The following is a 69,883-nucleotide window of genomic DNA, read 5'->3' as shown; positions in this document are numbered from 1 at the left end:
TGAAATGGTATGGTTCATAGAGTGGAGTAAACAGAGCTATATATGTATTAACAGATGAATCACATGGTAATGCGCTAATCCTTGAAGTTCCCCTCCACTTACCAAAGCATGGATTATCCGAAGAAAGCTGGTTTTTCAATGAACCTTGATCCTTATGAAGGCAGTTAAGCCATAGTTTAATGGGGTTCGTTTGAAAACTTTTGTCTCTCTGACCAAACTCAATTTACTTGCATTATAATTAATCCTGGAAAATAATAAGGGGCTGCAGCAATTGCTTGTCAATTGGCCCAATCTTCTTCAAGAAATATAATTAATAAAAACTTAAGGGTACCTAACTTGTCTTTTTTCCACTCATGGCTCATTCTTCTTGCATTATGTAGATGGATTCTCAAGGAATATTCAATTAGTTTTTTCAAATTATAACATTCAGTCTTCAAAATAGTTTGCCAGTGGCTTATCTGATGAACTTCTTTGCCAAGCATCATTATTCATGACCTTCCCGCCTTTGGAATCTCCGGTAAGCTATACTGACAAGATTTTTTCTGGCATTAAATTTTAATATATCTGATAAGGGAATATAACACCTTTCTTATCCTTTTTAATTTATATGATCAATTTCTTGCACAAATTCCTAAACAAAATTCTTGTTTACTCCAATTCTAGCATGACTTTGGAATGGCATAATAGTTATTGGGTAGGTATTAAAACAACTGCTTTTCAAAAAAGTATGAAACTCTACCAGTAATTGATTTTTTTTAAGGGAATTAGACAACTCTTGTCTTTCTTGTTTGTTGAAAATAAAGCTTCATTGCCAACAGGAACAATAAATCCTGGAGAAAGAAACAAAGGATTCCTGAAAAAAAAAACAGGGGCAAGAAACAAGAAAACACAAAGTCCAGGAAGAACAGAACAAACAATAAAACAACCGAGTTCTAATAACAAACCACAGTCAATAGCCTTTTGATGGAGGATGGATGGAAAAAATATATATATAGTCATTCCCCATATATATGGTCAAACCACAAACTGAAAAAATATTGATGAAAATATGGGAAAGAAGAGAAGAATCAAGAAGAGTAATCAATTGAAACAGGGGCATGATCCAGATGGTAATATCCCAAGAAACACAGCAAGGTAAGAACTGTTATTATTTTCTTCTCAACTTTCACTGTTGATTCGGTTCCAGCGACTGGAAGGTGGAAGCCTTTTTAGATCAATCTTGTATTTGAACAGGGATTCGGACGTGGCTGATTTAATCAGTAGTTTACATGATGAAATCCTTCACCAAATTATACCCTTATTCCTTCATAAATGGAGGCATCAAGAAAAGGAGCATGCTCCTGATAACTTAACAAGAAAAATTGCCAAGTGAGAACTTTTCTATTTATTTTCTTTGGAATTTTATTAGTTTCGGTTATGATCAGACAAATATTTTGAACACATTATGACAGACATGATCGATGTTGTTTTTTGAACAGTAATTTGGATCCTAATGATTTCATCAGTCGTCTACCTGACAACATCCTTTACCACATCATTTCCTTCCTCCCTTTTCAATCTGCTGTCAGAACCACGTTTCTTTCTACTCAGTGGAAAGACCTTTGGAAAGAAGCTTTGTGGCTTCTGTCCATGATGTAACAATGGAAGATGCTGTTACTGCTATATCCAGCTTTGTTGACGATTGTGAACAAGATCGACCAAGAAATAAGTGGGGGTTCAAATTCGAGTTGGGCCATGGTAGAGTCTTCTTAGCTGCTATTGCGCCCAATAATTCACTGTAACTTGATTTCTCTGCTGGTAAACAAGAATTCCCAAGGCCATTTGATTGGTTGTTGAAGCTGAATCTTGCACCTCGTTACCATTGGCCATCTCGTTGGTATGGACTTGGTTGGATGCTGGAGGAACCATCTTGCAATACAAAGAAATTAAAATCTTTGTATCTAATATCAGTAAGCTATCCTTCTAAGGAGGCGGTTTCATCTATGGTGTCGAGTTTCCCATTTCTCGAAAGCCTGACTATCGCAAAATGCAATGGATTACGATCTTTGCAAATAAAAGATGCTAGAGAGCTTCTTAAATTAGTTGTCTTGGACTGTCCCCAATTAGAATCTGTCAGGTTTGAGGGTTCCAACTTAACGTCTTTCCAATATAGGGGCAGATTGGTGTTATTTGAGTCTGAACTTTCCTCTAATGATGATCGTCCTATATTTCCCAATTGGTCTCTGTCTCCCTTCAAGTTCCAACTGAATGATGCCATGCTTGATTTCAGACAAGGCCCTCCTATATATAATGGCATCAATTGTGATTGCTTCAGATTAATCCTCGAAAGCATTAAAAATGTTAACTCTCTAACACTATGTAGATGGGTTTTCGAGGTATGTTCCAGCAATTTATCCACTCTCAAAATGATTTTTTCAGGCTTCTGTACTCCTAAATACTCATGACTCAAACTTTGATCAATTTTATTTGCAGGCATTGATCTCCTTGGTGTTATCATCTCTAAGTAGAGACAGTGAGTTTCGTTTAGACGGGCTGACAGAGCTGTGGTGGATTGATTATTCAACGGACAGAGACAATTTTAATTCCCTACTCACCTTTCTTAAACTCTGTCCTTGTTTGGAAAGACTTTATCTGACTGTAAGTCATTCCATTTTCATGATACAAGTAGATTTTTACTTGGTGAACAATTGAATGATTGTGATGGTAGGAACTCACAGCAATGCTACCATTAATTACTCTTCATCACACTTGCAGATTGATCCTGAAAGCTATAACATGGGAAGCACAAAGCAGCGCTCAGCTAAAGTCAATGGACTCAGAAAACTCAATCATCTCAAGCTGCTGAAACTTGAAGGATTTGCAAATGGAAACAAGGAGATTTTGTTTGCAAAGCGGTTGAGACCTTTTTTCAGAATGAAACCGGTGATCCTAGCTAAGTCGAAGGGGACTTGTAGGGACTTGTTTGCGCCGTCTGGTTAAAGTACTTGAGCTGGAAAAAGAAGGGATGGATCCTTTCAAGTTTAAAGAGGTTAAAAATTTCCGTGAAACATGTCATGATCATGCTCATATGAAGTTCTAACTGTCTCATATAATTAATTTCCCTGTCAAGAAGTGGAAAACATAAGTTTAGGTTTGTAGCATTGGATTTACACCAAGAAATTTGTCTACAAAAGCCCTTCTGATTTTTGGACAGAGTATACTCTGACTCCTATTCCAATATCCCTTGTATAGCCTTTATTATTGCAACAGAGATTAAGAAAAATTGTTTTATTTATTTTTTTGCTGCTATGCAATTGTGGTTGGGAGGCTACTATTTTTGATGAAAACTTATAAAGATAAGAAGCTTTGCCAATTAAAGGTGAGTGTTATTGAATCATTGTTTCAGGAAAGAAGGCTTTGGCTTAATCAATTAGAAATTACATCTGGTTGGGAAGGTAATGGAAGAATGGAGGTCAAACATCATATAAAATCTAGTCAGTTCTCGTACTCCAAAAACCTGAGGAAAAAGGAAAGAATAAAGAGGTTACATTCAGGTGTAAAAAATTGGGTTAGTAGGTGAGAATAGAAAATTTGATTTGGAAACAAACCCATGACTTAAATTACATTGATTTAATCAAAATTATATGAATCACCAATGATAGGTGAAGTAGAGGCAGAGTACCAGAGACATTCCTTTCAGGATTCAATTCTCTTCCATGCTTACAAAATAATGAAATTTAAGCTACTGACAAAAGTTTTCTTGTAATAAACTGTATTGCGTAAAAATGGGAATGTAACAGTTTTCTTATCTTTATAGAGATATATGTCTGGCTTAGCTACCTAAACAAAGGTGAAAAGAGATAATTAACTTATTATATGGGAAAATGACTTTGTGACAACAAAGTCAATTCACATTGCTTTCATTCTAAGTCTAATAGAAGAGGCAACCCTATATATACTTTATTTGTTGAGTTCTTTCCTGGAAACCCCATATATATCTTTGAATAGGCAACTAACATCTCAGTATTTTCTTTTGAAAATACTATTAATTTTGCAAACCTCTGAAAGCTGAAGAAAAGATGGGAAAGAAGAGTATGATGAAGAAGAAGAGTCCAGAGACAGAACATGATCCAGATGACAACCAAAGGAAAACTGCAAAGGAACAACTGTCAGTATTTTCTTTTGGATGTTATTTTTGTATGTTGACATTATCAGGCCAATTTTACTCCATTCTCTTATGATAGCACAAGAAAACACTGGTATATCTTTTTTTGACTTTTACTATTTGATAGGATCAGAATATTTTCCTTGAATTCCTTGTGAGATAAATCTTGTTTTTTTACAGGAATATGGATCCTAAAGATTTCATCAGTTGTTTCCCCGATGAGATCCTCTGTCACATCATTACCTTCCTCCCTTTTGAATCTGCTGTCCAAACCACTTTTCTTTCTACTCGATGGAAAGATCTTTGGAAAAAGGCCCGTGTACTACATGGTACCATTGAAGATGCTGTAGTTACCATATTGAGCCTTCTTAATGATTTAGCTGACCTTCATCCACCAAGAAATAAGTGGGGGTTCCAGTTTAACTTTGGCCATGGCAGAGCCCTCTTTGCTGCCATTGCACCAAATAATACACTTCATCTTGATTTCTCCGCTAGGGAACATAAACTGTCAAAGTCATTTGATTGGTTGTTACCGTTGAATCTTCCAAAGCGTGATAAATGGCCATTTCCTTACAAATATGAGAAGATATTGGAGCTAAATACCCCATTACCTACTGATCAGCAGTTCAAAATAAAAGCTCTATACTTAATATCAGTATGCCGCCTTTCCAGCAAGGCGCTTACTTCTATGGTGTCATATTTACCATTTCTTGAGAGTTTGACTATTGCAAAGTGTAATGGAGTACAATCTTTAGATATAGAAAATGCTGCTAGGCTTCAAAAATTAACTGTCATGGATTGCCCACAATTAGAATATCTCTGTTTTGGAGGCTCTTGTTTAAAGTCTTTCCAATATCGAGGCAGATTAGTGTGTTTTCGGTTTAATGTGTTCTGTAATTGTAATTCTTATCGCTCGTGGCTTTCATGTGTGCATCACCGTGGACTATACTTGGAAGATGCCATGCTTGATTTCAGACAAGGCCCTCTAACACATTGGACATGGGACTTTAAAAAGCCTTCCTCCTATACTCATTATTATGGATTATACAAGGGAAGCTGCAATTGTGGCTGCACCACCTTGTTTCAATGCTTCAAATCCATTTTGGAAAGCACAGATGGTGTTGAATCTCTAACACTATGTAGATGGCTTTTCGAGGCATGTTTCAGTAATTTATCTAAACTCAGTAATCAAATTTTCAGTTTCATGCTTCTGTTCTCGATCTTTGATCAGTTTTATTGTGCTAAACTTATTTTCTTCAGTTTTTTTTTTTTTAATTTAGAAATCATTTTGCAAGAAGTTACCTTCTTCAAGCATAGACTTTGAGTTTTGTTTCAACGAGCTCAAAGAGCTTTGGTGGATTGATTGTTCAATGGAGAGAGGAAATATCAATGCACTACTTTGCTTTCTGAAGCACTGTCCTAACTTGGAAAAACTCTATGTGACTGTAAGTCTTGCCATTTTCTTGATATGTTTTGCATTTTTATGATACAAGCACAGTGCTGCTGAGAAAAATTGGTGCTATAGTGGAATATTAGAATGGATTTCACTTTAGTTTGATGAGAAATTAAATCACTTGAACGATAAAACTCGTAACAATGTAACGATTAATGCACAAATTTGATGTTCTTCAAACATCTTAACTTGCAGATTGATCCTAAATGCTATGACTTGCCTAGTACTGAAAAATTCTCCGCCATATTCGCTGGTTCTGATAAACTCAATAATCTCAAGTTTGTCAAACTAAAAGGATGTGCAGATGAGACCAAAGAGATGTTCTTGGCAAGGCGGTTAATACCTTTGTTCCTAAGAACTCCACTAATTATATCAAAACAAGATGGGAGGTGTTTGAGGTATTTGCTAAAAGTGCCTAAGCTGGAAAAGAAAGGGAAGTATCCTTACAAGTTTAAAATGGTTGAAAAGCCTCCTGAAATTTATCCTGATCATGTTCATACGAACCTTTAAATTAAGCTCAAAAAGTTTTCACTTATGCTTAATTTAATTGCCAAGAAGAAAAAAGCAAAATTCAGGTTTGTAACTTTGAACTCATAAGGACATGGTTTCTATTTCTGTTAGATTATTGAGTTTGTCCAGGAAAACATTTTGATGTTGGACATGGTTATAGTTTATGACTTGTTTCATGTTAAGCTCATATTTCTAGCTTTCTTTTATAATTGCTTATTAAAAAAACAAATGCAGAACAAAATCAGCCCGACCAAATTGAAAACCATGCAGAATAATCGCCATGAAAGGGTGCCAAAAGAAACAAGTCATGCAAGCTAAGATTAAAGTTTCAACCTTGTGTAACCATTATGTATGCTGAAAAAGTTTTATATTTATCAAACAATTACATTAATTCAATCAAAATTATATGAATCACCCATGCCAGGTCCAGTAGAGGCAGAGTACTAGACACATTCCTTTTAGGATTCGGTTCTCTTCCATGTTACAAAAGAATGAAATTTAAGCTACTGACAAGAATAACAGAAATCATTTGCATGTAAAATTTATCAACAGAAGTGTAAAATCTTTACAAATAAAAAGAGCTAGAGGGCTTGATAAATTAGCTGTCCTGGAAAGCAGTTGAATCCTTTATTCAGAATGAGGTCACAGATCTTCACTAAGTCTAAGGGGGCTTGTTTGCGGCTACTGGTTAAAGTATCTAAGCTGGCAAATGAAGGGATCAGGGATGCATACCAGTTTGAAGAGGTTAAAAATGTCCATGAAATTTGTCCTGACCATGATCATATGAAGTTCTAACGGTCTCATACATTTTATTTCTTTGTCAAGTAGAGGCAGAGTACTAGAGACATTCCTTTCAGGATTCAACAATTCTCTTACATCTTACAAAAGAATGAAATTTAAGCTACTGACCAGTGTTTTCTGGCAAGAAATTGTATTACTGAAACAATGGGAATATAAAAGTTTTCATATCTTTATAGAGATATATATGTCTCGCTTAGCTACCTAAACAAATATGAAAAGAGATAAATAAATTAGTACTTCTGGAAAAGCAACCCTATATAAGTTCAGAGTCAAAACCATCTCTATATATAAGGCAACTAACATCTCCAGTATTTGACTAGATATTTGTATTAAAGTATTTGTATTAAAGTATTTGACTAGAAAATAAAAAGAAGTAAACTTTTATGATTGATGATTTGACTAGTTAAAAGTATTTGTATTAAAGAGTTTTCGATACTTTTGTAATATTTTATTATTTGTCATTTTTTTCATTACTTTTATCATCTTTAGTTATGATTTGAACAACTAATCTCTTAAAATTTTAATAACAATTAATTGTCTTTCCAAAGAAAAAAAGAAAAGGCAATAACGGTTTCTAACGAACTCAATATTTCTACAAAATTCGTACTGTTATCTTTCATAAAAAATTAAAAGGTATCATATTACACTAATTATTTTCTTTTTGGATAAGGAAGGTTGGTGATTTCTTATTCATGATTCACTGATTGCTGCAATCTGATACATGTTAGTTCAACTTGTATAACATGAAAGTTATGTGATAAAATGATTTTGATAAACATATTGCTTGCGCTTATATGCCAGAATAAAACTGAAGAGGTTTACTATCATTGACTTACATTTCCTGTTGATTTGGCTGCCTTTTTCTTCTTCTTCTTCTTCTTTTTTTGCTGAATCAGGAACAATTTTATTGAATATGAATGATTGATACAAAATCTGATCAACTGAAAGAGATCATATTAAAGCGTACAAGAGCACACCATGAGGAGAGAACTGAAACAACACCCAATACAGCAAAGAAACAACACCCTACAACAAAAACCATAAGAAACAACAAAATTGAAACAACACCCGAGACCCAAATATGATAAGTTGTCTATAGCAATAGAACTCATGATTTGTGATAACAATCATAATATTTGAATCATAAGGAATTTATTTAGGTACATTAGATTCAAGGGCTGATTGTGAACAAGAAAGGAAAATGTAAATAACTTAAACTAGAACATAAAAACATGCAATGAGAACATCCCTACACATAGCACACTTAGACAGACAGTACTGAAACTGTTATACGCATAGCTGTTTTTCTAAGGGAAAAAAGCAGTGGGGTTGTTATCCCCAAATGGGAGCACCAAACCCTGTCCCACGTCCTCTGATGGATGCATCAGCTCCTCGATCATCTGTTGCCAATCCTCTGTTTCCGTGCTCCCCTCACATTCTGGACTCTCCGCTTGCACCTTCTCTCCACTCTTCAGCATCGCTTCTGGTGTTGCCATTGTTGCTGATGCTGTTGCTACAGACCCTTGGGAATGAGACGCCTTGGTAAGCGTATCAATCCCCTTGTCAATACCCTCCAGGTTTTGCTCGAGCAGCCACCCAAGGTCATTCAAATCCATCATGTTCAAGCTCTCCAACCCTTGTCCAGCCAGGCATTGGAACATGACTTGTGTGATCTCTTTCTCACGATTGTCCTTAGACTGTCTCTGGAGCTGTTGGTTGGCGTTTGCAATCCTTTGCCTAAGGAAACTCTCTTGGTTCATCATCCTTGTGCTTTGATCCATTGTAGGCATCTTCTTAAACTCCGAGAGCACACTTTGGGCTCCCTCAGGGGATGGCCAAACCACAGGTTGAGTGTCATAAGGACTGTAGATAATCACACAAGCTTCTATCCCACAAAGGGTACTCAATTCGCTCGCCTTCTTCAACAGACCCTCCTTTCTTATCCTGAAGGTAGCTTTCCTCGCAGAATCATCGGTGATGTAGGAAAACTTCTCCTTCCTAGGAGTCATGGCTGCCTAGAAAGCAAAGAATTGGAATTGAAAGCTTTCTATGCACTTTTTACCCAAACAGCCTATGCTATATATAGAGATGAAGGGATCCCATTGTTCTTATCTCAAGATTATAGGGAGTGAAAATTTGCTCAAAACAATGCAATTATAGCTGTAATGGATATGAAGAGATCTTGGTCTCAGGATATCAAAGCTGTCACGTTACAAACAAAATCCAATTTGACAAGTTGGTTGGAATTGGGCTGGCTTCTCTTACATAAGACATGATGAGTCTTGTTTCCATGATAGGATCTAGCATGAATCATAAAATGTTTTTTGGTTTTATTCATCCATTCATATACATTTGGTATTTTGTTTATTTTATTGCTAATTTTGATAATTACAGATCACACATTTAAGTGTGGTAATTAAGAAAGTACAAGAAGATCTATGATGTCAATCCCATAATGCAAAAAAAATGCTCTTGTTCAGACAGAAATTACACATGCAGAAAAATGTTTAATTGTTCCTTGTCAATAGGATGGTTTAAGGAGCAATCATTCGTGTTTTAATTTGATATGTGCGTATGCGGCGCTTAGGAAATTTTGATCCCATAATCCATTATGGAATGTAACTAGTATCAAAGAGTTATGTTAGAGTTCTGTCATTAGATTAAACAAGATTAGTCCATTCCATCAAATTTAGATACCTCATCTATAGCACGAATAACGGAAAGTTAGATTATTAATATATAACATTAGATAAGAATTAATTAATAGATAATACTTTTTTAGTGAGTTTTCTTTTTTTCCCCATTTAAATAAATTTTTCTTTTTAATTTCAGAAAGTAAAAAGTATGTTTGAAATGTAGAAAAAGTTTTTTTTTTTTAGAAAAAAGGGTTAAAAAATGATATAATTTTGAAACAATCAAAGATACATAAATAGTATGTAGCATATTCCAATTACAATTTTTGCAACTTAATTATTCTAATATATTAATAAGGAATGTAAGGTGGTGTATTATTTTATTAAAATGGTAAGAGGATGGGTGTTTAGATTTTTGTATAATCAAAACATATTTTGCTCTTTCTTAATTTACACCAACATTTTATGTTTGTGTAGGCATTGTGTAGGTAGACAGGGTTTTTGCTATAGTAGACTTTTAAATTGAGCTATTTTGTTTAATTTTATTTTGATTTGTTTTTCATCGCTGAACCAAAATCTTTGAGCTAATAATTTTTCTAATTTTCAAAATTTCCCAAACTTCAAAAAAGCAAATCCAAATTAATATGTTGTTTATCCAATATTATTTTAAAAAATCTCATAAAAATTTTAAAAAACAAAAAGGCCGAGATTCGATTAGCAAAGGGGAAATCTAACTAGGCTAGACTATTAGTAATAGAAACGAAAGAATTGTAATGGTCAACTTATGACTGATGGGTTGACAAGAATAAAAGTATCTCATAGTAAAGATTTTTCTACATTTTGTAATACTTATTATCTGTTAGGTTTTTTCATTATTTTTTTTCGTTTTTAGCTATAATTTGAAAAACTGATCTTTTAAAAATTTAACAAAATTTCATTAGCTTTCCAAAAAATAAAATGAAAAGAAACAAGATAACGGTTATTAACTAATTCTGTGTTTCTATAAATATGTATTGTTATCTTCTATTAAAAATTAAAAAGATTCATATTTCATTAAATTTTTTTTTATAATTGAGAAAAAGGAGATTTGAACCTTACTTTTTAGACAGAAGAATAATGCACCAACCAATAAACCAAATACTCAAATACTCATATTTCATTAATTATTTTCATTTTGAAAAAAAAAAGGTTGACGATTTCTTATCCGTGACTCACTCACTGCTTCAATTCAATACATGTTAGTACTACTTTTTCTTGGTTTCTTCACAACATATATTGCCCACTCTTCAACCTTTAGACATGACATTAATGTTTAATTTACCCCTACTCTTCAACCTTGAGCTGAATAATCAAAGGTGGTTCTTAATTTTCATTCTCTTCTGCATTCAAATTTATTGCTAATTTTATTCATATCCAAAGAACCGAACCAAACCAATCCTTAATCATGAAATTTTTCGCTTAGCTAATGTATATATATAATTTCCAATATTTTTATGATTTCTATTGCAATGCACTGCTCTGAGCCCAAGGTATTGGCCTTGTCGAGAGGAAGATGAGAGTCAAGCTGTGGTCTATCCTTCTCTTCTTGTCGTACTTACATTGCCGCCCTCTTCTGTCTTTGACTTACTCTTGCCTACCTACCATGATGAATGTTTTGTCTTTTTCATATATCGAATTTTAATCTATATATATATATATATATATTATATATATTATATATATATATAAGGACTAACATATCTTTCATGAACTAACATATATATTTTAATCTATTTATATGTATAAAAAACATATGTTTTGGCTCTTTTTAGGCCTTGTTTGATCAGCGCAGGGATCAATTTCTTGTGTCCTCGTTTGCGGTAGTAGAAGAAAAAAAATGAAGAAAAACGTAGTCATTGAATTTTGAACTAATGTGGATTTCTTTTCTTGGGTTCTGTCTTTATGTGCTATGCTTCTTGTTATGAGAAATAGCTTCTTTGAGGGTTGGGTTCATGTGGGGCTTGGTTGTATTGAGTCTTTGAGCTTCTGGGTTGTTGTGACCTTGATGGGGGGGTGGATGCGGTCAAGTCTTAGGGCATGAGAGTTTTTTACTAGGGAGCGAGTCGTGGGTTTCTGTCTCTAGCTTGCTTGGATTTCATGTTGCAACTTCTTTTGAGTATAGGTGTGTAAATGGGTGGATTGAGTGGTTTTACCTGTCATATTTAAGAATCAAATGAATCAAATAGTTTTAAAAAATCAATCAAAAGCTAAACCAACCAAATATAGAATTGGTTTAGTCGGTTTAGTTTTGGACCAATGAACTAAAATTTTGTCATTTTTTTTATAAATTATAAAATTAAAATTTATAATCTTCATCCATAATTATAAAATATATAAATTATGTATAAATTAAATATATGTATATATAAAAAATATATTATTTTATTATATATATGAAATTAATGACACAACTTATATGTTATAATGTTTTATATCAAAATTTGTATAAATAATAACTAATTATAAACAATATGTTATAAAAACTAAGGTGATAATTAATAAGGTTATTAAGTGTAATCATATAAACAAAGTTTATTATAAATTATAGTAATACTTATATATAAATTATATATATAATATTTATACAATTATATATATATATATATATATATTCATAACATTTTATATTACGAACCATTACTAAGGTGTAATAATTACAACATATTAATATGTAGGATATTTATTATTATATATTATAATATTAATATATAAGTTATATCATTTAAAATAAATAACTTGTAATTTCATATTAATACAGATTTATAAATAAATATATAATTAAAATTAAATTATTATGGTTATGATTTGTATACGTATATAAAATATATTAATATATTTTAAAGTTATTATTAATTAAGTTTACCATCAATTCTTCTTAATATATATAAAAAATATTTTATATATTAATATATATATATAATATATATAAAAAAATTAGTTTGGTTTTTTGAGTGAATTGGTCTAAAAATTTTAAAACTGAGAATCGACCAAAAAACCAATTGGACAAAACATTTTGGACCAATTGATCTAATAGACCAATTAGACCAAACTGTTTTATCCCAATCACATTTGATTTGGATGGATAATTAGTTTGGTTTGATTTTGCTCACCTCTATCTTTGAGAGTCTTTGTGATCCAAGGGTGGGGTTGTGGGGTGTAAGTCTTGGATTTTCTCCAGGTAGTGTTAGGAGTTTTGAACTAGGGGACATGAGAGTGGATGTAAAAAGGAATAAGGATAAAAGCTTGACTGGTAGAGTCGGACTTGGAAAATACAAAACCTTTTTTAGTTATGAAAGTAAGAGTGTTGGTTCTAGTTGCAATGTTGTGATTAAATACAAGTTGAAGGAAATGAAAAAATTTGTTGCTGATGTATGATGTCTCATGAGTCATTTGTTGGTGTATTTTCAAAATAAAAGAATTATCTCTTAATATGAAAAGCTATCTTAGCTCAAAAAACAACACAAATCAAAAGTTTGGATATGAAAAGTTATTTTTTAATATTGTAGTTCAAAAAGTATGTCTTATAGAATGGGTGGTTGTCTTTTTATAACGTGATATGAAAAGTTATCTTTTCATATTATAACTCAAAAGTTATATCTTATAGAATGAATGGTTGTTTTTTTATAAGGTAACTATTGAAACAATACTTTTATTTAAGTAGTATGTCTTGCAAAATGCAAAGGTATGTTTAAAACAAAAAGGTGCTTTGATTAAAGAGTTATGTCTTTGAAGAAGAGACATTTGCAGGCCTATATAAAAGATTTATTGCCAACCATTTTGACACATCAAAACAAACAAGACAAGAACAAGAAAATCAAGAGTAAAAAAAGTTTTATATTCTGATAGCCAACTAACTCTATGTTATTATATACTTGGAGTGTAGTCAAACATGCTTTTTATGTATTGTTTTTGTTTGTTTATGTCCTCCCCCATCTACTTGTTCTGAAGCTATTTACATCAATGGCATTCAACAAACGGTAAGTTATTTACTTTTGCGACACTGCAACGGTCTTTTTCTCTTTTTCTTCTTTTCCTTTGTTTCGGACTTTTTTTATAATGCAGTGTGTGCTGAAGTGTTGAATTTATTTGAGTTTATTGTTGTGATTGAGATTTTATCTGAGTTCAAATTTAGACATTGAGATTCTGCTAGTACGTGTTGAATTTATTCTTGTTTATTTTTCATGCCTTTTGTTTGATAATGATATTGGATTTTGGAAATGCCTTTTCACACATTGATTTATATGTAACATTCAAACATGTCCCCCATGAAGGCAACCATTGTGCTTATCAACTTGCAAAACGAGCAATGAGACACAACCCTTTATTCATTGCTTGGCTTTGATTTTGGTTATGAAAATAGAAAAAACTTGCTGTTATGATTGTTGTCTGTTGGCTCTTTGTTTTGATTTTGGCCATGATTCTATTATGACGGGGTGTTATTTGGATTGTTTGTTTCAATGTAATTAAATTGATTACATGAGCCTTTCCTGCTAGCTTGTTATCTAGTACTTTGTATTTTACATTCTATTAATGAAAATGCATGAATGACCTAACAAAAAATTTTCTTTGATGATCAATATTTGCTATAAATTTTGTAAAATTTGCATTGTATACTTTATAAGTTGCTATAAAATTTGTAAAATTGGTAAAATATATAAAATTTGGACTTTTTTTTGCAACATATTAGAATGTAGAATGTGTTGTTATTATACAATTTAAGTGCATATTTTAAATGTTGTCATACATTTTAGGATTGCAATCATATATTATATGATTGGATATTAATTTTGCTGCAAAATCTCATCAAAAAGTGTAACTAAACTTTTCCATACATTGGTTAAGGTTACTCTTTTTCTAAGTGCAATCTTAATTGAAGGCAGCAGATTTTTAACCTATGGCTTCATATTTTTTTGCAGCCACAGGTCAAAATGTTGTAGAGTAAAGACGGCATCTATTAAAAGACTAGTTTTGAAGTTAATTTTGTCGATTCTTTGAATTCTATCTGAACCCTATTTGCACCAACATCCTTTCCAGTTGCAGGGCTGTGAATCGACCCAAGAAAAAATTCTCAAGGGAGATGAGAGCAAATGTACTTAACTAGCTGAAGGGAAAGGTTAGGGGAAGCAAGGAAGTACCAAGGCACGGTAACAAAAAGTTGGAGAGGTTTGCTAGTGAGTGGGCAAGATTTATCACAACTTCAACATTGAGTTGAGAAAGGTGAAGGCGACGGCCAGTGAACTTGTGCTGGGCTGCTTGTCTAGTTTTTGTTATAGTATGCGAGGAAGTCAGTTAGCATAATGGAACAATTGAACTTTGAATCTTAATTGAACATGTTGCAGATAATTTGGCATTGATTAGGATCCGGCCTTGTTTTTGATGTTGCAAGCCAATGGAGACGCCCACTTTTTTTATGTAGGACATTTAGCTTCTCTGATTGTTTTGGTCGCCACCAAAGGCTTATTTAGTGGCTTGTTTTGTAAATGTACAGGTGATTTACCCAAACAGGGTCATTATGTCATGGGAGTCTTTGAATATTTAGGCGAAAGACGGATAATGGCACCCTGATTTGAAGAGTAGTGAAACCAATTTTCAAAAAAAAAAAAAAAACTCTCAAGTACAAGTATGTCCAATCCCTCTGATTTCCATTGGTCATTTTGGTTTTTTTGGGTAAAGTGTTGAAAGAGTGCTCTTGTATATCCTTGGCACTGCATGAAGTCCATGCCTCTTTCTTATCATATTTCTTACTTGGATATCAGAAGTACTGTATCATGATTAAGATGCTATGATCAACATCTTCAGTGATATGTTTTCAAACGTTCCTATTAAGGGTACCAACAAATCTACATCTTTGTAACATGTTTCAAACATTCATATTGAAGGTACCAACAGAAAATATATCTAGATAATGACCATGAATCTTGATTTGTTACAATTTGGGCTAGAACTAGATGGTCGGAAATTTTAATTTATTGATTTGCATAGATTAAGTTTCTATATTATTAGTAGATATGAAGAGGAAAAATAAATTAGTACTCCTAGAAAAGCAACCCTATAATACTTTATTTGTTGAGTTGTTTCCGGGAAAGTTCAAAGTCAAACCCCATACGTATCTTTTAATAGGCAACTAACATCTCCAGTATTTTCTCTTGAAAATGCTCTTAATTTTGCAAACCTTTGAAAGCTGAAGAACGATGGGAAAGAAGAGCATGATCAAGAAGAAGAATCCAGAGACAGAACATAATCCAGATGACAACTAAAGAAACTCTGCAAAGGAACAACTGTTAGGGTCAGTTTGTTTTGAGCTAAAATATTTTGAGAAAATGTTTTCAGGATTTATGTTTATTTGGAAGACAGTAAATTTATTCCAAATGTGATACATTTTATGGGTCAATGGGAAAAACAGCCATTGACTATGAAAAATGTTTGATGTCTTTGAAGGATGTAAGACATTTTTCAGAGAATAAAAAAAAACTTTTGTACTAAGTTTAAGAATATAGATTTAATGAATATTAATATTTAATTTAAAAATTAAAAATATATTAATATTTAACTTAAAATATTAATATTTAAATTATTTAATACTATTAAAATTAAAACATATTTTTTAATAAAATCATTCAATGCAATTAAATTTTTTATTTATAAATTGAATAAATCTTACTAATAATTAAAATAAAAAATATTTTAATGAATCTTACTAATTAAAAATAAATTGAATAAATCTGGTTTTGCAATGAATCTTGATCCTTATGAAGGCAGTTAAGCCATAGTTTAATGGGGAGCATTTCGTTTGAAAACTTTTGTCTCTCTTACCAAACCCAATTTACTTGCATTATAATTAATCCTGGAAAATAATAAGGCGCTGCAGCAATGGCTTGTCAATTGGCCCAGTCTTCTTCAAGAAATATAATTAATAAAACTTAAGGGTACCTAACTTGTCTTTTTTCTACTCATGGCTCATTCTTCTTGTCTTATGTAGAAGGTTTCTCAAGTTATATTCAATTAATTTTTTCAAATTATAACACCTTTCTTATCCTTTTTAATATATATGATCAATTTCATGTGGAAATTTCTAAACAAAATTCTTGTTTACTCGGCTCTCTTCGAATTTATTTTGTGCTAAACCATTTAGATGAACAATCAATAATGTGTTATATATCCTTTATGTAGGAATCATCCTTTTACTATGAGTATGTTTGGTTTGCAGAATAGAATAGAGTGAGAATGATATAATCATTCCGTAAGAATAGAATAAAAGATGAATAGTTGTTATGTAGTTTTGTTAATGGGAATGGAATGGAATAAAAATAATTATTATGAATTATTACATTGACAAGAATAATTTCAAGAATAACTAAAAAATAAATAATAAATGACAAAAATACCCTTCATTATAATATTTAATTTTTAAATTAAAACAATTATTATTTTAATAATTTGTTAAAAATATTAACAAATTGTTATTGGAATTTTAATATGATTATTTATTTTAATTTATTAAATATTAATAATCTATATTTCATTTAAAATATTAATAATTTATAATTGAATTATTGGCATTATTGTTTTATTTTATTTTTTATCTTTAAACTATTAATATATTACAAATTTATAATTAAAATGTAATTAATTTTTAAATTTAAAATAACAACTTTTATAATTTAAAATTAAACTTAAACCTTTTTATTTAAATTCATTTTAATTTTTTCCTTTATTTTATTTTCTTTCTTCTTGCCAATTGACACATAAGGGAAGGCTGATATGCATTCCTTATGGCTAAATCAGGTCAGGGAGCACCGCGACTGAATCTGGCTGTGAGTGCCAAATCTGACTACAAAATCTATATCCCGATTGGTTTGGTTGAGGAGTACCAGATCGGCGTTCCTCGTGGTCGAATTTGTTTGGAGAGAGCTTGATCAACTCTTACTATGGCTGGCACTGGTGTCACCACCATCACTGCCATCGTTGCCTACCTTTGGTGGTGAAGGGAATTTATAGAGAAAAAAAGAGAGGAAGAAGAAAGGTAAAGAGAGGAAAAAAAACTGGAGAAATGAAAATATAATTTTATATTATAGAGGAGTAATTTTTTAAATTTATCTTTCTCTTTTCTTTTATCTATTCCACTTCAAGTCTTATGGGATTAATCTAACTTCTTTATCTATTCTACTTCAAGTCTTGTGGGATTAATCTAACTTTATAACAGGAATTGGGAAATACGTAGTTGAAGAAACCAAAGAAGATTCCATTACTTGTTTACCTAATGACATCCTTCGTCTCATAATTTACTTGCTTCCCTTCATAACTGCTGTCAAAATCAACTTGCTTTGTGACTCAATGCAAGATGCTGTAATTACTATTTTGAGGTTGTAGAGGGTTCTTTTGGTTAATGAGAGATGGCATGTTGCAATGAGTGAATCGAGATGCGCTAAAGGCAATAGAGAGGAAGATTAGAGTAGTTCTTGAAGCGTAAGTACTTTAGATAGTAGGTGGTGAGGGATGAGAAAAGATGGAAGAAACGACAGATAAGGGCGAAGGCTGAATAGAAAGAATGCTGAGAGGAGTTTAGAGAGAGCTTTAAAGATAATCTCTTCTAGGTTTCTAATGATTTCTAATTACTTTTCAATCTTCAAGGCTTTTATATTTTTACTGAACAGGAACACTTTTTTAAGAGTTGTTAAGAGAGCACGTTCAATCATGGGAGAACGTGCTTGTTATGGAAGAACAGTTAAAAAACGGTTTACGGGATATTAAAAAAATGACCATGTAGTTGGGTAGTGAGTGTAAGCTTTAAGTAATGGGGTAATGGCATTTAATAGTGTACCAAATATTTTTAAGGAGTAACGAAAGAAAAAGTGGTAAAGCACATGTACTTCAAAGAAAAGTTAAGAGGAAGTTCTCTTAACTATCTCTATATCTAAACCACTACGCCAAACTCTCTAAAACATCCCAAATGTGAAAGTAACTTATGAACTTTACCACTTGTTCTAAATTACTTTCACACTTCCCCATACAAGTAGTCATTCCATGCTTGTTCTTGGTGTTTCTGTGCTTATAACTCCCCTTGGGCATTTCTACGCTTGGAATACCCTTGGGTCCTTCCGTTCTGAGAACACTTCTATGCTTAGAACACCTTTGGGCACTTCCATACTTAGAACACAGCTGGACGCTTTCATACTTGGAACACCCAAGGGCGCTTTTGCGCTCGGAACACCCCTAGGCTCTTCTACGCTTGGAACACCTTGATGTAATTTTCCTATAAACAGTACTTCAAAAATAATAGTAAACAAAAATTGGACATCTACAAAGGTTCAATAGCATTACTCTCTATTATCAAAATCAAAATCCAAAGAAGAGTATTCAAGTCAAGATTTTATAATTTCTTAATAATTAGAATCTAAATATTTAGTTTAATGATAAATACATATATTTCCCACTTAAAGATTCGAGATCAATTTTTTTTTTCAATTTAAAAAAAATAACTCAATTATGCTATGAATTGGACAATGTATCTAAAATTTGGTCCAAAACTTACAGAACATGTATCCAAAATCTGACCCAAAAACTATTAAATCTTCTCAAATCTTCTTGCAGTGAAAAGGAAATGGACTTATGGCATTATTATTTAATTTTCTTTTATTAATTGAAAATAATTATAGTAAAAGATAAAAGTCTTGTTGCCTCTCAAAAAAAAAGAAAGATAAAAGTCTTGTTTTATTTATTTTTTTTTATAGAATGTCTTATTTGATTTTTTCTTAGATAACAATAATACTCTTAGAGCCTTGTCTTATAAATTAGTGATTCCAAAGTACACTGAAATTATATTGTACTTTGAAGAGAGAACAGATTAATGAAAGATCTTGAGCAGCACACCAAGAAACTCTAACAAAATAAAAAGCTGTCAATTTCATAATTAAACATTAATATTTTGGTTCATGAGTAAAGTTTCCTTTCATGTTGAGGGGCAGAGTGATCAAATTAATTAAATAATTAATCAATTAAATGTTGATGGTGAGAAGAGAATGATTCTGACATTTAATGACAGTCCATGCAAATCCAGCACCCTATTGGATATAGTTTATGAATTTGTTATATATCTATAGCAGCGGGCCAAGTACTTATATTTTTTTTCTTTTCTTTCTGATTGTGGCATCGGCCTTTTTGCATTTAGGATGCAGGAATGTCTTCTAACGTTTTGCTGCTGATTCTTTCTTGCAGGACTCATAAATATTCTTTTTCTTTTAAAGAATAAAGTGTTCTTCTACCAGATTTCTGCTTCTGATTTATAATATATATTTTTTTAACCCTTGGCATCATATCCACTCTCTTTATCCACCCTAGTTTGCAATCTTAAACCTGAAGAAGGTGAAGTAGAACATGGTTTACTCACCGATTCTGACCCAATTGCGGAAATTTTCAATCTTTAATGGACTTGGCATTCGAATTGCACTCTTGATCATTGAACGTTCCAAGCTAAGTTAAAAGGGAACCTATTCAATGAGCAGAATACATCTTTCCTGTTGGACATTCAATAAGCAGTTTGTGCCAGCAGAGGAAGCTGTTTTGGTACCCCAGTACAAGGACAAGGCAAGTAATAAAGTCGAAAAACATTATAAAATTTCCAAGCAAAAAACAAACCCCAAGGTTGATCCACATAGAAGGAAATAAGCAACAGCAACGTCTAGAAAAGCTCTTATAAGACCAATTAAGGTTCGTGGAGGAATTGTACGGGAAACCATTAGAATATGAAGAGCTCAAGATCCCACAGAAATGCAACTCTAGTCAATGCAATACCAGTAAAAACAACCCAGCATGAGAAATACAATAACAACACGGAATGCTAATTAAACTCTTAACAGTACATGAAGAAAGGGAAAGAAAGAAGCAGAGTCCAAGACTTATGAACTTATAATTAAAAAGTGGGAATTTTCAGGATCAGAAGGGTAGTGTACTTTCCAGGATAAGTGAGTAAAAACCTGGATTTTTACAGGGAATCTGTGTTGGCTGTTCCTCTCTTGCTTCTTTGATGAGTGATCAAATTTGACAGAATCAACGATGGGCTTTGAAGGTAAGGATTGGCTGTCTTGGACATTATTTTGGAGTTGGTTTTGGTTGAGCTACGAGCACAACTGTTGAGGATCTTTGTGCTGGAGGTTTTTGTGGGCTCGCTAATGGAGGGGAGCTGGATTTTCTGAGTTTGATTGTGTCTTTGAATGCCGGTTTCTTCTTTGATGTGCTCTTTCCATTGGTTTGAGGTGCTGCTGCCTTCTGAGAGTTGGATGGCTGAACCTTTTAAAGATTAATAAATTGTTTCAACCATCATATTAAAACATAAACATCGGCAAAAAATTATGGAATTCAAAATTTTTACTTATCCAAATAAATAAATTAATCGATGGAATTAGTTGTTTGCAGAAACATCTAGTCTTTATATGAAAAGTAAAACAAAAGAATTCTCAAACTTTATAAGATTTAGGACTAGAAACATGGAGTTGACATTCTTCTGCATTCGAAGGATTGACAAAGCTTTGACTTTGGAGTGCTTAAAAAGAGAGACTTTGTTTTATCTTATCCCTCCCTTTTCATAGTTTCACTCTCCTTCTTAACAATTTAAGCTAACCTTTTTTTTACATTGTTGTCTTCACGCGTTAGGACGAACGTGAAGAACAAACGCTCCACCCATTGGGCCTTTGTGCAGCACGCTATCTGCAGAAGTCGTTCTCTTGTTGTTAGGTTTGTGTTGTTTCTTATCTCCCTGGCTTGGATCTTCTTTCCAGCTCCTTGTTGGCCAATAGTGAGCATACAGCTCATATTAAACGAATTAAGACAAAAAAAATTAATAATTAAATGAGAAACCTAAAAAAAAAAAAAGAAATGGTTTTTTTTTTCATCCTAAAAAATAACAACATTTAGTTGAAATTTGGTGAATTATTACTATAAAAAATTTATGCATAAAACTTGATGTATGTCAATTAATGTCCATATCACTATATATCGTACATGTCAACATAATACATAATTATCGTGTGATATAAAAAAGACGAGAAATCCTATTTTCTTGGTGTTGAACATAAAGACAGAATTCACACATGGTTGTGAACAAAGACTTTTCTAATTTATTCTTTTCGGCTGAAACAAAGAAGATTTAGTACATGATTGGAGAAGTTGGCCCCTTTATATGCAGTTTGCATCTAACTGCTCTTCTCTTTTGCTGCTGTACTTTTGATCCTTTTTGTTCATGTAACATACAAGAAGAAGAAAACAAAGAAAACAAAGAAAGAAAGAATGGGAAAATTTGTTCACATGCCAATCACAAGCTTATTTATGAAATGGTGCTTTGATTTCAACCAAAATTCAGTCTATATTCTTCAGCTGGCACTAGTTAGCTTGTAGATATGGACAAAAAAAAAAAAAAAGAGAAGAGTTACTGTTGATTGACAGAAATATAGGTATTCTACATGGTTTGATATACTTGGAGCAGTTATAGCAGATCTTGTGACTTTTTCACACAGCGCTTGACTTTCTGCTTAAACTCCTCCATATTCTCCCTCCAATCGATCTGCAGAACAGGCAACTTCCAAAATATTAAGTTCAATTATGCTTCTTAAACAATGCATTGCATGAAAACCAGAAAGACAAGTTCCATTCCAATAATATTGGTAGCTTTGTACTAGCATTTGCTTTAACTTTGTCAGCACTTTCCAAACACTAATGTGGGATTCATTTCTGTCATCACAAATTATTGAAAATTATGGACTAAAAGAGAAGACGTACCGCAGCATCGACGTTGGCAGGGGATTCATCATTAGGGCTAGAGAGCATTGATATGATGCTCAAAACTATACTCTGAACCTGCAAATCAGCATTCAGCAGCAGAAATATTTGTATTCAGCAAAAACAGGTTCCGTAACAAACAGTAGAAGGCAAAGCTGAAGATATTGACACTGCTTGAGTAAATCAGAAAAAGTGGTTTCAAAACAGGAGATGGAACTTTAGCTGAAATGTATTTAGCAATTCCATAATTACAAGGCAAAACTCTTCTTTCTCAAGTTGTACTATCGTGTTCAAACAGTGAGATGTTAACATCTGATGTATTTCTTCGACCATTTCTCATTCTAATTAGTGCTTATTTGTGCAGCCAATCTTCTTTATCATTCCTTCTCATTACTGCTTCCTCTTCCACCTCTGTTATGTATCTAACCAGAATCTTATACCCACTCACTGCCCTGAATTAATCCAACAAGCAGTTTAACTGCCTTTCTTGCGTCGATAATTTTCAAGTAACTAACTTCAGAGTCATAGGCTCTGTTAAGTTTTCTGAGCTACGTTCCTAAATTAGTATGTATATATGGTGCTGCTGGGCTTCTCTGAAAAGTATACTAAGAAGACTTTGGGGTTTGTGCACTTGGTTTTACATTAATAAGGGCTTCGATGTGCTTTAGGTTTTTTCCTTTAATTTCTCAAAACCATAGCTTTTAACAAGTAATCTAGTTTTTATGTCAGTCTAGCCAACGGTACTCTTGGAGCCACTGTCAAACTCTTTTATCTAATCATATTCTATGGCTGCAGCCTGCAGTCAGAGTTCAATTTTGCTCCACAATTTACAAAGCTTGAAGGAAAATATCAATGGAAAACTGAACTTAGACCTCAGGTGATAAGACTATATATGTTTGCAATGAAGTGCATTTTACTTCATAAATTCAAAGTTCCAAAGGCAATTGCCAGTAGAATTTATAATCCCTTAACTTTGAACCACAGATAATCTGAATGGAAGTATTTCCTGTAATGTATATACCTTCAGCCCTAAGCCAATAGTTTGCTATGTTGTGGGATAATCTCCCCATTTACCTGCCCAAGGCCAATACCCTAGAAGTTGCTACTTGCTACTTCAGCACCAGATTTCTTTTCTTCTATCCCCATTCCTTGCTCCCTTAAAAGTTCAAATATAAATGAATGCAAGCGGTAATAAAAAAGGCTACCAGCTGCCAGCATGTATCAGGTTTTTATTACACTAAAATCTGATCATAGTGTAAATTTCCAGTTCCAGATGACCAATAAAACTACGCTACACTAATGCCAAAATCCAACCTTGACCAACTAAAGCAATCTCTTCAAATCTAGAGTTGAGCTAGGATTTAGGAACAACACCTCAAATGTAGTGATACTCAAGTTTCAGTCCTCAGAGATGCCCACCATCAAGATTACTGCCAATTATAACTGCCATCAGATGGCCAAACAACAGTATGCACTGATAATATAGATGACAGCAAAGAGTTACCATGTCCATATCTCTTCAGCATTCATCCTCCATCCCTGGACCATGCATGATCCAGGAGTGAAAGTGGCAAAATCCTAGTTCCACCACTTGCAGCCTCGAAAGGTTTAGATATCATACGGTTAACAGAGTGAAAGAGACAAAAGTAACAAGACAAAAATCCATATGCAATAACTATCAAGACAGCTAAACATACTTGATTCACAGGACTTGATATACAAATAAATTCATAACAAAGTATGCAGATAAATACAGACTAACAAAAGGATCAGCAAGAAATTAAATCAAATCTAAATCATGTACCGTGTGGAGTGGATTCCAGCGTTCTGATGCAAGCTCATAGCCATCTGGATCATCACCAGGGGGATGAAGAATTGATATGCAAACGTTTCCACTACGGAAAACTGTAGTTCACACATCAGCTTTCAAGCATTATGCCCACTCAAGACTGAGAAAATTTGAAAAAAAAAAAAACAAGAAACATAAATTTATGGTTTCAAAATCAGAATATAACTTCTCACCATTAGGATGCCACATCTCCGAGATAAACCTTACTGTTGGAGGGTTTACTGGGTAATCTTCTGGAAATTTCATGATGGCATTGAAGCACCCCCCTTCACTATAATCCACAAAATTATGAAACAAGAAACACGATCAATGGCAATCTCAATAAAATAACAACCAAAGCTTAGACTAGCACTCATTATCCCTCCTTATGAGACTTAAGGTTTAAGGTCAGAATCACCTCTCCTCCATCATATTGAACAAATTCTTATTCCCTAATGTTGTCACTAATGTCAAAACCAAATCAATAATCTCAATCCTAGTATGATTTATCATCCCTAAATAAAAAATTCAATACCATAATCAACTGCAATCATGTCAACATAAACCCAAATAGCAGCGTTTTCATCAAAAAAAATTTTATTCCAATTAATCAAAACCCACTTATTTTAAGCCAAAATTGCATCAATTAATCTAAACCCTTAGTCAAAGAGTTATGTCATCCCAAAAAGAATTCTAAGACACGCAATAAAATACTGCTGACCACTAAAGAACAAGCCTACCAAATTGAAACAAAGCTTCTTAATTAATTTCTTTTGGAACAATCAAAGCTTCTTAACAACAATTCTGACCTTTCAAGTGTCGTAAGCCCATAATTAATTACCATAAAGCAAATAATTCAATCAAACAGTAACACTTAGATTTTAGTTAAAAGAAAAAAGGAAACTTTCCTAGCAAATAAATGAGTAACTAAATAAAATCCAAATTAAACCATGAAAAATTTTCTATAACAGTTAATCAAACATCAACCTATAACATAATTTAACCACACAAAAGAAAACCCAAAACCCATTATCAGGTTCACATACACACATTGGGCGCGCACCAAGATTCAACTGACTAATCAGCAAAAAAAGAATGTACAAAAAAGAAAGAAAAAAGAATTAAAATTACATACTAGAGTGTATCTGGGGGCCCCATAATTGTAACATTCCATTCAAAAACATTGTTTTCATCAACCAGCCCCGCTGAGAATCCATCAACCGGGTTCTTGCAAAGATCTGCAACAACGAAAATCAATTTCTTAAAAAAAAACCAAAAAATTCGAAAAAAAAAAAGAAAAAGAAGAAGAAATTATCAATAAACCAACGCCTTTAACCAAAAAAAGAACCTTTGAGTTGCTTTTGGAGAAGGAGAGTCGCTTGGGAAGCCATTGAAGAAGAAAGCTTTATTCTTTAAAGAAAAAGAATGTTAAAGAGTTGAATTTGATTGGTAATTCTGTTGATCAAGAAAGAAAGAGTGAAGAGGAGGAAGCGAGGGAAATTCCAGAAGCGGGGTGATTGGATATTTATAGAGAGGGAAAAAGTTCATTTTGGAATCCGATTTTGTCCACGTCGGATTACTTTTTCCCTTTTTTTAATTTGCCTTGGACACGTCAGATATTCTTTATTTTTCTTTTAGAATTTTATTCGGATATTTTTTAAAATTTCTATTTGTCTTTAACCGGGATAAAGGAGGTAGAGGAATATTAAAAAAAAAGAAAAAAAAATTAACATATGGCATAAAATAGCACTTATAATTTTTTATACACATATGGCATTTATATAAAATAATGTTATAATACCATCTATTATAATATGTTAACATATAATGTGACATAAAATGATAAATGATTATTTAACTAATTACAATTAATCAATCATTAATTATAAGAACTCATTTAATTTAAAATGAAAATATAAAAATTTAATTGCATGCAACAAAAAATGACTTATTTAATAAATTTTTATGTTTATCTAAACATGATAAGTAAAGAGTAAAATTTGTTGCCAAATTTTCACAATTACCTCAATAAATTTGATATAAAAATAATTATAAGCATATTAAAAATAAAATAACCCTTTGAATTCAAGTGTTAAAATTAAATTAATGAAAGGAATTTCAATGAAATATATCATATGAAAAATCAATGGGACTTTCAATTAAAAGTCCCATATTATATTTATGAGAAAAACGTGAATATAAGTGTGACTTATCTTTAATTATTTACTATCTATCTTTTCTAAAGCAATTAAGGGAAGAATTCAGATCATCAAACTTCAAACTTTCATGCAAAAAAATCTAGCTCATATATTCTCTAATCTCTTCATAATTGACTCTTTCTTTTTTTCTATAAGGATCTTGGATTTGTGCCATACAATGAGAAAAGCTATGGCCCTAAGCTAGGGCAGTAGGACGCTAAGCATGAGGTATATGGTAAGAGGCAAAATATTCTTACCAAGATACAAAAGATTTGGTTTTAGATGTGATGATCATTTTCTTTTGGTAGAGTCTAGAGGGAAAGGGTCACCTTTATTCCTTCTTTAAAACCATATTGTTTTGCCCCTTCACATGGCCACACAATAGCATATGAAATAAAACAAAAGAGATTTGTTATTGTCTCACCTTTAACTCATTCAATTTCTCTATTATTGATAAAAAATCATTATTAAAGGTATAGTTAAATGTATGAATGATTGGGGCACTCCGAGAATTGAACTCGGGGACCTCGCACCCTAAGCGAAAATCATACCACTAGACCAAGTGCCCAATTGTTGGCCACACTTCCACAAGCCCTAGATAACTTAGTTTAACCAATAGTAGTTGCAAATCTTTGAATTAACATGATTGGATCTTAACAGCTGTGGAAAAACCATATGGAAGTGCCAAAATTGACTCTTCTTCAACAAAGGAGGACCTAAAAGGGCTATAGCACAGAACAAGCCACAAGCATAACAGGGAAAGAGCAAAAGAAGCCAAACCTACTACTTTAATTTGAAATAATAAAAAAAAAAACCCACCCCATATGAATGAGAATGTAATCAATTACCTAATGAAACCTACAAAATTCCAGACAGAAAATCCTTATTAACAGTGCTAAATGGTATCATTGCAGCTTGTCTCATTCAGAGGTCAATGGAAGGCATGCAGCATAATTATAGACCCTTGGTTTTAAGAGTCCTTTTCTTTTCTTTGTTGCCAAGTGGTGTCCCACTCTTTGACAACTTTTTCTCAACGATAATTGTTGTAAAAGACCCCATCAAGCTTTTGCTAACACACTATAGTTCTTGAAAGAGCTGCAACAAAAGCTTTTTGATAATGAGAGACTGGCCATGTATTCAAGGATATATAGAACTTCTCCAAGTGGTTAAGAACAGTTTAAAAGCATTCAAAGACTGATCATGTGCAACAATAGCATTAAGAAACCTTGACAAATGCTGATATTACCATGTTCCCGTACAAGAAAAATCTACCAGGCAACTTGTTAAATGGTCAGTTTAGCTGAGAAACATGCATTTCTAGCTTTTTAACCAATGAAGAAAAGGGGCAGGATTACCTCTCTGGTAAATGCCTTTGTTAATGAGGAATGAGGTGAATTCAACAGGCTTCAGAAAGATTGAAAATTCTTGAATGTGAAGAGTGTGCATCCCAAGGCAACCATTAAAAGCTAAAATGGAAAAAGTTTTGAGATGAAAGCACTTCGAAATCTGCTCAAGGGCGGGTGGTACAATCTTCAATTTTTTAGAGCTAACTTGACAGATTCTTTTCCCTGCAGAAAACATGTTTTGATGAGAAAAGAAATAGAAAGGCAGAACAGTTGAGGAGCTATTGCAAACAGTTTTTTGCCCAACAACAAATCAGGTGCTTTGGATTTGCATTTTCACGTTGCAAAGGCAATGATTTTGGACGTTTCTATTACATGATTAGAAAATCAACAACATTCCCATACCAACACCCAGCTGTTGCAATCAACTTTAGGCTGGAAGAGACAGTGGGAGGACCATAGAGTTGATATCTCAATGATATGGTTGCCCATGATCAATGCTCAAGCTTCAAGTCAACGTGCAACGCCAAGAAAATCCCACATCTCTAGCCTTATTAATCCGAATCTGTGAAAAAGCATTGGATTCCCAGACAGCTTTTACAAGAAGTTGCCCTTGTTTTTCAAACCAAGTCATGATGAAGTAGCCAATTTGTCCTCCATAAATATGTCCCTCTTCCTCATGTGCTCATTAAGACCAGCACCAAGGGTGAAAGCACAGTGGGTTGGCGCCAAAGATGAAGAGAACACAAGTTGTAGCCTATCTGATCATTGCATTTCTCCTTGTTACAGCTTCTCAATCTCAGTTTTCAATGGCCATAAGGATTCAAGCCATGGGAACAGGCAAGCTCTTTCTTACCTATATATATATATCTTCAGGCACTCTCAGAACATGTAATCTTGGATAAAAGACGACAAATTACATTACTCTTCTTTTTTTTTTTTTTTGAAACTCTTTATTACAGTTGATGAGGATGTGAAGATCAGAACTGCTAAACCTAAACCAAATTCTGGCAAAAGGTTCTTGCTATCTACTTGGGTGAGTTTTGCTTATTGCTAAATATAAGGTGGTCTTACCCTTTGTTTGATTATGATGAAAAATGGCTGACATGAATGCCTCTGTCTTTCCTTGTGGAGAAAAGAAGGAACCTGCAACACAGTTCAAAGATAACATGCGTAAGGTTCCATCTGCGCCAAACCCAATCGGAAACCGGCATCCACCATCCAAGCCATGAAAGGAAAGAAAAAGGATGGAGCTGTGATATTGTTTTCTCCTGTTGTTGAGGTTAATCAAAAGTTTTGCATCTGTAATATTTCTCAGTGCTTCCTATAATTTGTAGAAGGGCTTCATTATAGGTAATTCAGTACAATGAATACTGTCCTTTTCTCTCTGCTAAATCCTACTACATAATCAGAGAGAATCCCACAATATTGTTTGAAGTACTTTTTGGAAATTCTGTGTGAATCTTTTTTCCCCACCTAGGTGTCTAAATATGGGGGGTAAATATGCTTAATTGGTTTGGAAAAACTTTATTCAGATATCAGGCAAGATGAACTTTCTCTTGCCATGTTTCCAGCAAACATTTTTCCATCAGAACTTCTCTCTCTTTCCCCAATTCTTTCCCTCCCCTTTGGCTTATTCTGCCATTAGAATCTCCTGGAAACCTTTGGCTACCATTGTTAGGGAAACAACAGTGGCAGTAAGGTGCTGATGCTATAGCAGAAAGCATAAATTTTCTTCGACATGATGAAGGAAAGCAGCATAGAAATTGTTGAATCAGAAAGAAACAAGGGATTGGTTATAAAGTAAAGCAACCCTTTGAAAAAGGGGTTCATCCATGATCAATCAATGGCCACATCAATTTGTACAAATGAAGAAATTATTAACACAAAAGAAGAAAAGGGTTTGTCACTAGTTAGTCATGATTTCCTCTCAAATTGTGATCCGCGTGAAATCGCAACTTTGAACTGTATATTCTTGTCAATTCAAAGGCCTTTCATCGACTAGTCAAAGTATAAAGTTTGAAGCTAATAAGGTGAAAGAACGAAATCACTGACAAAAATAGTTAAAAAATTTTCATTGCTGACGATTGACTATGGGAAGTTACTCTATTGTATAAGTATTAGCAGAAATTGGAATGTGGTTGGACTGCCCAGTTCGGGATATTAAAGCCTCTCCTTTGGCCTTTTCTTTGTATTTTGGACTTACTTTTATTTATTTTTCTCCTACCACAAAAATATCTATATAATTAATTGAATAATAATAGCATAATACGTGAAAATTTTTAAATTATTTAAAAAATTTTAAATCAATAATTCTTTTTTTATTATCTTCAATCAAGTTTTCATAAATTTATTTTAGATAAAATATATTTTTTATGACTAATAGTTATTTAATTATCGTTAATTAAAATAATATTTATGTGTGACATAAAAGTGGAAGGTGAAAAATATAATATGATAATTTTATCATATCATATCAGTAAGTTACACCGTCATCTATTATATATAAGTATGTATCATTATCTAATCTAAAATGACAAGTAGTAATTTGATAATAATAATTAATCATCGTAATTTTAATATTATTAATTTAAAAAAATAACGAATTTAAAAAATTCACAGAACCATTTTTTTAATGTGAATGACAAATTTTGTCACTATATATTCCAATTTCAATGATTTTTTAAATAAAAATTAACAAAATTAAAATATTTCACAAAATATTCTTTTAATAAAAATAAAAAAATTATCATCAATTTGTTACTTGATATCTGAAAATAAACAAAATTGAAATTATAAGAACAAAATTCGACGGTGAAATTTTTCATTATTGACTTACATCATAGTGATAAATTTGATCTTAATCTTATTATTATTCGATAATTAAATAGTAAGTCCTTTGATAATGACATGAAACATAAATTCAATTTTTTATTAAAATTGTTTGATTTTGAAATTTCTTTCCAACTTTTATTAATCCAAGAAAAAAGAAAATAAATAAAATAAAATGAATTTTTTGTATTCTTAGCATAGAAGAAAGAATCCTTACCGTGTGGTAAGCCCACCGTCCACGATGGCCCAAACTAGCTGTATGTGACTTGTAAAGTAGACACGTCAGCGTCCTAGATTGATAAATTCTAATAAATAAAATTTATTTAATTTATAAATAAATTAAATCATTCAGTATTAAATATTTGATAATTTAAATTTTATATATTTTATAAATATTTTATCTTTATATAATTATTATTAAAAAATAAAACAAATGAAAATAAAAACGCGGGAAGAGATTCTCCAGCGGAGGAGGATTCGAAGTTCCTTTAAAAGTGCGCTTCTTGGAGTAGAATATTCTTTAATAAATAATTAATCAAAAAAAGAAAAAATAACAGAAAAAAGAAATCTCCAGAACCAACCAGGAGCGAGAGATTTTAGGTGGGAAGGGCAGGGTCAAAACTGACGGCTAAGAATTCCCCTTATCGAACTTTCTAGAACTCTTAACCCCAAAAATACATACCAGTATTCTACTATATAACTCCCTCTTCCCTCCCACTCTCTTCTCATTACAAGAAAGGCAAAACGCTGCCAAACCTAAAAAAACCCTAAACCATTTTCTTTGATCTCTCAGCCGCCGATTTTATTTATTTCTCTGTTTTCAAAGTAATTCGTATCGATGGCCGGAAAGGGAGAAGGACCAGCGATCGGGATCGATCTAGGGACGACGTACTCGTGCGTCGGAGTATGGCAACACGACAGAGTTGAAATCATCGCCAACGATCAAGGAAACCGTACGACGCCGTCTTATGTCGCTTTTACGGATTCCGAGCGTTTAATCGGTGACGCTGCTAAGAACCAAGTCGCCATGAACCCCATCAACACCGTCTTCGGTAATCCCTGATTCCCTCTCTGCTTTATTTTGAAGGACTGAACATAGTTTCCTTTAGATCTGCGACGATGTATGTTCTTAGATCTGTGTATAAATCTATTTTTCTGGTTTTATTTTTTATTTATGACGTCATTTTGGGATTAGCGATTATTAAAAGAGTTGACTTTGCCTTTGTAGTTTGTTGACTGTAAGTTTTGTTTATAATAACACAGATGCTAAACGATTAATCGGGAGAAGATTTACGGACGCAACGGTCCAAAGCGATATTAAGCTTTGGCCCTTTAAGGTTATTGCTGGGCCTGCTGATAAGCCCATGATTGTTGTTAATTACAAGGGTGAAGAGAAACAATTTGCTGCTGAGGAAATCTCTTCCATGGTTTTAATCAAAATGCGTGAAATTGCTGAGGCCTACCTTGGCTCCACTATCAAAAACGCTGTCGTTACAGTGCCTGCTTATTTCAATGATTCCCAAAGGCAAGCCACCAAGGATGCCGGAGTCATTGCTGGGCTTAATGTTATGAGAATCATTAACGAACCAACTGCTGCTGCCATTGCTTATGGTCTTGATAAGAAAGCTACCAGTGTTGGTGAAAAGAACGTTTTGATTTTTGATTTGGGTGGTGGTACTTTTGATGTTTCTTTGCTTACTATTGAAGATGGTATTTTCGAAGTTAAGGCTACCGCTGGTGATACTCATTTGGGTGGTGAAGATTTTGATAATAGGATGGTGAACCATTTTGTTCAAGAGTTTAAGAGGAAGAATAAGAAGGATATTAGTGGGAACCCCAGAGCTTTGAGGAGGTTGAGGACTGCTTGCGAGAGAGCTAAGAGGACTCTTTCATCCACTGCTCAAACTACCATTGAGATTGATTCTTTGTATGAGGGTATTGATTTTTACTCAACTATTACTCGTGCTAGGTTTGAGGAGCTTAACATGGATCTTTTTAGGAAGTGTATGGAGCCTGTTGAGAAGTGTTTGAGGGATGCTAAGATGGATAAGAGCAGTGTCCATGATGTTGTCCTTGTTGGAGGTTCCACTAGGATTCCTAAGGTGCAGCAGTTGTTGCAGGACTTTTTCAATGGCAAGGAGCTTTGCAAGAGTATTAACCCTGATGAGGCTGTTGCATACGGTGCTGCTGTCCAGGCTGCCATTTTGAGTGGTGAAGGAAATGAGAAGGTTCAGGATTTATTGCTTTTGGATGTTACCCCTCTGTCTCTTGGGTTGGAAACTGCTGGTGGTGTTATGACTGTTTTGATTCCAAGGAACACCACTATTCCCACCAAGAAGGAGCAGGTGTTTTCAACCTACTCGGATAACCAGCCGGGTGTGTTGATTCAAGTTTATGAGGGTGAGAGAGCCAGAACTAGGGACAATAACTTGTTGGGTAAGTTCGAGCTCTCTGGTATTCCTCCAGCACCTAGGGGAGTTCCTCAAATCACTGTTTGTTTTGATATTGATGCAAACGGTATCCTGAATGTCTCTGCTGAGGACAAGACTACCGGCCAGAAGAACAAGATTACAATCACAAATGACAAGGGTAGGTTGTCCAAGGAAGAAATTGAAAAGATGGTCCAAGAGGCAGAGAAATACAAGGCCGAGGATGAGGAGCACAAGAAGAAGGCGGAGGCCAAGAATGCTTTGGAGAACTACGCCTATAACATGAGGAACACTGTCAAGGATGAGAAGATTGGCTCAAAGCTTTCCCCGGATGACAAGAAGAAGATTGAGGATGCCATTGATGGGGCTGTTCAATGGTTGGATGGCAACCAGCTAGCTGAGGCAGATGAGTTCGAGGACAAGATGAAGGAGCTTGAGAGCATTTGCAACCCCATCATAGCTAAGATGTACCAGGGAGCTGGTCCTGACATGGGTGGTGCTGGCATGGCTGATGATATTCCTCCAGCTGGCGGCAGTGGTGCTGGTCCCAAAATTGAAGAAGTTGACTAAGTTGCTTAGTCCTGAGCCTATATGCTATTTTTAGAAATTTTATTGTTTGGGTATTCATGCGATTATGTTTCATTCTATGTTTATTTCTTATATGGATACAATCTCCAATTTTTGCGTAATTGGATCGGATAAATGCATTACATTACGTCTTAATGGCGGTGCGCTTCTGCTTTGCATGTAGAATTACTATGCTTTTGTTTGCTTTTTAGCTAGGTTTTTGTAATTGTTTTTGGACTGCTCCAGAATATCTATTAGGAATAAACTAATCTCTAAAGTCTCATGTCCTTAGCCATCTCCACATGATGAGAGACAAAGTCCATAATTCGTATCTACCAATAGAGTTAACATGATGCATAATAACAAGGCTAGAAGAAGTTGGTCGCCTCAAGAAATCTACGACATTATCCTGGAACAGGAACTTGGATTATAGAATAACCTTTTTAAGTGAGGATAGTACTACTCAATATACAGTCTTGAACCACGGCTGGCTTGACAAATTGGGATTTCGATACAAAGCCAATTTCTACAGCTGAGAATCTTCATTTAACTTTCTATCACCCTACTACATTAAGGCGCCTCCATTGCCACATACAAAACCAAAACTAGGCAGCTTCATTCATCTTGTCCAAAACCATGGTTTACCATTATGGATGATATACACAAGGACATGAATGCTTCTTCAGCAAGCAGCACCAAGCTCAACAATTTTCATTGCCTCTTACTCCAAAGAAGAAGAAATGCTACACTTGCCATTCTCATAACATAGAGGTAGAAAAGAGAACACAATCTATCATGCCTGAAAGCAAAACTTAACCTTTCGAGCCAAGTGAAAAAGCAAAATTCCAATCTCACAATTCACAAATTAAGTTAAATTCTTGATGTGAAAAAGTTAAATTCAAAGGAATGCACATACGTAAGGCAGTTATTAAGTCAATAAAGATGAATTGTCAATAACTATGATGAATCATCGACCCACATACCACCATGGACTGATCTAAAGATAAATTGAAAATTATAGAAGGTATGAGAAAAAAAAACCCATGTAATGTAAAAAAATGCAGTTTTAATTTCACAGATTTCCTTATGGAATGAGGTTAGTAAACAATGAAGCACCAACCACCCTAACAACCTTACATGTATTACACTATGGATTCCTCCAGGTCCATAAATGCTCGTTCACTCCATGGGGAGGGGCGAAGGCAGACACGGACCTCATGCTCTTCTGGTCCTACACGATGCTTGGGCACAATAATTTCAAGCATTGTTCCTGTCTCATCACGGTAAGCTTCCAGTTTAGCATCTTCGGGAATGCGGTTTGGAAGGGGAATTTCTCTAATAAATTCCCCTGGAGGGCAGTGCTCTGGTGTTGGATCTGTTAGCTTAAATGTCCTGTCATGTCTCTTAATGAATGGCATGCAGGCTGTACTCACATAACATATCTTTACAATTCCATGTGAGGGAGTATTTCTCCAAGTAACTTTCACCCTTTGAAGATCTGAAAAGGGCAAGCTGACGATGATCAAAAAGCCTTCATCATCTTCATATATTGTTTTTGCTGCTGTAACGGGCCCATATACATTCTTCATTACCCCGCTAAATTCATTCAACCATGTTGGCTCGACTGGATGAATTTTCATATCCAAAACTCGGTTAGAATGCAAATTATTAGGTAGACCAGGATCCTCATCATTTCCATGCCGGAAATACTCCTTTTTCCGTTTGTTGCAGAGAGGTGATACATCCATCCCATCACCATTTATATTTTCTAATGGCTGAGTTGATAAGTTCAAACCAGTACCATTAAGCAATTTTCTAGGGTGGGAATTTAAATGACTCTTTAGAGGAGCAGGGGACTGTTCAAGCTCAAATTCTGTGTTTGTAAGGTTCCTCCAAGCTCCAAAATCACTTGCTTCAGGAGGAATAGAGAAGTTTATATCCCTGCCCGTAAGCTCTGTCCACCTCCTTTTCTCTTCATCATCGATATTAGAGAGGTTTGGTGATGGCACAACTTCAATCCCATGTAAACACTGAGGATTGGAGAGACCCCTGTAGTGTTTCCTCTGCATTCTATGAGATCTGACAAAACCCTTATCCACACTAAATGGAAATGGGCGCTCCCCTTGCCGAGAGTGACCATTCATGTAACTCCTCAACTGCATCTTACCAAGTGCATTTTCTGGCCTTTCCTTGAAAACCCACATATACATGTTCTCCATATCATGCTGAACCAAGAATGAATCGAGCTGCAAGTCTGACTTGTCATACCCAGACACACCATTGCCATCCCTACTTACCTTAGACTTTGACTTCCCATTCAAAACAGGCTTGAAGTAGAAAGTAAAGAAAAACCAAGCACCCCATACACTATCAAGACGCTTTATGCATTTCTTAGCCACTTTTGGGATATTGACAGCCGCCTCAGACTCATAAATCTGAGGTGCAAGGCTAACATCTAAGATGTCACATGAATCATTCCATGCCAGTGGAGGTGGACTCGGTTCAGAAGATAGAGGAAGATTGATATCAGGTGGCTGAGAAAGCAGCATAGGTCGGTTCATCTCTCTCTCCAATTCATCTGGTGGAAAAGAGCCCGAATCCATTGACAAAAGTGTAGATGGGTGATAATTCTCCATTGATAGGGTAGTGAGAAGAGCTTCCCCCATTCTTTTTTCCTTGCTCTTTTCACAGTTTCCTCTCTTTTCGCCTATGTATGTAACTCACAAACCCCTAACAGTCAACAAAAGTTCCCTATTGACATCTTCACGAATCAAAAGAAAAAACCAGCAGTGTAGTAGATCCATCAATCAATCAATCCACAAAACCACTGATGAATCTCATAAATATCTTCATGGTTCAATCCCCACCACAATAATACCCACAAAATTCCATCAATCAACCATATTCACACTAAAACCGACAAGAGCATGAACAGTACATAGTTAGCACCAAAAAAACCAACCTGAAAAACATCAACAAAAACACCTCCACTCAATAAAAAAAATCCATATTCATATCCAATAAATTCCATTACAAGAAACAAAAACCCAATTCAATCCCAAATTTTCCATACGAAAATGGATTCAGAATAACGAAAAAGATGCTTCTTTTACAAGACAAATAAACCCTATATCAAGGCCTAGTCAAGCTAATGTTTTCACTCTCCAAGATCTAAAATACCCTAAAACAATTAAAGATTCAAAATTTTCACTTTCTATGGATTTTCTCCCAGCAACCAAACAGAATATAACAAAAGAAAAAAAAAGGAGCAAACCCAAGATTCTACATGAACCAGAATCCAATAAAATCTAACCGAATATTAACAGCCGCAAAAAGAACAGATTTGAAAAGCAAATCAAATCAATCACACCAAAACAAAAAACCTAAACCTAAAAAACAAGACAAAATAAAATAAAAAGAAATTTTATTTTCATTATTATTACCTAAAAGGAGAGGCTTTGAATCCAGAGAAATTTGAGAGCTTGAATAATGATCCCCCCTTTGAGAGAGAAAACGGATTGAATATGGAAATGAAGGAGGCAGCGGCGACCGTTAAGAATTGACGACGTTAGGTAACGGAAATGTTGACGGCGTTTTCCTTCTGTTTTTTGGATTGAACTGGGAAGCGAAAAACAGCGGTCAAACAAGGCGTCTCCCTCTTATCTGATAAGACTAACAGTGCCATAGAGTGTTATAACGTCGTCTGAGAAAGTACAAAAAACCGACCCCAAAAAACTAGTTGAGGAGCACGTGTTAAGACACGTGCTAGTTTCCTTTTTTGTTTTAAGGCTTTCTTTTTTTTTCCAATTAGAATTAAAAGAGAAAATAAAATACATTAAATCTTACCTAATTAAACTTATAATCTTAAATTTGGTTATTTGATTTTCTATTTTTCTAATATATAAATAATTATCATAAATCTACATTGTTTCAACATTATTTATATTATATAACTCTAAAATGATGAGTCTATTATAATTCATATATAAATTAATTAATTACTTGAATCGAGTTATAAAGTATCATAATCTTACTTAATCAAATTAAATAATCCTGCATACTCTTTTATAAGGTATTCGTCGATATCCATATTTGTAAATATATATAAATAATTATCATATGAAATTTAAGATGAATAAAATTAAGACTTTACAAACTCTTAATCTTAATCTAAATGTAATAATTAATAAAAAGATTTTCCAAAAAAATAAATTTTGACTTGAAATGTACGATTAGATCTACATATAGATAAAACGTGCGTATATATATATATAATAATTTTACAATGATCTCATCATTTCGAACAGATGTCATGTGCATATGCAATATGTGGAAAAGTTTTTAATATTCAAAGTGATCCGTCAATTTTTGTGTGGGTTATGTTCATTGATGTAAGACAACTTGATAAATAAATAAATAAATTAATTAATTAATTAAATATAGTTCTAGTATTGATTGACAAGCTTTATGCAATTATATTATTCAAACAACAATTTTAAGCATAATAAATTCATGAATGTTGAAACTAGTTTAGTCTCCTCATTGCATTATCTTTCTTATATTATTGTATGATTACTGTTTTGTATAATTTTTAATTATCTCATAATTGAATTTTTTTAATGTGTTTCTTCCTTAGTGACATTATTATAATATTAAAATAAAGATTCTAATTATGCAAAGCTTATTAGGATGCACATATCATTAGAACAAGACAAATTTTTTGTTTTGTTTTGTTTTTTTTATTCTCTTTTTGGAACATGATAAATTATTTATAAATTATTAAGTAGAAATATTGTGAGGGGCAATGAAAGCAGAAGCTCTTCGGGTAGCTAAAGACAATTTGTATTATTTCAACAAAAAAAAACATTTATAGAAATAACATGGAGATTAAATTATATTTGGTTGAAAGAGAAGATATAAATTAAAAAAAATTCAATGGGGGCTTAAAATAGGGAGACTCTCTTCTTTTTTTTTTTTAATTCTCACTAGTTGATTGATTGGATTTTGAACTCATTTATTAAAAACATAATACTTAAAAAATTTTAAATTATTCATAAAAATTTAAATAAATTATTAGTTTTTTACATTTAATCAAATTTTTATATTTTAATTTTAGATCAAATAAGTTCTTATAATCGACAATTAACTAATTATCGTTAGCCAAAGTCATTTTAAGTTATATGATATTATCATAATATGTTGACATGTTATAATAAACAATAATATTACATGATAACATAATTAAAGTGACGTTTTAATTAATGACGATTAATCAATCATTAATTATAAATACTTGTTTGACTATAAAATAAAAATACAAGAATTTGATTAAACTTAATTGAAGAATAAGAGTTTATTTTAATTGAATAATTCAAAAACTTTTTAAAATATTACGGCTTTATTAAACTATGCATTCTCAATTTTAATGGGTGTTTTCCTACTTATGAAATTTTGAAGGTATGAAATAGTGTGATCAAAATCTCTTTGTTCTTCTTCTCTCATATTCTTTTCAACCAAATGAAAAAGAAAAAAAAAAGGTAAAAGAAAAGAGAAAAAGCTTCCTCCTACCTCATTTCCTTTCCATTCTTTTTTGGTGACCAACCATTATTCTCTCCACCAGCAAAAGTGTATTGAACCTAAAGAATAAAAAAATGGGTATAAATTGTATTAAAAAAGCATATATATATCTAGTTTTCCTTATCAAAAAGAAAAAAGAAAAAGTCTCAAATAGAGGCTGCTTTGATTTGAGATTCAGGTTATTCCAGTTTGGAGACCTTATCTTTGGTTTTTTTTTTTTAATTTTTTTTCTGGTCCATGCAAGTGATAAGTGATTGGCTTTTGCTAATCAAACAATGAACAATTATTCAAAAAGAAGCATCATTGAAGATTCCCCCATCCTTTTCACTTTTATAAGTTAGTTGATGTCAAATTCACTAATAAAAAGTTTTCAAAAAGGGGGCCAACTTCCTCCTTTTTGCCACATTTGGGTACCAACAAAATGGATGGATTTGATTCATGTTTACCTTCAGTTGAACATTGAAGATATCCCCCTATCCATTTTAGTTGAATCTTTTGATCCTATTCTTTATTAATCCATGTAGAATAATTTCCAATTGATTTCAATTATTAAATTATTGTTGGTACAAATTGAAGCTTTTAAATTCCTTGTAAAGTCATAGAAGCAATGTATTTGGCGTCTTAATTGCTTTATCAACTATGTCAAAGGGAAAAAAAAAAAAGAAAACAAATCATTGGATAATGTATTGCTTATTCTGCATGAAAACAAAAGATTCATATTACGAAGATAAAATAGATATCAAAGTCTTCTTTTATTTGATAGATATATCTTTTGAGTTAAAATTACGGGTACGTAAAAAGTAATATTAAAGTTTATCAAACTCTTCATTGATGTAAGACTTCTATGAAAGATACGAGGTCTAAAAATTCTATTATAACGTGTTACATAATTGAATGAGATAGACTTCTTGATATCTTTTGAATTGAGAGTACAATCTCGTGACCTTTACACATGAAATAGATTCCAATACCATATAACTCTTTTTACGTAATTCAAGCCTGAAACTTTTACATGTACCCTAAAATAATCACAATATAACATTATTAGCAAATGAAGTAAAAAAGAATTCTAAGTATTATCAAGGAAATTGATCAATCCAATTCTCCTTACAAGCTTTGTGAATGATTTGATGTAATTTTCACTGATATTATAATATTCTTCATAGGACAATGCTAATCTTTGCATTCATCGCCAAAGCAATGCCCAACACAATTCAAATGCTACTTGGTATCCAAAACGCCGACCATTTTTTTGTTTCATGGTTCATTCTCTGCCATGGGGGAAAGCGATTTCGGTTTAGAGAACACCAAATTATCCGTCATTTTAGTCGGCATCGGATCGGCAGCCTTGGTGGTGACAATCTACCATTGCATTGCCATGGGGTGGTGCCGCCGTCATACCCAAATCCCAAGGCCACAACAAGCACAGCGTCAGCTACCGCAGCATTCTTTTAGGCACGAAACGTCGGCGGTACCAAGCTCGGAGATTTCAGCAGCCCAACTCATCCCGGCCCATAAGTACCAAAAGGGCATGGGCTTGGTAGACGACGACGGAATGTGCGCGGTCTGCTTGTCTCAGTTCGAAGAGGGTGAAGAGTTGAGAACGTTGCCGGAGTGCCTGCATTCGTACCATGCACCATGCATCGATATGTGGCTCTATTCTCATTCGAGTTGCCCCATGTGCCGCACCGACGCCACGCCGTTTCCGTCACCGCAAATATTCCACCATCGACCGGATTCGGATTCCGGTTCTGTGCGTATGGATTCAGGTATGTTGCATAACATTGTACAATCACAGACAACGTGAAAAAACTTCTACTCAACTTTGAAGTTCCAAGATTCAGAAATAACAGTCATTTGAGTTGCAAGAACATGGCACTGTTTCACCTCCTTCAACTTTCTACTCATCTTAGTGGCCAAATACTACAACTGCATGCATGAATTCAAGAGAAATATTCATTGACATGTTTCCAGGGTTGCAGTATCAAAGACTGTTCAATCAATATGACTGACTGAATTATGGGATTTTCTTCATATGAAAACCATTAATCTCATATTATAAGGCATGGGATTTTCCAGGAATGCAATATCAAGACTGTTCAATCAATTTGAATAACCCACTATTCTCATGGTGTAAGGCATGGGATTTCCTTCATATGAAAACAGCATTTATCTCAAAAGAAAAATAAAATTCTTATTCTAAAGATAGATTGTTCCAGCTACTCTGCCCTTGGGGAATAATCCATTATTAGGTGAGTTCGTTACAGAGGACACCAAGACAGAATTCATCACAAGAGGTAGAAAAGTTCCATCAAGCAGCAAATTCTTTCAATGGGATTCAACATGATTATAAGAATCGTTGATAGAATGGATTTAGCTGCCATTTAAAGAAGCTTCAGCCTCTTTGTCTCAACCTTCACACTGGCTCCAAATTACTTACTAGCAACATAATTTTGCAGCCAATTAGTGGAGCTGCAGAAGGCTTGATCAATTTGGGGGCACTTCTCTGTTTCCATTATACATCATTTCCTTGAATCTTCCTTATGTTCTATAGCATAAAATGACAGGAGACAAGCACCAATGACTAGCAAATATAAGCAATTAAGCACTATTTATAAGGATTCAGCTCAAGAGTCAAGTGTAAAGACCATACTTACTCAAGCACAATCTCAACCGAAACAAAGAATAAGAGAAAGGGTACTTAGATTAGTAAGAGAAGTCATTTCCTGTATCATAAATCCAGTTTCTATCAAGGGATTTTTTTTTTTTTGAAAATTAAAGAAGATTCATTGCATCAAGAACTCTTTACATACAAAAGAAGCAGTACTCAACTGAGAGATTTTCAGTCAAGAAACTGCCAGAAGACCGGCTTACCAAAAACAGCCATGGTCAAAGCCCTGAGAAACAAAACATCACACAGCATTTAAGTTCTCAATTCACAAGAAAATGCAATCAAAAGACACCAGAAGCCTACAAATGACCCAAACCAGGAATCAATCAGAAAACCTCAGGAAAGCAGGACATGTAAGAAAAGCAAACAAAACCTCTTGGACTGTTTTCCCCTCTTATACCTCCATACACACTTAACTGCATCAAGATATTATGAACACCGCCCAAGGAAAATTGAACACCCATAAAGTGGGAGTTTATAGATAGCAGCTACTGCATCAGTTTGTAGAAAAACACATTACGCATCATAGATCAACCATGCCCTTTAATTTCCAGGGAAAGCAAAAAATTTTGGCATGATACACAGAATTGACCACCTACAACTCTATAAAAAGATCAACAGATCCAGACTTAATTAGCATATTCTAACATCTGAAGTATAACGGACTATTGACCAAACCCATCAAAATGAACGTGAAAATAAACATGAAGATGAAAAGAAAACAGAGAAAGAGATAGAAGAGACCTGGAAAAATGCAGAATAATCAACATATCCAGACAGAGAAAGAGATGGAAGAGACTTGTGAGACTGCAGAATGAAGGAGGGGAGAAATTACAGGGAAAAATCAGAAAAAAAAATTTGGACCATTTCTCGATTTGTGCGTGTCATCCTTGCGCAGGGGCCATGCTAATCTTCTCTGTATCGTTCCAATTTTATCGGATGTCCCCGAAGGGACAAGCTAGGCTCCCCCCTTTTGCACTTATAAAGCCTTATATTGTTCTGAAACTAAGCAATGTGGGAATTTGGTTTACTTTCAACTAAAACTTGTCCAAGTCATCCAAAGAGCCTGTCCTAGTCATCCTAGTCAGTTAACACAACATGCAGATAAAACTCAAAACAAGTGCTAAGGATGTCATAACAACATGCAAATAAAGCTCAATCAACATACAGAAAAAATTCAATCCAAGAACAAGAGACAAGCACAAAGGATGACATAACAATATGTAGATAAAGCTCAATTCAAAAATAAGAGACAAGTACAAAGAATGACATATTCAAATCTTATATATAACTACTTACATTTCAAACTTATTTTATCATTTAATTTTAGTACTATAAATACATCATTTTGAAATGAAAATACCAAAGTACTTTTCTTTCACATTCAATCTCCTATATTGAATTTCTTTATGGCACATGGGCTTATGGCACCAATTTCGTGGTTCAAATTTTCAGCATTTAACACTTCAAGGCTAATGGGTATAATATTTTTAAACAATTCTGATTGTTTGTTCTTCCCTTTTCAAAAACTTTCCAAGAAACTTGGCAAACCGGGCTACAGGAGCATGCAAAGAACAGAACTGAACTATCCTTTTATGTTGTAATTAATAAAGCCTCATTTTACTATGCAAGCAGGCCTGGTGGGGCTGCAATCTGAATTGAGTAGGTTTGAAAGGAGCAGGTGCTTCAACATTTTTATGCCACCAAAAACAGAAGACAACACTTGTTAAACATGCTTTGCTCAAAAAAAGAAAGAGGAAACTTTGCCTTCTCGATGAGTAAAATTTGTCTGGCTGCTTTCTCTTGATGCAGACTAATCAATGGCAACGGCATCCTCTCCTTCCTTGGGTGATTAAGAATCAAGCCTGTATAAACAAAAATACTGTTGCAAATCCAACTAATACCAATACTATTTGGCTGCAAAAATTGGACCTGATAAACTGAGTGTGTTGATGCACTAAAACAAGTGCAGCTTACACCCAAGAGGTAGAAAAGTTCCATTATGCAGCAGCAAATGTTTCTTTTCAGAGGATTCACCATGATTATAAGAATCGTTGATACAATGGATTTAGCTGCCATTTAAAGAAGATTCAGCCTGTCTCAACCTTCACATTGGCTTACTAGCAACTTAATTTTTCAACCTGCAGAAGACCTTGATTAATTTGGGGGCACTTCTCTGTTTCCACATTACTTTTATTTCCTTGAATCTTCCCTATGTTCTATACCCTAAAATGGCAGGAGACAAGCACCAATAACAATCAGATAAGCAACTTAGCACTATTTATAAGACTTCAGCTCAAGAGTCAAGTGTAAAGACCATACTAATTCAAGCACAATCCCATCCAAAAGAAAGAATTAAAGAAAGGGTACTTAGATTAGTAAGAGAAGTCATTTCTTATATCAGAAATCCAGTTTCCACCAAGGAAAATTAAACACCCCAAAGAGTGCGAGTTTATAGATTGCAGCTACTGCATCAGTTTGTAGAAGAACACATCATGCATTAAGGATCAACCATGCCCTTTCATATCCAGGGAAAGCAAACAATTTTGGCATGACCCGAGAATTGATCACCTGCAAATCACTGAAAACAGATCAACTAAGCCAGACCTATCTGAATTTAAACTACCATGAGCCTCTTTATCAGTTGTTTAGCTAATTCTAACACCTGACCCATCAAAAAGAACATGAAAATGTAAAGGAAACAGGGAAAGGGCTGGAAAAATACAGGAAAAAAATCAGAAAAAAATTTGGACCATTTCTCGATTTGTGCGTGTCATCCTTGCGCAGGGGCCATGCTAATCTTCTCTGTATCGTTCCAATTTTATCGGATGTCCCCGAAGGGACAAACTTGCGTGGCTGATTTCTGCTATATAAAACCTGTTACTGTTCTGTTCCTAACTAATGTGGGATTTTGGTTGGATTCTGACTAAACTGACTAAGACCTTGCAAGTGGGCTGGTTGAGTCTTAAACAGGGTACAAAAACCATGGGCTTTGAGGTTGTAGGACCCTGTTAATTCGCGTAAAACCCACACGTCGACTGTTGACGTGTCTCAACGTGATGAATGGGTCTGAGTCCTAGACATCAAAGCCCAGCTGATCACTATTTCTGAGGTAAGGAAAAATTTTTCATGGGGCAAGTAGCTTTAAGTTATGGTCAAGTTTTGGTAACAGATGGCAACAATTGTCAAAGAGCCTGAATGTTGAAGAAAAATGAAGAAGAATATTGACATAACTTGATGATCCCAAGTTTGCAATTAGATAATTACAGCTTGTGATTTTTGGGTTGATTCCGAAGTATCAGCAAGGGCCAAGCAGATAATGGCTCTGTCACTTTCTATAGTTTGGGTCTTCAATTCTTGGATGATGCACTCAACTGGCTCTTTCAGGCTAGCTTTTCTTTTCTCTTTCAAGTTCTAAAGTTGGAGAAGTATGTACCTCACACTTGCATTGTACTCATTCAATCCCAACAATGCATTAGATACAGCTTTGCAAACCTCATCACAGTTGATTATTTCCTACAACATCCAAAACAAGAGAAATGAGAATAAAACTCCGCACATTTTTTAAGTATATTCATGTTATCACATCAAGTTCACATAGTTCATCCATGCCATATATGGTTCATACCAATGTTTCTTCAATTCAAAGCTCCCTAAGCAGGTTTACCTACTCGACCCTAACCTGTTCCAATCATACTGCTAATGTATATATAATTTGTGACAGGACTTGTGTTCATATGGTTGAAGATGAACGATGGGCATGCAATGGGCTGCCTTCTGATATAGTTGTAGGTCATGGAAGTCAAGCATTCTTCATGAGTATTTGTGGGATATATAGTTGAAGTCAAACTTTGCTCTTCATAATCTTTTCCATAATAACAATTTTTTTAAAAAAAATTTGATTCTTTTGTAACTAGTTCGAACAGCCCCCATGATCAAGAAACTTGATCCATCAGCCATTAGAACATGCAAAGAACAGAACTAAACAAAAGCCTCTTATGTTGTGATTAATAGATGCTCATGTTAGTATGTTAGCAGGTGAAGAACATGCAAAGAACAGAACTAAACAAGCCTCTTATGTTGTGATTAATAAAGGCTCATGTTACTATGTAAGCAGGTGAAGTGGGAAAAGGTGAGTAATTTGATTATGAGTAATTTTTATTTGTATATGTGATAATTATTAAATTTCCACAAAATTTCATATTTTTTTATATAATTTGTATTTTTTAAAATTTGATTATAAAAATCTCATCTTAAAATGAGAATAAAAGAAAGCAAAGAAAAAATTTGATTATAAAATCTCATCTTAGAATGAGCATAAAAAAAAAGCAAACAAAATTCAGTAAAAAAGTGACATTTTTATTTCGTTTTTTTTATATAGTTTATATTTTTTTAAAATTTGATTATAAGTAATTTTTATTTGTATATGAGACAATTATTAAATTTCACATAATTTCATATTTTCTTATATAAGTTATATTTTTTAAAAAATTTGATTATTAAATCTCATTTTAAAATGAGCATAATAAAAGCCAAAAAAATTTTTTGATTATAAAATCGCACATCTTAAAATGAGCATAAAAAAAGTAAAGAAAATTCAAGTAAACTATTATAAATCTCATCTTAATATGAGCCTCAAACCAGAAAAAGTCAGACCAGGTTGATCCTGATCCAACCATATCAAAGTTGTTGTAATGCATCATCTCACGTGCGCGAGATGACGGAGGGGCATTCTGGATTTTTATTATATAAAGTCTTTGATAGTAATATACGTGAGTAATGTGGGATATTATGCCCCTACTCCTGATTACGCTCCTATATTACTCCCATGATTGGGAATGCCCTTTTAAGCTAAGATTGGGTTGAGTCTGTGAGATAGAATATTCCCATGCATGCCCAAATGGAACGATGCAATTGCGATGAAATGAAGTGGGGATCCTTCAGATATTCATCCCAGAATGAGCACACTTCCCAGACTCCTGCAGCAGCTCATCATTGCTCTTACAATAAGACTTTGGTTCATTGCTTGTACATCTCCAAGCTCTCAACTCTTTAAGAGTTGCCTCCATCTTCCTCAAAACTTGTGTATCGTCTTCATCTCCCATATAGATGTATCAGGCAAGGGAAATGCCGCTGGTTAGGATCCTTCAAGGTGTTGTGGATGTGAGAGGAGAGCCAAGGGTTGTTTATGTTATCACTAGAAATTATAATTACATCAAAGCTATAGCATCAAAGCTCATACACAAAATAAAACCCATTATTATCAAAGACTTGTTTTAAAATTTGTTTTCATGTAATCATGTAGTGAAAGGCCTTAAAGAGTGAAAACCCAAAGTTTCACTTTCACAAATTGAAAAGCCAAAACCAAAACCAAAAGAAGTTGATATAAATATGGTAAACAATGCTATTAGGAAAAGAATATGCTGAAAAAATTCTACGAATTTGATTATCTTAAACATATAACATAACAAACAATAAAACAAAATAATGCTCTTATTTCCCACTTTCATTCTTGTTTCCTCATCGTTTCTTTAATTTTTTTCTCTCACAAACTTATAAGTGATTTTTATTTATATCGATACTAAAATTATTCAATTTCACATAATTTCATATTTTTTGATATAATTTTATATTTTTTAATGTTCTTATTTCCCTCTTTCATTCTTGTTTTCTCATCATTTCTTTAATTTTTTTCTCTCACAACCTTATAACAAAATAATGTTCTTATTTCCCACTTTCATTCTTTTTTCCTCATCATTTCTTTAGTTTTTTTTCCTCACAAACTTATAAGTAATTTTTATTTAAATAGATTAAATTCATAACCAAATACAAGTAAAAAATTTCAGTAAAAAATCACAAAAAAAAAGAAAATTCAGTAAAAAAATCACAAAACTGTTAGACCAGATTGATTAGGTTGAACCAACCCGGTCCAACAATTTTGTATATAAAAATACGAAAATGGGTAATTTCCAATTATGTCTGCGAAAGCAAACACAGGGCCATGCTTTTCTTATTGAAAGCATTTAACATGACATTGCTAAGTGATGTGGGATATTTCGTTGGTTTCAACTACGACGTGAAGAAGGATGTAACCTGATTGAACCCATACACGTGGGGGGCTAGCAGCACAAATTGACCTGAATGATATTCTTCTTCCCCTTGAGATATTCATTCCACAATAAGCAAAGTTGCGAGGCTCTCTCATCTGCTTCTTCCCCATTATTACCTCATCTTCATTGCTTCAAAGAATGGTTTACCGTCTAACTTCTCCCATTCTCTTGACACCAATAAGTGCAACTGGATATTCTCAGCAACAATTGACTACTTGAAATTTATTAGCTTACAGATCCTACTACAAGAACTGCATATGCATATCCAACCAACACCCAGCAAAGATTAAAACTTACAGCAAAGTTTTGTCTAAATAGCACAACACTTATTAAATTGCAAAAGGTCCCTTTCTTCAGATGATAAACAGTGAACTCAACACACCAGATCTTATTTTAAGGATCAACTTTGCTCTTCATAATCTTTTCCATAATAATAATAATTTTTTTAAAAGAAAAATTGTGAAGAGAAATGAACAAGGCTCTTATGGTGTAATGAATAGATGGTCATGTTAGTAAGTAAGCAGGCCATGAGGTGGGAGTTTGTTTGTGTTCATCAAAGTAAAGGTCAGTAGATAAGGCTGCAATCTGCATCTCAGCTCAAAATGAGCATTAACAAAAAAAAAAAAACAAAGAAAATACAGTTAAAAAATGACATTTTTTTATATAATTTATATTTTTTAAAATTTGATTATTATTAATTTTTATTTGTATATGAGACAATTATAAAAAATTTGATTATAAGTAATTTTTATTTGTATACGCAACAATTATAAAAAATTTGATTATAAGTAATTTTTATTTGTATATGAGACAATTATTAAATTTCACATAATTTCATATTTTTTAAAATTTGATTACAAAATCTCATCTTGAAATGAACATAAAAAAAAGTAAAGAAATTTCATTTAAAATATTTAAAAAAAAAAAGTAAAGAAATTTCATTTAAAATATTTAAAAAAATCTCAAAAAAGTGAGACCGGGTTGAACCAACCCGGTCCAACTAATTTTAATTATCAAAGTATTGGAGTGCGCACGTCATCTCACGTTAGAGGAGACAACGATCGCAGTGTACTCTCTATTATATAAAGCATTTAATAGTCACGTATCTGAGTGATGTGGGATATTACTCCCCTAAACCCCCTATATTACTCCCATGATTGGGAATGCCCTTTAAGCTAAGATTGGGTTGAGTCAGCGTTAGATGAATATTCCCATGCATGCCCAAATGGAACGATGCTAATTATGATGAAAAGAAGTCGAGATCGTTGAGATATTCATCCCAGAATGAGCACACTTCCCAGACTCCTGCAGCAACTCACCATTGCTTGTACGTCTTCAAGCTCTCAACTGTTTAAGAGTTGCCTCCATCTTCCTCAAAACTTGAATATCATCTTCATCTCCCACGTATCAGGCAAGGGAAATGCTGCTGGTTAAGATCCTTCAAGGTGTTGTGGATGTGAGAGGAGAGCCAAGAGTCAAATTTAATAACCCAAATGAAAAGAGAGAAATGGTTGATCGACTCATGGAAATTGAAGATGAGGATATAATCGATTTTACTGCTCGTGTTGTTGTTTTCTGGTGATGAAACCTCAGCCCATGCAGCTATGTGGGCAATCATCTATCTACATGGTGACCATCCACAAATGTTGCAAAAGGCTAAGCAAAACGCAAAGAAGAGAAATGAACAAGCCTCTTATGTTTCAATGAATAGATGGTCATCCTAAAACCAAGAGAGAAATTTGAAGAAGCTGATGGCTGCAGTGTCCCACGTTAGAAGAAGAGAAAGACATTTCCCCCAGAGGCTGATGGCTTCCAAAGTGAAAAAAGTGCAGAAAGGGTAAGAAAAGCTATAGCATCAAAGCTCATAGACGAAACAAAACCATGAAAACATACATGACACCCTCTCTTACCTTTCCTCCTTGTCCATAATTCCACAATTCTGAAATTATGTACCTTCCACTTGGATTGGTATTCATTTATTTCCTTTATAGCCCAAGTGACTGCCGTATACACTTCATTACCCATCTCATTCTTCATTCTCTCAACTTTTCATCCTCATCATTCATCAGGTCCTGAACCAACATTACTCAACTTTGACCAGACCATTTCACACCCATAGGAAAGCAACACTACAAGGAACAACCAATATGTGTTCCACAAGAACAAATGTATGATTACATACATATATAGAGCACGTATACATTTAGACAAGGAGCCCTCTACCAAGCCAACAACTAGCAAAGATTAAAACTTATAGCAAAGTTTTGTCTATACAGCAGCACACTTACTAAATTGCAAAATGTCCCATTCTTGAGATGAGGAACAGTGAACGCAACACACCAAATCTTATTTTGAGGATCAACTTTGCTCTTCATAATCTTTTCCATAATAATAGTAATTTTTTTAAAAAAAATCTGAAGAGAAATGAACAAGCCTCTTACGTTGTAATGAATAGACGGTCATGTTAATATGTAAGCAGGTCATGAGGTGGGAGTTTGTTTCTCTGCATCAAAACAAAGCTCAGTAGATGGGGCTGCAATCTGCATCTCATCTTAAAATGAGCATTAACAGAACAAAGCATAGAAAATTAAGTAAAATATGACATTTTTATTTCATTTTTTATATAATTTATATTTTTTAAAATTTGATTATAAGTAATTTTTATTTGAATATGCAACAATTATTAAATTTCATATTTTTATATAATTTATATTTTTTAAAATGTGATTATAAAATCTTACCTTAAAATGAGCATAAAAAAAGCCAAAAAAATTCAGTTAAAATATTATAAAACCTCATCTTAAAAGGAGCAAAAAAAAAAAAAGAAATTTCATTTTAAAAAATTACAAAAAAGTCAGACCAGGTTGAACCAACCCGGTCCAACCGTTTTTTTCCAAACTATTGGAATGCTGCCGCATGTCATCTCGCATTAGAGGAAACGGTTCCCATCCCTTGCTTCCTGTTATATGCATTTACTAGTTACATATCCGAGCAATGTAGGTTGAGTCAGTGTTAGCTAGAACATTCCCGTGCAAGCCCAAATGGAAGCATGGAACGATGCTAATTATGATGAAATGAAGTTGGGAACCTTCAGATATTCATCCCAGAATGAGCTCAGTTCCGAGACTCCTGCAGCAGCTCATCATTGCTCTTACAATAAAAGTTTGGTTCAGTGCTTGTACGTCTTCAAGCTCTCAACTCTTTGCGAGTTGCCTCCATCATCCTCAAAACTTTTATATCAACTTCATCTCCCATGTATATATCAGGCAAGGGATATGCTGCTGGTTAGGATCCTTCGAGGTTTTGTGGATGTGAGAGGAGGGCCAAGAGTCAAATTTAATGACCCAAATGAAAAGAGAGGAAAGGTTGATCTACTCATGGAAATTGAAGATGGGGAAATAATCGATTTTGCTGCTTGTGTTCTTGTAATCTGGTCATGAAACCTCGGCCCATGCGGCTATGTGGGCAATCATCTATCTACATGATGACCATCCACAAATGTTGCAAAAGGCTAAGGTGGGTTTATAGCAAATCACCCTGAAGCAAAACGCAAAGAACAGAAATGAATAAGCCTCTTATGTTTTAATGAATAGATGCTCATCATGTTTACATGTGAGCAGGTCATGAGGTGGGAGTTTGTGTGCATCAAAGTAAAGCTGAGCAGATGGGGCTGCAATCTGCATTGAGTTGGGATACATTAATGCTAACCAAATTTCAGAAATCTTCAAACAAGAATAAACATGACCACTAAGACCAAGACCATAATCTCGGATGTTAGTATGCAACCAAAGTGAAGTTCCAAGCACAATCATGGATTGTAATATCTGCATTTGTTCATGTTTTCTGATAGACAGAATATAGCCACAAAAATGCTGATGGCAACCCAACATTGTGGAGAAAGTTTCTTTTGACTTGAAGCTTAGAGATTAACTGCACCCAGATTCCAGCACAGGCTGAATTCTAGTAGAAAAGTGTAAATATGCAGAGTTGAGCTCCATCCTAGTCCTAATAACTTACAATTTGTAAGAGAAATGAAATGATATCAAGTATGAACAGCATGACCTAGAGAATACACAGAGCAAAACCAGAAAAGCAAATGAAATTGCAAGCTGGAGTGCCCCATGCCAATGGTAACAGATTGATCTTGTGGGATCATTGCTTGCTAAGAATGAAAGGGACACAAGAGACAAGACTTCAATCCCAGTATTTATTAAATACTAACTACCAGCTATCAGCATTTTGAAGTCTCCTGCATGGTGGCTACCCCACATTTTTTGGGGTTCATTTGCTTTGTATAAACAATCATTTGAAAATTTTGAATCTTACCTGCTTATATTAAAAATCAAAAGCTAAATTCTGGTGCTAATGGACAGATATGTTTAAGCAAAGTCTTGACAGAGATATGAAATGTGATATTTCACCAGAAGCTCACACTTGAAGGTGATGTGCTAAGCATGCTGTGCTCACATCTCATCCATATCATGTGGGCTAATTTAGTACTACCCATGCTTGTAGGGTACCCCCTTTCTTATTCCCCCTAACTTAGGGAAATGACAAGTGCAGCAAAGCTTATGAAAATATCCCTCCAACTCACCCCACCTTTTTGTTTTGTTTTTTTTTTTTTATTTTCCCCCTTTTAGTGAATTCCAAACAACTGAAAGAAAATAAAAAGGCTGTCTCATAGGTAATGAAAAAGCCTAAAAATAGGGGATGTTTGGTTCATAAGAAAATCTTCTTTGCAAGATTTTGTTTCATGTAGTTCATTGGTGGAATGATTGGGAAATGGAAAATTGATGCTACTCCTTTAACTAACCTTTGTCCTCAATGGGGGAATCTTGATACCCAATCCCAACCCAGAGCCCATCTAGGTGCAAAAATGCCACTAACAATTTTAGTCAAAAATTCTTATTTATTTATGTATATATATTGGTTGAGTTATTATTATTATACAAATGATTCAAACTTACAATCTCTATTGTTTTCTTTACAAACAAAACTAGCATAAAAGGAGCATCAAAAAGTATCCTTGAAGTAACCTTCCAAGGTCTAATTCCATCATACAATGATGATAAACAGTTCCATTGATGTTTTATGCCACCAAATTTTTATATATATATAATATTTTAAAAAATTCTTAAATTATTTTAAAAAATTTAAATAAATTTTTATTTTTTATTACGTTTAATCAAATCCTTATTTTCTTATTAATCAAAATATCATTTACCATTTTATGTTACGTCAATATTTATGTGACATGTTAATATAACATGATAATATAATTATGTGATATTTTTATTTTTCACGTTAATGTAATATAAACATAAAATGACAAATGACATTTTAATTAATAATAAATAAGTTTACCATTAATCATAAAAAACTATTTGATCTAATATAAAAATATAGAGACTCGAATAAACTCAATAGAAGTATAAAAATTTATTTAAAATAATTCAAAAGTTTTTTAAGAGCTATTCAAATTTTAAAATTTCTTTTAGTGCTCTACCAGCACTGAAATCATACACAATAAAAACCAAATTATCTAAAAAAGAGAGTAGGAATTATGAATTTCACCTAAAAGAAATGATGGTCTATGAATATATATATTTAATCCAATTACCTACAAGGAGTTATGGATTCCTCTGTTTTGTGATATACCTTTCACCAATAAATCAGTGTCTGCCCTCATTTATTCTTCTTCTTCTTCTAATTATATTTTCCACCTTCCTTTTCTTGGATTTGAGAATCATCCCATGTGAAGTTGTGTGAGCTTCCCATCAAGAAAGACAGAAAAGTTCCCATATCAACCTTATGGTGGGTTTTCACTGCCTATGATTGTATGGGAAAGGTGAGTTCACAATCTGAATTTTTTTTTTTTTTTTAACCGTGAAAGCCTCATTGCTTCTATGGAAACTTGTGCTTTTAACTGTGGGGGGTCCAAAAAAGTAAAAAGAAAAAAAAGTAAAAATGATTTTCACTTAATAGACAACAAATTACTAAATTACTAGTACTACTAAAGAACTATTTGAAATTCAGTAAACAATTAATTTCCCACCCTATAACAAGTCAAACACTAATTACTCGAGGTAACTAGGGGAATTTATTAGCTATAGTAAATTTTTTTACAAACTTTTAGGTTTATTTCTTTTTTCCCAAATTACCCTTGTCTAAAAAATCAATACACTATTTACCAATAAGTTCTTTGAGGGGTATTGAAGTAAAATGAAAAAAAAAAGGGGAAAAATTCCAGACCCAATGACATATCACTTTCCTTTTATTTGTGATCCCATGTGAGTATCCCTCGAAGCAAGTGACCTCTCAACCATAAAAATACAAAGGCATTTGCCTAATCTTCTTTCCCCTGGTGGCCCTGTTTCCCCCCACTTTTGCTGTTCTTTCATTTGTCTCTCATATTTGTACTTAACAAATCTCAGTTATCCCAATGATTTAAACCCCAAAATTCTTTGTTTATGATTAAATATTCTGTATTAATTTTTTTAGTAGAACTTGTTTGATAAAAGCTTGTAGTTATGTACAAGTGTGTGGTGGTCTACTTCATGAGTTCATGCGGTCTTTTACAACAAAAAGGGCTTTGATAATCATGCTTAATGATTAAAATAGTGTGATTTTCAGAGGAAAGTGAGCTTTTCAGATCTTCTTTTTTAATTTTTTGAGTAGCTCAAGGGTTTTAGGACACTGTTATTTTTGCAGGTAAAGCTGAAGGGTATGTTTCTAATGCTTTTGAGAAAAGGGATAGAGTCTTGATGATATGACTCACTTTGGGGGAGGGGATTGTAGTCAAAGTTCATGACCTGGGTTCTTGCCTCCTGGGCTTTTGGTTTTGTGTTCTGTGAAGATTGAGACTCCTCAGTGAGCTTTTTTCATTTTTTTGGGTTTTCTTCTTGGGTTGTTCACTTGTTCTTGCAATGAAGGAATATCTTCTTCAACTTTATTAATAGTAAGTTTTCCCTCCTTTGTAAAGCTAAAGGGTATTTTGAGTGGAAAGTTTTGTGTATTTTGAGTTGTTTTTGTAATGTGAATTAGAGAGGGGAGGGTTGAAAATGAAATCTTTGAGTAGTGTAGGACTTGGCTTGAGCATAGTTTTTGGTTGTCTGGTGTTAGCTTTGGTTGCTGAGCTATATTACTTGTTGTGGTGGAAGAAGAGGTTAACAAGCAGAGATATTGAAAATGATTACAGCAATCCAGCTAGGGAGTTCTTTTACATGTTTTGCTGGAAAAGGTCATCTTCCATGAGTCATACAGCTTTGAATCCTCAAGAAATTAGAATGACAGAAGAACAGCAGCAATCTCATCATCATCAGCTTCATCTTCACTCAAACAAAGATTTGTTGCTCAAGCCTAATTTTGGTCACCATGATGATCCTCATGGCATGGAGAATGAGCTACTGAGGCTACATAGTCTTTCAGGGCCACCGAGATTTCTCTTCACAATCATTGAAGAAACAAAGGAGGATTTGGAGTCTGAGGAAGCCAAGTCTAAGTGTGATAACAAGAGTAGAGTAGGGTCTAGAGGGAGGAGTATGAGTGATCTACTTCTCACTGTGGAAACTCCATATCTAACCCCTCTTGCTTCTCCACCATTTTTCACTCCCCCTCTTACTCCCATGGAAGCTTGTTATAGTCACCAAGGATTCAACCCTTTATTTGAATCCACAACTGATGCAGAGTTTAATAGGATAAGGTCATCTCCTCCTCCAAAGTTCAAGTTCTTGCAAGAAGCAGAGGAGAAACTTCATAGGAAAAAGTTAATGGAAGAAGTTCACAACAGTGATGAATTTGGACCATTTGGTCAAGAAAATGGTGACATGACTCCTCCTTCAAAGTATCTCAAAGATGAAGAAGACGGATCTTTCATCACAATAATTGTTGACAGGAGCAAAGAAAGAGGGTTTAATCACAATTACCAACAACAACTCCATTCAAGTACTTCCCAGGTACTTCCTCTTAGTTCTTCACCTTCAACATTCAAGTCACCAGCCAGGAATACTCCCATCTAACAAATATTTTTAGAGAGTTTCATCATGACCAACCAAACTAGAAATGAAAATTCCTTTTTTCTTTTCTGCTGTCCTTTTAGGTTTTGATTTATTATTCCTTTTTTTTTTTTTTTTGCTTATTTGCTATGTATCTTTTCGTTAAGGGAGAGAGACAACATTCTCTTCCAGAACATGATGATGTGAGGTGGTCTTAATGCAAGTGGGAGGGGGACTAGTGGGGTTACTTGTTTTATTTCAATCTCCATGTCTCCCCTGAGCTGTTTGATACATGTAATCATTCCCATGAGTGAATTCAATTACTAATGTTCTTTCAAAGATCAATCCCTTTACTTATTTCTCTAACAAAATTCTATGCATAATCAAGTTATTGACAGTTTGATATTCCTCTGCTGGATTATTATTGTTGTTTAGTGTTTACTCAAATGACAATCTTTGGGGTACATAATGTGATGTGGACCGTCTGATAAACATCTGACAAAAGTAGATGGAAGTGGGGTTTTGCGTGGGGCCAAGATGAGTAGAGTTCTATCTATAATCTGTGTGTGAATGAGAAAGAAGGTACACTACACTTCAACAAAGTGACAAAACTGGAAAAAACACAAAGAGGGAAGAAAAAGGGCGGGGGCAGAAGGGTAGTGACTTCTTGTAAGATGCCCCTTTAGGCTTTTTCCAAAACAACGGAGGAGGATGCAATTGCCCGTGAGAGTGTGTCTGGTGGGCATACGGCCGAAAGCTACCCAACCCTGAAAAATCATTACAGTTTTTCCCTCTTTCTACATTAATTGCTGGGGACTGGGAGAGAAGCTCCATGGCTCTTTAATCATGAACTCATGCTCTTATATATTTGTTCTTTTCCTCTTCGATACACAGCTGCAAATATAACTGTTGGTTCCTTTTTTTAAGAGGGAATTGGAGTTAGAATCCTGTTTCTTTAATAAGAGATAAAAGATACGTGTATTTATTATTGAATCAAATATTTTAATATAATTTATCTATTTGGAATGTGTCATAAACAAATGCTTGTTAGATACACTTATCACGGACATGTGTCTTGAATTTTCTAAAGTCGTACCTCTAAGAGAAAAGAGATTCACTTTGATCCGAATTTATCTCGATTCAAAAGACATGCTGCTTAAAGGAGAAAGATTCACTATGATCCGAGTTTATCTTGATTTGTGACGGCTGACAAAAGTGAATCTCTATCCTCTAAGAGGCATGTCTTTTGAAAAGTATGCACCCATGACATACAGACTTCAGTGTAGTGTGATAGTTTCAAAGCCTTGTGCCCTTTTACTTTCAAAGTGGGCAGGTTGGAAACTTGGATAAAGAAAGATTGTGGTTGCAGTGACGCAGCACTTAGATCTTTTTGCAAAAGAGAAAACACTAGTAAAATGCAGATGAACTTGTTTCAGATTTAAAATTGAAGTAAATTATGGAAGAAATCAACAGCCCCTAGTATTTGATAAAGTTAAGCAACATGTCTGAGTTGTTCCTCAAATGCAGTAAATTTGCTTTCATGACCACACCCTAAGAGAGTTGAGTCCTGATTTAAAGATGCATCCATGACGATAAGGGAAAACGACAAAGAGGAGCAATGTGATTAATCAACTAAAATAGGGATATCCTGTCTTACAAAGTTAACAATATTATGACATCGATCCTGTCATCCTCCTCTGAGATTATACATTGAAACTTGTTAATAAAATACAGGCTGAACTTTTTAAATACATGCATCTTCACACCAGGGGATGGAAATCAGTGGGTTTAGAAACGAAAAATGAGAAAAGATGAGTACAACTACAAGTCGGATATGTAAACATTGTGGTCCAATAAGGATGGGAGTGCAATGGAATTCAAAGATGAATAAATTACCAACCCAATGAGGTGAAGAGTAGAAATGGTGTCAAATGATTCCCAAGGCAGCGAGATCCGTCATTCCAAGTTCAGCACAGAGTGGGTTCAAGCCAGGTTCTTCCAAAAGGCTGAAGGCAGTACATCCGTAGTAGGAATGATATATATCTGGTTGCATCTCGGGATACTTACTGAAACCTCCAAACTGGTAAAATTGGATATAATATAATTATCCAAAAAATAGAAGGATGTAAGTGACAGATAAGGGTTATTATAGTATTAGATTACATACATGTACATGATGCAAAGCCAACTGTTTTCAACATTTTAAGCTTCACATTTACCTCTTAATGCCTTAATCCTATTTTCCTTTGCTCTTAATTTCAATTTCCCTATTGCAAAGGCATTTAATATAGAAATTTCAATAATCCCTCCCTCCCTCAATAATTGCTTTCAGATAAATAAATCATTCGTTCTAATTAGGAGATGTTGATTACCATTAAAGACTATTTTTAAAGTTTTCAGGCACTGGTGCCAGCTTTAAGCAACCAAGAAAGCAGCTTCTTATCTTCCACGGATCATGGAAGGCTGTTCCATTTACTTTATTATTTTAAATGCAAAGAGCATATTAAATAACAAACTACACATGAACAATTCTACAACCACTATTTATATATGGGTGTGTTTGAATGCATGCTGAATTTAGACTTTGTGAGGCAGTAGCAGCACCTCAGACTGACAAGTCAGCAAAAAACTGCGCAAAGCAATCTTGTCAATGAATTTGTATCCCCCTAGGATCCTTAAAACTGCCCCAATCCTACACAAAAGCATTATCTCATCAACAGAAAGACGGCTTATAATATGTAACAAAAAATGGTTTTTCTTATACTTACCAAAATGCATAGCATGTATCACTAGCTTTATTGGCTCTGCCTTGAAATCCACCATCAGTTGCCTGCCTCTGTTTGAGAGAGAAGAGAAGAGGAGAGGATGAAATCACTCTTGGGGCAAAAGAATGCAAAGGTGCCTAACATTCAACTCAAAAATTGAGTTTGCACACAGAGATAACAATAATGAATCATCTCTGAAAATATATTTGCTTTATTAGCGTTTTTTATGTTCTTAATGGCCTTTTAGGGGTCCATTTTCTACTTCTAGATATTAAACTAAAAACTGTATCTTCCTGACATGGTAAGTAATGCTTCTAGATTTTAAATGGCGAAAGTAAACCTGCATACTCCAATCCAGCAATAACGGCACATTTATGATGGAAGATGATGCATTTTTTGAGAGAAGATCATCTTCAATGTATCCCATTAACCGAAGAGATGCCACAGCACAATACGTGCCACCCCCTGCATCACTAAGATTAATGCTGTTGGTAAATAACATCCAGTGAATAGAACTTCAAAACTAAAGAAACTATAGCATGAAGCAGTTTCATGCTGATACTTTTCCTACTAAAAAATAGACCCACCAGCAAATGACACTGAAAAATGTGATAATTTAAAAACAGAAGTGGTTTGGGTGAAACAAAAATGAAATGGCATCAGTTAAGTAAGACTAAACTCATGCTCAGCCTAATTTGTTTATAAACTCATGAAGTCTAAGAGAAATGAGAAAATTACAGATTAACAGTGATTAGACCTGCTCTATGTGCATAGAGTTGACAGAACATATATCAGCAATTACACAACATGTTATTTAACTCACCATGTGATTCTGAACCAGGCGATAAGCCAAAGCCACCGTCATAAGACTGAAAGAATAAAATCACTTCTACTTCAGTATATATGGCATAACATAAAAATAAAATGGAAACATTGAGAATTGAGCACTGAAGTACAGGCATACCTGGCAATTTAAGATGTACTCCTTGGCTTTCTCTCGATCCATGCCACTCCAATCCTCCAACATAAAACAGACAGCAGCTGATACACCAATTAGCTATACTGACATTTCATTATGGAGAACTCCAATTGATAGAGCTTTTGTAACTGTGTAATGATTCAGTTCTTACCAGCACAATATACAAATCGAAGATCTGTCTCTGCCCCAACATGCAAGGGCATAAAACTGCAAGATCAATAAAAAAAGAAAGAAAAAGTCAGCTTTATGCAGTAGTAATCAGTGTAGAAGATAAAAATTTTCCCTTTTCTTTTCTATTCTTCGCTGGTGCATAAGAACATTATCAGGGTACTTTCATTGCTTTTACAAACAATATGCATAGTTAGATGTTGATGAAAAATATCAATCAATATACATCTCTATGAAGCATCCAAAGAAGATTTATTCAGTAAATAGTAGTATTTAAGAAGAATACTTTGAAGAATACCTTCCATCAGGCTGCTGAAGGTTTCTCATTGAAATCAATATTGATTCTTTGTCTATAGTCAAGAGATTATATCCAACAGTCTTTAGTATGGCTAGGGCACAATATGTGCTTGCCAAGTGACCGGCATTATATGGTGAAAGCTATATGCAGAATAAACAGATTAACTAAACAATTAAAATAATAATAAGAAAAAAGATAATGTACAATGAGTTTCTCTTACCCCATTTTCATCAGGAGGGAATTGTGAAGTCCTAGAACCATGAAACCCGTAAAATTGACCTACACAAATCACATCTCTGTTTAGAAAATCTTTTCTTTTTTCTTATATCAAAGTACAATAGAGCATCAAAACCCAACAAAATAATACAACATTTTTCAGCAAAAGCCCAAACCATTTTTCAGTTCAGCTTTACTTTGCGGGTGAGCTTGAAATGATAAAACCCAATTGGCAACTCTGTCCTTGTCGACCTAAAATACATAGAAAACCATAATCAATAAACATTTTTAAAACTTTTTCATGAAGGTATATACAGCTAATTAACTAGACAAATTCAGAATCAAATTGTCTTAGAAAGGGATTTCTTTTATTTCTTACTTTTCACTAGAAAATACAAGTATGAGACAAATGTTATAAGAGTTTAATTAAAGAAAGGTTCTTCAAGTATTTTTTATGAAGGTATAAACAGCTAATTCAGTATTGCAATCAGAATCAAAATTCTCTAAAAAGAAAATTAAAATTTAATATTTTATCTCTTAATTCAGTCAAAATATGATAAATTTGATTACTTTGTTCAAAGACTTCTCCAATCAACCAGTAAACAATTACTACAAAATTAGATACTGCTATTTACTTTATCTCTTTTTATCTAATTTTAATTTTTTAACTTCAAATCAACATTTTCTGCCAAACCGTAACCCAAAATGTTCTAAAACAAAAAATTCGAAAAATAATAAGCAAATTTAAAGGTTACGCGATCTAAGGCTTGGAGGAGGTGAAGGCCAGAGATGGTGAAAAATGCGAGAGTGAGGCGATTGATCTCCTGCGACTGGTAGTAGTGAGGTATCAAATTGTACATCATCTCCAAGAACGCCACGTGTCGATCTCTGTCGAAGTACGGCAGCGGCGATGACGGTGATGGTAAAGCCGACGGCGATGGCGACGACGTTTCGTCTTCGTCTTCTTCTTCAACGTCGGAATCCGTTGGGTACCAACCTCTCGTCGCCATGCCGATTCCGCTTTTCGAATTTCTAGTCTTTTTTTCTCAGTTACTGAGTTCTGACTTTTTTTTTCTGTTTTTCTTTTCCTAAAATTCTTTTGCTAATAGAATAAATTTTAGTATTAAATTAATTTTTATAAATTTTAAAATAATGATTCACAAGTGCAAACGGTCGGTACCCTACTAAAATTTCAAAAATTGAAAATTCGAATTTATCTTACACAAAAACTTAATGAATTGAATTATTATATTTAATCGAAAAATAATTAATTTAAAAAACTAAATTAAATAATTTTTAAATATAAATAAAATAATTAAAAATTTTGTTAATTAAAAGTTTAATTGTCTGATTTGTTTAATTGAAAAATTAATCACTGAAAATCAAACGAATTGATTAAAATAACCAAATATATAAAATCGAACATCTCAAAATTCATTCTACTTAAATAGAAAATTTCGAAATCCAAATTTGAAATGATTTTGCTCACTCCTAATTATAATGGGTAAAAAGTAATATATATTATTTGGTTTATAATTAAAAAAGAGGGTTGAGTTGGGCAAGTGGCAACTAGCTAAAAGCCAAATTCTCTAAAAAAAAAAAGAAAAAGAAAATCCTAAAACCCTGACAAACTCCATAAATGATAAACCTCTTTTCTTCTAGCAGGCTTCGCTCTAAAAAGAAAACCCTTGTTCTTCACATCCAAAAGGACCCAATTTTCGAAGGAGTAAGTGGGTAGAGCAGCTGGGGTTTTTAATGAAAGGCAGCAACAAAGCCACTGTTTTAAGTCTTGCTCAGAAATGCAAGGTTGCTTCTTTAAAAACTTTCCAGCATTTTTCCATGCTGAAAATTTGCTAACTTTAGTCTATTTGCAGAATATTTTGGCATCAAATTGGCAAGGCCATCTTAATACCATCAAATCTGATGCCAAAGGAAGGTACCCTTTTCATATTTCAGTTCAATGTTTTTGTCTTTCCTTTTTATTCAATTGGGTCTGTTTTGGGTGTTTTGGCTTTGATAAATCAAAGCCTTCAGCTTTATTTAGTTGTTGAAAAGCTGAAATGTGAAGAAAAGAGAAAGAACTTGATATTTAGTTAGTGGAAGTAGTTGAGATTAGCTGTATTCTTTAAGAAATCAAAACAGCAGAACTCAACGAAGTCATGAAGTTTTGGTTTCATTTTCCTTTTTGTTTTATGTCTGATTACGGGTATGTTAAGATAAAGTGAAGAGTTTGTATAACAGTCTTGCTTTGATGGCGTGAATTTGTTAAAGAATCTAAAGAAGAGTTGAGAATCAATTCAGATATATTGTTTGATTGCTTTGAATGATTGTATCACAGTAAGCAGGATATATACACTTCGAAGGTTAAGTACATTTTGAAGAGGGGGAAACCGTATATCTGGGTACCGGAAAATGAGTTACATAATGTGGTATGTTTCTCTAGCTAATGGCTCTACTTTTTTTGTTTTGGATATAAAATAATTTTTTCTGATATTCAAGTATCTTGCCGGTTGGTCCCTTAATCTTGTATTTTCTACTTGTTGAGGTGAAACGGTTTGAATATTCAATGAAGACTGAATAATTCCAGGCTGTTTTGATGACATTTTGAACTTTTGTATTCTCTGTTTGGTTGATTAACTATTTGCAAGAGCTGCTCCTGCATTTGTTCTCGTCAAAGGTTTGAGTATGTATGTCTGTACTCCTTTTAGTTAAATGTTAGTCTTCTGTGTCCTTTCTACTCTCTCCTTGTTTAAGTTTACTATTTATCTTCTCCATCATGTTTCCAGTATAAGCCCTTTATTTACCTTTTATCTTTCTTGGATAAAGTTTAAATTCCATTTCCAAAATATTTTTTACTCTTTAAAGACTACTATGAATGCAGAACTTAATTCCTTAGTTTGTATGAGTTCTTAGAACTTTGAGAAACTATCTAGTCACTGTGTGTACAGAATTCTTGATTATTTCATTATTTCCTATTTGTACGCAGAACACTATAATTGATGAACGTGGTTCATTTTCTGTAGCCAGTCCCTTCCCAGGGCCTCTTGCAAGATTACTTAAATCAATGAACAAGGTTGGTGTCTGTTTTAACTTGCACCACATGTCTTTTGTTGCAAGCAGTATTTTTGTTCCTAGAGGGAGCTTCATTTCTTTGGATAGTATATATTTTTCCAATTGTTCTAATGCTCTTAATAGGAGTAAGTTCCTGAATGACTTGAGCAAGTATTTTGGACGTAAAGCAATAGTATAACTTTCTCTAATACCATGCTGCAGTTTCCGGCTCGGGTTGCTCTAACCGGGGATGTTGTGCCTCTCAAAGATAAAAAGGTAACTATATTTAGAAAAGCATCTATTGTTTTGGGAATTTGGTACAGCAATGAGTAATATGTGCATGATTAGACTGCCCAGATTAGCAGACTTACAAGAATGCAACTGCAGTCTGCATGTATGCATAATTAGATGGTCGAATATTGACCATCATTTGCAGAAATCTTTTTATTTTTGGGTCAATTGTCCATATTATGTAAAGAAAAACAAGGTATGGTCGTCAAACCAACTATATATCGCCAGGTTCAAGTAACTAGTAGCCATATTTGATCTTCCTAACTTTCCTGTGTCCCTATGTGTACAAATATCAAAGCAACCAAGATGACACTTTCCGACTGATAAGCTATTAAAGATAAAATAGTAGAAACTGAGTATTTGTGAATATTAGTAATTTATTTATCTGTTTCTCTAAATTTTAGAAACATCATATAAATAAGTTTTTGGGATTCTGATTTATTAAGTGTCTAGTAAAGCCCCATTAACCTGATATTTTAACAATGTGATCCTTTCAGGATAAAGGCTTTTTTGGAATATTAACCATCATTTGCAGAAATCGTATGTCTGATAGTCAATCTTAAATTTTCTTCTTCTTTCCCATGGCTGAGTCTTCCTATGGCACGGCATAGGACTTTATTTTGAAGAGTCCTACAACCACTGTCAACTTTATTTTTATTGTTCATGTTATAGGCTCAGTCAGCTGCAGAAACCCTTAAAGAAGTCATGCTCTCTGAGGAGAAAGCAGTTAAAGAATTTAGTTATACAGTTTCTGGTGTATTAAGTTCTTCTAACCACTTGTCCACATCTCGAAGTGAAAACCTTAAGGAGCTGCTTGATGGGGGTGAAAAGTATGTGATTTATAAGTTCAATCTAAGGTATCCACTTTGACTCAGATTGTTGGTTTGGTATAATGAGTAACTGTAGATATTGCCATCACATTGAACCCAGTGTCAATGATGCTTGGTTTCGCTTCTCTGCTGATTCTAGAAAGGGTGATATCATATCATATCCTCAAAGAAGGTTCATATCTGAAGTTGTCTGTAGCATGTAATTGCCTTGAAAAATAATGCAGACATGTTAAGAGGTAGCACCTGCTATTAAAACCTGCAAGAAACTGTTATTTGAGGGTTGTTAATATGTTACTTTTGGTTTTTAAGTTATCGATGATTGAAGTGCTGTCTGAAAGAGGAACCAATAGGGATCCTCATGTTATATATTGAAGCTTCAATGTTATGGTAAATTCCTGTTCAATATGATTTTACTTGAGGAATAATCATGTATTCAAATCATATAATAAATTTAGCTGAAAGAGTTAGTAAATATGATGAGAATGGGGCTTAGTTTGAGAGAAAGGGAAAATGAAAAAAGAGGCATCTCATGTGTTGACTTTCTGACATTAAATATCTACTATCCAGTTCTTGCATGTTTGTTGATGGCAATGGAGGAACTCATGAAGTAGACTTTGAAGATATAGAAAAGTGTAAAGCTGATTTGCTAGGTAAGACCTCACTGCAGAAACTACTGTTGTTCTATCTTAAGGATAGTAGTGGCATGAATTACAACCATGCAAGTTACATTGCATTTTTCAGACTGTTCTGACCAGATTATATCTTTAATTTGTTTCTTTATAGCACCTTATTCTGCGAAGCTAATTGATGGTATTAATCAAAGCGAAGCAAGGCGCAGAGCACTGATCCTTTTTTGTTTCATATACTTGAATGTAAATGCAAGAGTAAGATTTACTACCCTTGTCCTGCTTTTAATATGTTTTTGTTAATGACTGGCAGATGCAAAAGTTTTAGTTATCTTCCTTGCTTCACTCTCTCACTATACTTTTTTCCTCTTTCAATTTCAATTATGCATATCCTGCTGCTTGTGCTTCTACTTTCTGTGTGTTTGTGTGTGCATTTGGTTTGAAAGATAAGGATTGATTTGATGTTTATATCACTGTATCATGTTCATTTGCTTACTAAATGTGGCCGATAAGTGTGTATTGATTGAATGCATGAAACAATGGGGCTAAGGCTGTTAATTTCACCATGGAAAGTTGTAGATCCTCGAGAATAGTCTTCAGTTAATTAATAATGAGCTTCTATAGCATTGGATTGCATTTGTCTGACAATGAACTCAATGTTCTTTCTAGGATGCATACATACTCTCTCTTGATCGTAGGGGATTTGACGTCCTGGGAAAGGTTCGTAGTAAAGCGATGAAGGATGAAGTTGGTGAATATCAATGGAAGCAATTCAGGATAACATTCAAGGAAGAGGCACGAGATGTTGAATCCTTTTGCCATCAACTCGTGCAAATGGAAGAAGAGGCTGTCAAAAAGGTTTCTAGCTACAGTGGTCTGGGATAAAAAGTATAATTGGTCCCTGGAAATCAAGTCAAATTTTGGTTGATTTTTTGTTTCTTTTGTATGCATAAGCTAAAATGAACAAGACTAACAAAGTTTCCAATCCCTGTTTACTCACCCTCAAAAGTTTCGTTGTATATGTTCAACGCTGCTGTTCTTGACTAGAATGAATATTTCTCGTAACAAGGGGGTGGTATTGATATTTCCCAGTAGCAGTTTCTTTCAAATTGTTTTTTTTTTAACTTTAATTTAATCTGTGGCCTATGTTTGCTTGAGGATATAAGCAAGTTTGAAAAGGGAAGAAAATGCAAGCAGAGGCAATGCTCTAGAAGGGAAATTGAATAAACAACGACAACCCTCGAAGGGAAACATTCATTACCTAAAAAGGTATCTCCAAAATAAGATACGAAGTTTTCAAGACAAAATGGTGGAGAATTCCTAAACAAAAACATTCTAAAGATATAAGTCGCAGAAACATAAAAATAACACCATAGGCAAATGCTTGTCATACTTTCTTAAAATTTAATCAACTTCCTCGATCTTGGGACCTGCACCGCTGCCGCCAGCAGGAGGGGCATCATCATCCATGCCAGCACCCATGTCAGCACCCATGTCAGCACCAGCACCCTGGTACATCTTGGCGATGATGGGATTGCAGATGCTCTCAAGCTCCTTCATCTTGTCCTCGAACTCATCGGCCTCAGCTAGCTGGTTGTTATCCAACCATTGGATAGCCCCATCAATGGCATCCTCAATCTTCTTCTTGTCAGTTGGGTCAAGCTTTGAACCAATCTTCTCATCCTTGACTGTGTTCCTCATGTTGTAGGCGTAGTTCTCCAAAGCATTCTTGGCATCAACCTTCTTCTTGTGCTCCTCATCCTCAGCCTTGTATTTCTCTGCCTCCTGGACCATATTTTCAATTTCTTCCTTGGACAATCTACCCTTGTCATTTGTGATTGTAATCTTGTTCTTCTGGCCGGTAGTCTTGTCCTCAGCAGAGACATTCAGGATACCGTTTGCATCAATATCAAAGCAAACAGTGATTTGAGGAACACCCCTAGGTGCTGGAGGAATACCAGAAAGCTCAAACTTACCCAACAAGTTGTTGTCCCTAGTTCTTGCTCTCTCACCCTCATAAACTTGAATCAACACACCCGGCTGGTTATCAGAGTAGGTCGAGAACACCTGCTCCTTCTTGGTGGGAATAGTGGTGTTCCTTGGAATCAAAACAGTCATAACACCACCAGCAGTTTCCAACCCAAGAGACAGAGGGGTAACATCCAAAAGCAATAAATCCTGAACCTTCTCATTTCCTTCACCACTCAAAATGGCGGCCTGGACAGCAGCACCGTAAGCAACAGCCTCATCAGGGTTAATACTCTTGCAAAGCTCCTTGCCATTGAAAAAGTCCTGCAACAACTGCTGCACCTTGGGAATCCTAGTGGAACCGCCAACCAGGACAACATCATGGACACTGCTCTTATCCATCTTAGCATCCCTCAAGCACTTCTCTACAGGCTCCATACACTTCCTAAAAAGATCCATGTTAAGCTCCTCAAACCTCGCACGAGTAATAGTTGAGTAAAAATCAATACCCTCATACAAAGAATCAATCTCAATGGTGGTTTGAGCAGTGGATGAAAGAGTCCTCTTAGCTCTCTCACATGCAGTCCTCAACCTTCTCAATGCTCTGGGGTTCCCACTAATATCCTTCTTATTCTTCCTCTTAAACTCTTGAACAAAATGATTCACCATCCTATTATCAAAATCTTCACCACCCAAATGAGTATCACCAGCGGTAGCCTTAACTTCAAAAATACCTTCTTCAATAGTAAGCAAAGAAACATCAAAAGTACCACCACCCAAATCAAAAATCAAAACGTTCTTTTCACCAACACTGGTGGCTTTCTTATCAAGACCATAAGCAATGGCAGCAGCAGTTGGCTCGTTAATGATTCTCATAACATTAAGCCCAGCAATGACTCCGGCATCCTTGGTGGCTTGCCTTTGGGAATCATTGAAATAAGCAGGGACCGTAACGACAGCGTTTTTGATAGTGGAGCCAAGGTAGGCCTCAGCAATCTCACGCATCTTGATTAAAACCATGGAAGAGATTTCCTCAGCAGCAAATTGTTTCTCTTCACCCTTGTAATTAACAACAATCATGGGCTTATCACCAGGCCCAGCAATAACCTTAAAGGGCCAAAGCTTAATATCGCTTTGGACCGTTGAGTCCGTAAATCTTCTCCCGATTAATCGTTTGGCATCTGTTTTATTATTAAAAACATTCTTAGTCAACCAGCCGAAACATGAACGTCAACGATCCTAGACTCTAGCGTATCAAATAATGACGTCATAAAAAATAAAAAAAAACCGAGAAACATAGATTTACTTATAGATCTAAGAATAATTCGACGTTCTAGATCTGGATAAAAATAAATGAAATTCTTTTAAACAAAAATCCGGGACTGGGAATCAGAAAAATTACCAAAGACGGTGTTGATGGGGTTCATGGCGACTTGGTTCTTAGCAGCGTCGCCGATCAAACGCTCGGTATCAGTAAAAGCGACATAAGACGGAGTCGTACGATTGCCTTGGTCGTTAGCGATGATTTCGACTCTGTCGTGTTGCCATACTCCGACGCACGAGTACGTCGTTCCTAGATCGATCCCGATCGCGGGTCCTTCTCCTTTTCCGGCCATTGCTAAAAATTCCAACAAAAATCAAAGGTAAGATAAAAATCAAAATGGAGAAGAAAGAAGATACGAAAGGGTATCGTTCTTTCGATTTGAACCGTGTGTGTGGTTCGGCGTTAGGGTTGGTGTTTTTATATGGTTTTCGTTTTCTTTGTTTGGGTTCTGGAATGTTCGGAGGGAGAATGGGGATTCTGAGCCGTTGGTTTTAAAAGGATGGACGGCTGATATTCGGTTTTGGATTTGGAAAAAGAGCTGGTCCACGACAATTTTTTGGTTGCGTGTGTTTTTCAAAGTTCGCTTAGCGGGTGAGAATTTTGAGTTTTTTGACGAGGTCGGCCACGCGCTTTGACGGGTCCAGGCTGTTCCGGGTGTGGATCCAAACACAACCCGAAATCCATGCCAATGAATGAGTTTGGGTCTGGTCTCTTTCGTATGAGCTTGAGCCTGAGTATTGCAGAGAGAGAATGCTACACCCAGGGCCCAAGAGATGGACTGGGACTTGTTAGTTCTTGGGCCCGCACCTTTCTTTTAAAGAAAGAATTAAATAACTTTGGGCTTAAGGAAACTAGTTTCGGCAAATTAAGGCCCAACTTTTGTGTTTTGGGCTCATTATTGCCCATCAATCATTGATTTAGTTTTATCAAAAAAAAAAAGGGTGTATGTTTAAAAGCGTTCATAAGTCAGGTTCAGTCCGATTAATATCTCAAGACGAGCTAATGTTTAGAAAATCCTATCCAAAGCTCGACTTGTACATCGTAGACAGGTCTACGCATGTGGTGCGGTGTTACGGGTCCCATATTAAGAGATGAAGCGGGTTTTAAGTTTATAAATAAGGATTTTTTATCACTTAACAAGTATATCTTTTAGATCGAAAAATGAGTCTGTGACAAGTGCAAGTTTTAAGTTTATAAACAAAGATCTTCGATCACTTAATAAGTATGTCTTTTGGGTCGAAAAATAAATTTGTGACAAGTGATATCAGAGTATACTCAGATTTTTACTAATATGGGACTCTCATGAAAGATATCAAAGTCGAAATAGATCTGGATCTGTAAGAGTTTTTTTCTTCTATAGATAAAGAGCCAGTGCAACAGAATGTTACGAGTCCCATAACAATAAAAAAATGAAGTGAGATTTGAGTTTATAAATAAGGACCTTCCTCTACCTAACAAGCAAGTCTT

The 69,883-nt window shown here is 34.2% G+C and overlaps 10 protein-coding genes, 1 non-coding gene and 1 pseudogene across 11 annotated transcripts; 6 read left to right on the top strand and 6 right to left on the bottom strand.

Annotated features, from left to right (window-relative positions):
• LOC18586123 lies at positions 1,044–3,041 on the top strand (annotated as a pseudogene).
• Positions 4,107–6,251, top strand: LOC18586122 (F-box protein At2g39490). The gene is made up of 4 exons (XM_018129013.1): positions 4,107–4,238; positions 4,325–5,300; positions 5,425–5,589; positions 5,793–6,251. Exons 2-4 carry the CDS (start codon positions 4,329–4,331, stop codon positions 6,105–6,107), a joined length of 1,452 nt encoding a protein of 483 aa, XP_017984502.1. The 5' UTR covers positions 4,107–4,238; positions 4,325–4,328; the 3' UTR covers positions 6,108–6,251.
• LOC18586121 (agamous-like MADS-box protein AGL80) lies at positions 7,991–8,934 on the bottom strand. The gene has a single exon (XM_007009312.2). The coding sequence runs from the start codon at positions 8,915–8,917 to the stop codon at positions 8,216–8,218; it is 702 nt and encodes a 233-aa protein (XP_007009374.2). The 5' UTR covers positions 8,918–8,934; the 3' UTR covers positions 7,991–8,215.
• On the bottom strand, positions 21,899–25,661 carry LOC18586119 (ubiquitin-conjugating enzyme E2 7). Its single transcript, XM_007009309.2, has 6 exons — positions 25,528–25,661; positions 25,315–25,417; positions 24,374–24,471; positions 24,156–24,256; positions 22,352–22,429; positions 21,899–22,136 (listed from the first exon to the last, which is right to left on the bottom strand). The coding sequence occupies exons 1-6, from the start codon at positions 25,568–25,570 to the stop codon at positions 22,059–22,061; spliced, it is 501 nt and encodes a 166-aa protein (XP_007009371.2). The 5' UTR covers positions 25,571–25,661; the 3' UTR covers positions 21,899–22,058.
• Positions 26,875–26,945, bottom strand: TRNAP-AGG. The gene has a single exon. It is a non-coding gene; the product is annotated as a tRNA-Pro (tRNA).
• Positions 28,302–29,292, top strand: LOC18586118. The gene is made up of 3 exons (XM_007009308.2): positions 28,302–28,560; positions 28,683–28,756; positions 28,860–29,292. Exons 1-3 carry the CDS (start codon positions 28,455–28,457, stop codon positions 28,950–28,952), a joined length of 273 nt encoding a protein of 90 aa, XP_007009370.1. The 5' UTR covers positions 28,302–28,454; the 3' UTR covers positions 28,953–29,292.
• On the top strand, positions 31,261–33,723 carry LOC18586117 (heat shock cognate 70 kDa protein 2). The gene is made up of 2 exons (XM_018129198.1): positions 31,261–31,604; positions 31,816–33,723. The coding sequence occupies exons 1-2, from the start codon at positions 31,391–31,393 to the stop codon at positions 33,549–33,551; spliced, it is 1,950 nt and encodes a 649-aa protein (XP_017984687.1). The 5' UTR covers positions 31,261–31,390; the 3' UTR covers positions 33,552–33,723.
• LOC18586116 lies at positions 34,462–37,231 on the bottom strand. The gene is made up of 2 exons (XM_007009306.2): positions 36,992–37,231; positions 34,462–36,510 (listed from the first exon to the last, which is right to left on the bottom strand). The coding sequence occupies exon 2, from the start codon at positions 36,212–36,214 to the stop codon at positions 34,691–34,693; it is 1,524 nt and encodes a 507-aa protein (XP_007009368.2). The 5' UTR covers positions 36,215–36,510; positions 36,992–37,231; the 3' UTR covers positions 34,462–34,690.
• Positions 54,215–56,305, top strand: LOC18586113. Its single transcript, XM_018129697.1, has one exon. The coding sequence runs from the start codon at positions 54,968–54,970 to the stop codon at positions 55,922–55,924; it is 957 nt and encodes a 318-aa protein (XP_017985186.1). The 5' UTR covers positions 54,215–54,967; the 3' UTR covers positions 55,925–56,305.
• LOC18586112 (geranylgeranyl transferase type-1 subunit beta) lies at positions 57,494–61,407 on the bottom strand. The gene is made up of 11 exons (XM_007009302.2): positions 61,082–61,407; positions 60,503–60,578; positions 60,331–60,389; positions 60,111–60,250; positions 59,796–59,851; positions 59,630–59,706; positions 59,489–59,534; positions 59,006–59,130; positions 58,669–58,736; positions 58,505–58,592; positions 57,494–57,980 (listed from the first exon to the last, which is right to left on the bottom strand). Exons 1-11 carry the CDS (start codon positions 61,334–61,336, stop codon positions 57,828–57,830), a joined length of 1,143 nt encoding a protein of 380 aa, XP_007009364.2. The 5' UTR covers positions 61,337–61,407; the 3' UTR covers positions 57,494–57,827.
• Positions 61,928–66,210, top strand: LOC18586111. The gene is made up of 9 exons (XM_007009301.2): positions 61,928–62,132; positions 62,201–62,262; positions 62,665–62,755; positions 63,313–63,399; positions 63,600–63,653; positions 64,341–64,525; positions 65,066–65,148; positions 65,282–65,382; positions 65,794–66,210. The coding sequence occupies exons 1-9, from the start codon at positions 62,082–62,084 to the stop codon at positions 66,007–66,009; spliced, it is 930 nt and encodes a 309-aa protein (XP_007009363.2). The 5' UTR covers positions 61,928–62,081; the 3' UTR covers positions 66,010–66,210.
• On the bottom strand, positions 66,328–68,827 carry LOC18586110 (heat shock cognate 70 kDa protein 2). Its single transcript, XM_007009300.2, has 2 exons — positions 68,495–68,827; positions 66,328–68,273 (listed from the first exon to the last, which is right to left on the bottom strand). The coding sequence occupies exons 1-2, from the start codon at positions 68,706–68,708 to the stop codon at positions 66,529–66,531; spliced, it is 1,959 nt and encodes a 652-aa protein (XP_007009362.2). The 5' UTR covers positions 68,709–68,827; the 3' UTR covers positions 66,328–66,528.

The sequence above is a fragment of the Theobroma cacao genome, chromosome 10 (genome assembly GCF_000208745.1).
Source record: "Theobroma cacao cultivar B97-61/B2 chromosome 10, Criollo_cocoa_genome_V2, whole genome shotgun sequence".
NCBI classification, from domain to species: Eukaryota; Viridiplantae; Streptophyta; class Magnoliopsida; order Malvales; family Malvaceae; genus Theobroma; species Theobroma cacao.
The sequence above is the reverse complement of the archived record's forward strand: the minus strand, read 5'-3'. Positions and strand labels throughout refer to the sequence as shown.

Bases quoted from the DNA above. Each gene is read 5' to 3' on its own strand.
- LOC18586121 (XM_007009312.2), bottom strand. From the start codon at position 8,917: ATGACTCCTAGGAAGGAGAAGTTTTCCTACATCACCGATGATTCTGCG.
- LOC18586111 (XM_007009301.2), top strand. From the start codon at position 62,082: ATGAAAGGCAGCAACAAAGCCACTGTTTTAAGTCTTGCTCAGAAATGC. The intron at 62,756-63,312 runs GTATGTTTCTCT...ATTTGTACGCAG, and splicing joins AAAATGAGTTACATAATGTG to AACACTATAATTGATGAACG. The intron at 64,526-65,065 runs GTATCCACTTTG...TCTACTATCCAG, and splicing joins ATTTATAAGTTCAATCTAAG to TTCTTGCATGTTTGTTGATG.
- LOC18586118 (XM_007009308.2), top strand. From the start codon at position 28,455: ATGAAGAGAACACAAGTTGTAGCCTATCTGATCATTGCATTTCTCCTT. The intron at 28,561-28,682 runs GCAAGCTCTTTC...TCTTTATTACAG, and splicing joins GATTCAAGCCATGGGAACAG to TTGATGAGGATGTGAAGATC. The intron at 28,757-28,859 runs GTGAGTTTTGCT...TGTGGAGAAAAG, and splicing joins GGTTCTTGCTATCTACTTGG to AAGGAACCTGCAACACAGTT.
- LOC18586122 (XM_018129013.1), top strand. From the start codon at position 4,329: ATGGATCCTAAAGATTTCATCAGTTGTTTCCCCGATGAGATCCTCTGT. The intron at 5,301-5,424 runs GCATGTTTCAGT...TTTTTAATTTAG, and splicing joins TATGTAGATGGCTTTTCGAG to AAATCATTTTGCAAGAAGTT. The intron at 5,590-5,792 runs GTAAGTCTTGCC...CTTAACTTGCAG, and splicing joins TGGAAAAACTCTATGTGACT to ATTGATCCTAAATGCTATGA.
- LOC18586117 (XM_018129198.1), top strand. From the start codon at position 31,391: ATGGCCGGAAAGGGAGAAGGACCAGCGATCGGGATCGATCTAGGGACG. The intron at 31,605-31,815 runs GTAATCCCTGAT...ATAATAACACAG, and splicing joins CCCCATCAACACCGTCTTCG to ATGCTAAACGATTAATCGGG.
- LOC18586113 (XM_018129697.1), top strand. From the start codon at position 54,968: ATGAAATCTTTGAGTAGTGTAGGACTTGGCTTGAGCATAGTTTTTGGT.
- LOC18586112 (XM_007009302.2), bottom strand. From the start codon at position 61,336: ATGGCGACGAGAGGTTGGTACCCAACGGATTCCGACGTTGAAGAAGAA. The intron at 59,131-59,488 runs GTGAGTTAAATA...TTAGTGATGCAG, and splicing joins GCCTGGTTCAGAATCACATG to GGGGTGGCACGTATTGTGCT. The intron at 58,593-58,668 runs GTAAGTATAAGA...GCTTTTGTGTAG, and splicing joins GATACATGCTATGCATTTTG to GATTGGGGCAGTTTTAAGGA.
- LOC18586119 (XM_007009309.2), bottom strand. From the start codon at position 25,570: ATGGCTTCCCAAGCGACTCTCCTTCTCCAAAAGCAACTCAAAG. The intron at 22,430-24,155 runs GTACATGATTTA...GCTGATTTGCAG, and splicing joins GCTGGAATCCACTCCACACG to GTTCAGAGTATAGTTTTGAG. The intron at 22,137-22,351 runs GTACGTCTTCTC...CCTGTTCTGCAG, and splicing joins CTGCCAACGTCGATGCTGCG to ATCGATTGGAGGGAGAATAT.
- LOC18586116 (XM_007009306.2), bottom strand. From the start codon at position 36,214: ATGGGGGAAGCTCTTCTCACTACCCTATCAATGGAGAATTATCACCCA.
- LOC18586110 (XM_007009300.2), bottom strand. From the start codon at position 68,708: ATGGCCGGAAAAGGAGAAGGACCCGCGATCGGGATCGATCTAGGAACG. The intron at 68,274-68,494 runs GTAATTTTTCTG...ATAATAAAACAG, and splicing joins CCCCATCAACACCGTCTTTG to ATGCCAAACGATTAATCGGG.